This window comes from Onychomys torridus, chromosome 9 (genome assembly GCF_903995425.1).
Source record: "Onychomys torridus chromosome 9, mOncTor1.1, whole genome shotgun sequence".
Classification (NCBI taxonomy): domain Eukaryota; kingdom Metazoa; phylum Chordata; class Mammalia; order Rodentia; family Cricetidae; genus Onychomys; species Onychomys torridus.
Window position 1 is genome coordinate 40,494,742 of NC_050451.1, and position 72,089 is coordinate 40,566,830.

The 72,089-nt window shown below is 39.5% G+C and overlaps 2 protein-coding genes and 1 pseudogene across 2 annotated transcripts; all 3 read right to left on the reverse strand.

The window, feature by feature from the left end:
• Positions 1–25,217: 25,217 nt before the first annotated feature.
• On the reverse strand, positions 25,218–26,234 carry LOC118590686 (olfactory receptor 4M1). The gene has a single exon (XM_036198476.1). It carries the CDS (start codon positions 26,203–26,205, stop codon positions 25,264–25,266), a length of 942 nt encoding a protein of 313 aa, XP_036054369.1. The 5' UTR covers positions 26,206–26,234; the 3' UTR covers positions 25,218–25,263.
• Positions 26,235–44,377: 18,143 nt separating this feature from the next.
• LOC118590705 (olfactory receptor 4Q3-like) lies at positions 44,378–49,490 on the reverse strand. The gene is given in 3 exon segments (XM_036198490.1): positions 44,378–45,397; positions 45,399–45,470; positions 49,437–49,490. Coding segments are annotated over 3 exon segments (1,146 nt in total).
• A 17,009-nt stretch (positions 49,491–66,499) lies between these two features.
• Positions 66,500–69,548, reverse strand: LOC118591343 (annotated as a pseudogene).
• Between the last annotated feature and the right edge of the window lie 2,541 nt (positions 69,549–72,089).

A 72,089-nucleotide genomic window follows, 5' to 3' on the forward strand; every position in this document is an offset into this window, starting at 1 on the left:
AAAAGCGTCTCAGTTTCAACAGGTCCCATTGATTCATTATTTCTCTCAGAGTCTGTGCTACTGGTGTTATATTTAGAAAGTGATCTCCAGTGCCAATGTGTTCAAGAGTACTTCCTACTTTCTCTTCTATCAGGTTCAGAGTAACTGGATTTATATTTAGGTCTTTGATCCACTTGGACTTAAGTTTTGTGCATGGTGACAGACATGGATCTATTTGCAGCCTTCTGCACATTGACATCCAGTTATGCCAGCACCATTTGTTGAAGATGCTTTCTCTCTTCCATTGTACATTTTTGGCTTCTTTGTCATAAATTATATGTTCAGAGGTGTGCGGATTAATGTCAGGGTCTTCAATTTGATTCCATTGGTCCACATGTTGGTTTTTATGCCAGTACCAAGCTGTTTTTATTACAGTAGCTCTATAGTAGAGCTTGAGGTTGGGGATCGTGATGCCTGCAAAGGTTGTTTTATTGTACAGGATTCTTTTGGCTATCCTGGGTTTTTGTTTTTCCATATGAAGTTGAGTATTATTGTTTCCAGATCTGTGAAGAGTTGTGTTGGTATTTTGATGGGGATTGTATTGAATCTGTAGATTGCTTTTGGTGAGATCGCCATTTTTACTATGTTAATCCTGCCTATCCATGAGCATGGGAGGTCTTTCCACTTTCTGACATCTTCAATTTCTTTTTCAGGGACTTAAAGTTCTTGTCATATAGGTCCTTCACATGCTTAGAGTAACCCCAAGGTATTTTATATCATTTGTGGCTTTTGGAAAGGGTGATGTATCTCTGATTTCCTTCTCAGCCTGTTTGTCTACTGTATATAGGAGGGCTACTGAATTTCTGAGTTGATCTTGTATCCTGCAATGTTGCTGAAGGTTCTTATTAGCTGTATCAGTTCCTTGGTTGAATTTTGGGGGTCACTCAGGTATACTAACATGTCATCTGCAAATAGGGAGAACTTGACTTCTTCCTTTCCAATTTGTATACCTTAATCTCTTTATGTTGTTTTATAGCTCTGGCTAGAACTTCAAGTAGTATATTGAATAAGTATGGGGAGAGGGGACAGCCTTGCCTTGTTCCTGATTTTAGTGGTATTGCTTTGAGTTTCTCTCCATTTAATTTGTTGTTGTCTGTTGGCTTGCTGTAGATTGCCTTTATTATGTTTAGGTATGTTCCCTGTATTCCTGATCTCTCCAAGACCTTTATCATGAAGGGGTGTTGGATTTTGTCAAATGCCTTTTTTACATATAGTGAGATGATCGTGTGGTTTTTTTCTTTAAGTTTGTTTATATGGTGTATTACATTGATGGACTTTCGTATATTGAACCACCCTTGCATCCCTGGGATGAAGCCTACTTGATCATGGTGGATAATTGTTTTGATGTGTTCTTGGAGTCTGTTTGCCAATATTTTATTGAGTATTTTTGCATCAATGTTCATGAGGGAGATTGGTCTGTAGTTCTCTTTCTTTGTTGCATCTTTGTTTTGTTTAGGAATCATCAGGGTAATTGTAGCCTCACAGAAGGAGTTTGGTAATATACCTTCTACTTCTATTGTGTGGAACAATTTAAAGAGTATTGGTATTAAGTCTTTTTGAAAATCTGGTAGAATTCTGCAGTGAAACCATCTGGTCCTGGGCTTTTTTTGGTTGGGAGACTTTTAATGACTGATTCTATTTCCTTAGGGGTTATTGGACTATTTAAATGGTTTATCTGGTCTTGAGTTAACTTAGGTATGTGGTACCTATCCAGAAAATTATCCATTTCTTTTAGATTTTCCAGTTTTGTGGAGTAGAGATTTTTGAAGTATGACCTGATGATTCTCTGGATTTCCTCATTGTCTGTTGTTATGTCCCCCTTTTCATTTCTGATTTTGTTAATTTGGATGCTCTCCCTCTGTCTTTTGGTTAGTTTGGATAAGGGCTTGTTTATCTTGTTGATCTTCTCAAAGAACCAACTCTTTGTTTCATTAATCCTTTATATTGTTCTCTTTATTTCTATTTTATTGATTTCAGCTCTCAATTTGATAATTTCCTGGCATCTGTTCCTCCTGGGAGACTTTGCTTCTTCCTGTTCAAGGGCTTTCAGGTATGCTGTCAAGTCACTAGCATGAGATTTCCCCAGCTTCTTTATGTGGGCATTCAGTGCTATGAATTTCCCTCTTAGCACTGCTTTCATAGTATCCCATTAGTTTGGGTATGTGGTGTATTCATTTTCATTGCTCTCTAGGAAGTCTTTGATTTCTTTCTTTATTTCTTCCTTAACCCATTGGTGATTCAGTTGACCATTATTCAGTTTCCATGAGATTGTAAGATTTCTGTAGTTTTTCTGTTGTTGAAAGCTAACTTTAAACCATGGTGGTCTGATAGAACACAGGAGGTTATTCCAGTTGTTTTGTATCTGTTGAAATTTGCTTTGTGGCCAAGTATGTGGTCGATTTTAGAGAAGGTTCCATGGGGTGCTGAGAAGAAGGTATATTCTTTTTTGTTTGGGTGGAATGTTCTGTAGATATCGATTAAGTCCATTTGAGCCATAACATCAGTTAATTCCATTATGTCTCTGTTAAGTTTCAATTTGACTGATCTGTCCAGAGGTGAAAGTGGGGTGTTGAAGTCTCCCAGTATAAATGTGTGGGGTTTTATATGTGATTTAAGCTTTAGTAATGTTTCTTTTACATGTGTGGGTGCCCTTGTGTTTGGGGCATAAATGTTCAGAACTGAGACTTCTTCTTGGTGGATCTTTCCTGCGATGAGTATGTAATGTCCTTCATCATCTCTTTTAATTGATTTTAGTTTGAAGTCTATTTTGCTGGATATTAGGATGGCTACACCAGCTTGCTTCTTAAGACCATTTGATTGAAAAGTCTTTTCCCAGCCTTTTATTCTTAGGAGGTGTCTGTCTTTGAATTTGAGGTGTGTTTCTTGCATGCAGCAGAAAGATGGATCCTGTTTTCGTATCCATTCTGTTGGTCTGTGTCTTTTTATAGGTGAATTAAGTCCATTGATATTAAGGGATATTAATGACCAGTGATTGTTCATTCCTGATGTTATTTTTAGGTTTTGGTGGTAGTGTGTGTGTACTTCTCTTCTTTGGGGTTTACTGCTCTGGTGTTATCTATTGCCTGTGTTTTCATGCGTCTATCTGCCTTCCTTAGGTTGGAATTTTCCTTCTAGTGCTTTCTGTAGGGCTGGGTTTGTGGATAAGTATTGTTTAAATCTGGTTTTGTCTTGGACGGTCTTGTTCACTCCATCTATGATGATTGACAGTTTTGCTGTGTATATTAGTCTAGGCTGGCATCCATGGTCTCTTAGTGTCTGCATTATATCTGTCCAGGTCCTTCTGGCTTTCAAAGTCTCCATTGAAAAATCTGGTGTTATTCTGATGGGTTTGCCTTTATAAGTCACTTGGCCTTTTTCCTTTGCTGCCCTTAATATTCTTTCTTTATTCTGTATGTTTATTTGTTTAATTATTATGTGGCAAGGGGCCTTTTTTGGGGGGGTCTAGTCTGTTTGGTGTTCTATAGGCTTCTTGTATCTTCATAGGCATTTCCTTCTTTAAGTTGGGAAAGTTTTCTTCTATGATCTTGTTAAATATATTTTCTGTGCCTTTGAGTTGGTATTCTTCTCCTTCCTCTATTCCTATTATTTGTAGGTTTGGTCTTTTCATGGTGTCCCATATTTTTTGGATATTTTGGGTCATGACTTTGTTGGTTTTAGCGTTTTCTTTGACTGATGAATCTATTTCTTCTACTGTATCTTCAACACCAGAGATCCTCTCTTCCATCTCTTGCATTCTGTTGTTTATACTTGCATCTGAAGTTCCTGTTTATTTACTCAGATTTTCTATTTCCAGCATTCCTTCTGCTGGTGTCTTCTTCATTTTTTCTATTTCCCTCTTCAGGTCTTTGTTTTTCATGATTTTCTTTCAAGGACTTATTGTTTTCTTCTGCTTTAATTGTCCTTTCCTCTAGTTTTTTATAGTGTTCTTCCCATTTTTTTGTTTGTCTGTTCCTCTACTTTATTTTTTATTTCTTCTATATAAGGCTCTAGCTTCTTCATGATGTTACTTATAAGGTTGTTTTCTTCTTCTTCTTCTTCCATTCTTTGATGTTCAGGTCTAGCTGTTGAAGAAGGGCTAGGTTCTGGTGATACTGTATTGCTCCTTATTTTGTTGTATGTACTTCTGCCTTGACGTCTGCCCATCTCCTCTTGGGTTCGTTCTTGGTTTTATCAGTGTACTTGGTCCAGAGAGAGCTGACAGATTTCGGGAGCCTCTCTCTCCTCCAGATGGAAGCTCTGGGTCAGATGGGAGCGCTGGTTCACATGAGAGTGCTGGCAGGATAGGAGCTGGGGGGCTGGACTCTGAGTCTTGGGAAGTCCCTGAGGTCTCCTTATTTTGTCCAGTTGGGAGCTCCTCTTGTCCAGATGGGAGTTCCTCTGGTCTCTGGTCCAGATGGGAGTTCCAGGGCAGGATGGAAGCTGGGGGCTGGTCTCTGATTCTCAGGAAGTGGCTGGGGTCTCCAGCAGATGGGTGTGGGGGCAGGGTGTGGAGACTGAAGGGTCTGCCTGCAGTCTCTGGTCCAGATGGGAGTTCCGGGGTGGATGGGAGCTAGGGGTTGGTCTCTGAGTCCCAAGAAGTGGCTGGGGTCTTGGGCAAATGGGTGTGGGGGCACTGTGTCGAGACTGCAGGGTCTGTCTGCAGTCTTCGAAAAGGGGAGCCTTCCCGCAAGGCCCGCCGATTGGCTGGAAACTGGGGCCAAGTTGGTCAGGTCCTCCTGGGATGGCCTGTGTCCAGCGGTGTGATCCAGGGGCAATTTCCTCTCTGGCTATAACCCCAGGCACTCACCTCTGGTCCAGATGGGAGTTCCTGGGTGGACGGGAGTAAATGCACTTCTTACTGAACGTAAAAGTATTCTTCCCATATTCTCAGCATTTCTTCTGGTATTCAGATTTTCTTAGGATGGTCTCATGCTACGGTGCTTAACAGGCCCACTTAACAGAATGTGTGAAATATGGTGAGTCCTATGCCAAAAATTAAAACACTTAAGAGCACTCTTCTGCTTAATGGGGTGAAGATAGAGGTGAAGGAAACAAATAGTTTGAGCAATACAAATTTACTGACCAGTTGTCTGACAGACCCAGTTGAGTCAGGCTCTGAAGTGAGGGGGTCATAATATAACAATGTGCAATGTTCTAATATTTGGAGCAGATAAAAATGATATGTCTTCACCCAGTGCCAGAGTTAGAATTCAGATTCCATTGTATTGACCCATCAGAGGTAAAAGTCATTGAATTGGTCTTTCAAAAGACCTGAAACTTTCTCCTTGCAAATAGCAAATTTTAGATTGGATCCTTAGCCAAATGTAAGGAAGGGATTAATCCTCAAAGACCTTCAAGTCTTCTAACACCCATTGGGCTGCTTATCATTCCCCCACTAAAAAGGTCAGACCTAATATCATTTAGGAGACAGTCATTGTGGTGGTCTGGCCACTTTTCTCTTTGTTGATAATAGAAGGGTTTAGCATCTTTGTTCTTGCTGACTTTCAGTCCTTGTACTATGGTCAGAGGACCCAGACAGATTTAGATGTTGCTGGGCCATCAGGGGATAGATACAATAAAAAGAAGAAATAAAATGAACACAGCAGTTAAGCATGCAAAGTACAAAATCTATTAGGATTGTTATAAAATTTATAATCCGTATAACCTATCCTTGCAGTGAAAACCTAGACATCTAATTGTAAATTATTCTTGTTAATCAGCTAAAATGCGAAGTCATCTTGGTATTTAATGTAGAAGCTCGAAGTCTATTTGTACATTTTAAAGGTTGTATTGAATAGTCACAGAATGGAAAGTCACATGCAGGGATTGGCAATAAAAAATGTAATACTTTAACTCTCTGCAATCAATCAATCAGGCTTCTAGAATTATTAATTCAAGTACGGCTCTTTTGCTGGGATCTTTAGTTCACAGAACTCCCTGTTAACAAGCATCACATTTCCTTTATGTGAAGGCAAAATATTATACCACATTGCTAGTAATATTCATTCCTAGTATCTTATATACAGAAGACTGTGTAGGCAAGAAGGCTAACAAGAAAGAAATCCCTAGATCATTTTAAGTTTATTTGCTGTTGTGATATGACTCTGATTTTTTCCCATTCTCTTCATTTGATGCAATATTTTCATGCTATAGATACTAGGAATATTATGCCTAACCTTAAAAATGGTCATGAAAACAAAATGCCCTGAAGAAGTGAAAGCAGGGGGTAGGGAAAAGATAGGACCTATCCCTGGTACATGGACTGGCTTTTTGGAGCCCATTGCCTATGGTGGGACACCTTGCACATCCTTGATGCAGGGTGAGGGGCTTGGACTTGCCTCAGCTGAATGTGCTGGGCTCTGCTGACTCCCCATGGGAAGCCATACCTTTTTGGAGGAGGGGATGGAGACGGACTGGGAGGGAAGGCTGGGGGAGAGCGGTAGGAGGGATGAGGGGTAGTCTGTGGTTGGTATGTGGAGTGAATACAAAATATCTTAATAAAAAAAAAGAAAGAAAACATGCAGGTCCAGTCCCCTCCTTCCAGGCTGAGCAAAGTGTCCCTGTGTAAGCCCAAGGTTCCAAACAGCCAGCTCATGCACTAAGGACAGGTCCAGGTTGGGGGGAAAGTGGGGGGGGGGGCGGGAGTGTGGAGGGCAGGGGTACCCATGGCTGATGTGTAAAATTAAAACACAAATATAATAAATATAAAGGAGAAAAAAAGAAAAGAAAAAAGAAGTAAAAGCAGCAGATAGAGAAAAGAAATGTGGGTTGGGGATTTAGCTCAGTGGTAGAGCACTTGCCTAGCAAGGACAAGGCCCTGGGTTCAATCCTCAGCTTAAAAAAAAAAAAAAGATAGAGAAAAGAAATGCTTTAAAATCGAAAAATGATAATTATATACTAGATAGAGGAGGAATGAAGAGGTAAATAATATCATTAATGTAAAGATATATTCTCATTTTAGTTTACTAAAAGCCAAAATTAACATAATTTTAACACTTAGGCGTATACCAAAGAAAACCCAACTATCTTATATATTTTTAAACACATCAACATCAAACAATTTAAGAAATATAAAATATGAGAGTTTTGAATGTTTTCAGAGTAATTTAAATTTAGTCATTTAATATACCTAATTGGCAGTGTGGTAGAGATTGAGTCTGACTCAGATTTTCTGAAATATATGAGTGGGTTCTGAGAGTTGGTAAAAGTCTGTAGAAAGAAAGTCTATATATCAAGGAGTTTGTCACATTTCATTACCTTCATTTACATATATGGGGTGTGTGTGTGTGTGTGTGTGTGTGTGTGTGTGTGTGTGTGTGTGTTCATTCCACATAACATGCATTTCAGTCAAAGAATGACTACAAGGGAGTCAGTTCTCAATTTCTTCTACTTGTGGCCAGTGAATCAAACTCAGGTTGGTAGTAAGTCTTGCAGTAGGCACCTTTACCTAGTGAGCCATCTCACCAGCCCACATGTGCACACTTTAAGTTATAGGGCTGGAGAGATGGCTAGGTGATTAAGAGCCCTTGCTGCTTTGGCATAGGACCCAGATTTGGGTTCCCAGCAACCACATGTGGTTTACAATCACTATACAATACAATCACCTGATGCCCTTTTCTGACTTCTATGGGCACTAAGCATACATATGGTACACATACATATGTACAGGTAAAAAATCCATACCCACAAAATAAAAATAAACAAATTTGAATAAATAAAGCAGTATTAATATAAGCATTAAAATGAAGGAGCTGTAAAAAATTATATGAGCTATGATTTGGAACAACATGAATCTATTCATGCTTACTGAATTCTACATAAATAAAGAAGCACTCTGGATGCTAGTCAGTTAGGCCACAAGATTCTCCTAACCATCATACCTTGGGACCTTTCAACTGCTGGGACTGCCCAGAACCCACCAGTCACCCTTCCTCCAGCTCTCCAAGTTCCCTGCATCTCAGATTGATAGTCTAATTTTCTTTGATTATTATTGTTACATATGTATGTTTACAAATATATAAATACATCCTACTGAACCACTCATGATTTTAAATGTTGTTGCCTGTGGCTTTATATTTGGCATACACATACAGCTTAGAAATATTAAATATTGTTTAAATATTTTATTTTAAAAATGATTTCAAGTTGAATTTCAGTTTTCAGCATAAAATCAGATGTACAACCCAATAGCAGGGTCCCACAGACACACACACAAAAAAAGTTTCCTCCTTTTGTTGATTTAGACACTACAGAAATGTCTAAACAAAAAGGCCAAACATCAGTAAACTAACAAACCAAAAATTCATAAACCAAAACATATTTGCTGTAGTACCAAAACCAGATAAAGGTGTGAGAAGATGAAGAATATGTGAAGAAGAAGGAGGAGAGGGAGCAGGAGGAGGAGGAGGAGGAGGAGAAGGAGAGGGGGGAGAGGGAGCAGGAGGAGGAGGGGGGGAAGGAGAGAGGGAGGAGGAGGAGAAGAGGGAGGAGGAGGAGGAGGAGAGGAGGAGGAGGAGGAGGAGAGGGAGGAGGAGAGGGAGGAGAAGGAGAGGGAGGAGGAGGAGGAGAGGGGGAGGAGGAGGAGAGGGAGGAGGAAGAGGAGGAGGAGGAGAGGGAGGAGGAAGAGGAGGAAAGGGAGGAGGAGGAGAGGAAGGAGGAGGAGATGGAGGAGGAAGAGGAGGAGGAGAGGGAGGAGGAAGAGGAGGAGGAGGAGCAGGAGAGGGAGGAGGAGGGGGAGGAGGAGGAGGAGCAGGAGAGGGAGGAGGAGGAGGGGGAGGAGGAGGAGCAGGAGAGGGAGGAGGAGGAGGAAAAAACAACTACTGTAAGACAATATATCTTATGGGCATAGATATAAAATACTTCAACAAAATACTTTCAGGCTGAATACAGGTGTAATCAAGAAGATCATATGCCAAAATCCAGTTGGCTTTTTCCCAGAGATGTGAAGATGATTCAAAATACATGAGTAAATAAATATAATAAAGCATATAAGTGGACTTAAAGAGAAAAATTACATGAACATCTTTATAGATGCACAAAATACCTTTTATACAGGATTATTTTAGCAATCTTTGGGTTTTGTTTGATTGTTTGCATAGGAGTTGAAATTGGGGTTGTTGTTGTTTTCTAATTTCTGTAAATAATTTTATTGGAATTCTGATGGGAATTGCACTGAATCTGCAGATTGCTTTGGTAGGATGGTCCTTTCCACAATATTCATCCTACTGGCCCATGCAACTGGGACATCTTTCCATCTTTTTGTGTCCTCTTCAACTTATTTATTCGATCTTATAAAGTTCTTATTATACAAGTCTTTCACTTGCTTAAAGTTATCACAGTATATTTTATTTTTTGAGCTATTGTGAAAGTTACTGTCCCCCCCCAATTTCTTTCACAGTATATTTAGCATTTGTATATAGGGATACTACTCCACTACTGGAAATGGGTTACATATTTTTACTGAGTCATTGGATTAATATGTCCAATAGAACCACCTCCAAATGACACTTTCACAATATCCTCAAAAATTAAAAAAAAAATGGCTTAGGATAACACTAATCAAAATTCCAAAAACAATATTCACAGAAATTTTAAAAATCAATTTTAAATAAACTTAATATAAAAAACATGTGGTAATAAAAATAATCATCTTTCATTTCATATGGAAGTGCACATATACTCACGGGGAGGGAGGAGAGAGAGAGGAAGAGAGAGGAAGATTGAATAATAAAAGAATTTCTGAAAGTATAATCATTCCTGATTTTAAGCTGTACTACAGAACTATAGTGAGGAAAACAGCATGGCATAGCATGAAAATTGACACACTGTAGGCAGACTTTTCTGACCCACCAGCTACTCCCCAAATAACCACACAGAGACTTAATATTAATTATAAATGATTGGTCAACAGTTTAGGTTTGGCTCCAGCCAGTTCTTACAACTTAAATTAACTCATTTATATTAATCTACATGCCATCCAAGGCTCATTTACCTTATCTATGAATTCCCATGTTGCTTCTTCCATAATGCTTTCATGTTGCTTCCATGTCCCATGTTGTTTCTGGCTCAAGTCTCTGGAGACTCTGCCCTTCTTCCCAGCATTCCTCTGCCCTGAAAATCCTGCCTGCTATCAGCAAGTCAGCTGTTTCTTAACTCAATCACAGTGACATACATTCACACAGTGTAAAGGAATATTCCACAACACACTGATCAATGTGGGGTTGTGATACAGGCTGTATGAACTGGGGTCCATTGTTATCTGCATTTGACCAATTACAGATTTCTGTGCTGGTCTCCTGTTGGGTGCAAGTGAAGAGCACTTCTTTAATGAATAGTGATGCCTACATATGAAAATTATGTTGATTTGGAAAATGGCAATAATAGGCTCTTCTCCAGGGTCAAAGGATTCACCAGTCATAGATAGTTTGGTAGATTATAGTATAAGGCATGAATTCCCTTCTACTGAGCAGGCCTTAGACCAACTAGTTAGCTATTAGTTATCCCCAGCACATAGGTGCCATGACTCCACACTTGGGGATTTCTTTCTATGTTGATTACCATGGTTCTTAAACTTTACAGCTGAGTGAGACAACTGATTGTATCTTTCCCTTTGCAACTTTCATAGCAACTTCCTATACTATGACAGACATTTCTCAAGGAAGATGATTCTAGGCCAGTTCTTTCTTGATTCCTCTAAGTCTTGTGTCCTAAGTATGTGCTGTCTTCAGCAACAGGGTCTTCTAGGAAGCAAGCAAGGGCAATTTTAATAGCGTGTGTTATTTTCTGTGTTTCTATAACTCTGCTGACCAAGAATTGAAGGAAGGTTTCCCACACCTGACACAAAGGCTTTCATTGGATAGTCTACAACTCCTGCAAGAGGCTATGGTGAGGAAGTATTATGAACAGAAGTAGCATAGCTTCATTCAAACTGTGTGTGTGAGAGTGAAGGTACATGTATGCATTTTTAAGAGAACATAAAATGTTTCTCTATTACTTTTGAAAATTACCTGAGTATTATTAATTGCTTCTCCTTTGCTTACACTCTATATTTGACTTCTGTCTTAGTTAGGGTTTCTACTGCTGTGAAGAGACACCATGACTACAGTAACTCTTATAAAGAAAAAACATTCAGCTGGGGTGGCTTATGTTTTTAGAAGTTTAGTCCATTGCCATTTATCATCATAGTGCAACATGGTGGTGTGCAGGCAGACATGATGCTGGGGAAGTAGCCGAGAATCCTACATCTTGATGTGCAAGCAATAGGAAGTGGTATGAGTCACATATAAGACCTCAAAACCTACCTCCACAATGATACAGCTCCTCCAACAAGACCACACCTACTCCAACAAGGACAACCCTCCTAATAGTGCCACTCCATTTGGGGGCCATTTTCTTTCAAACCACCCTAGCCCCCTTTTCCATTCCCAGTCAACCTCCCTCCCACTTTCCTCAACTTATCCTTCATAGTACCTGTGTCCAATTATCCTCCTCTCTGGAGTTCCCTCTCCCCTAGCTTGGACTCTTTTTACTTTCCTGGTTTCTATGGTTACCCCAGGTTATATGTTCACATCCTAAGATTCAGAGCTAGGATCCACAAATAAGAAATACCATGTGGCATTTGTCTTTCTATGTCTGGATTACCTCACGCATCATAACATTTCCTAATTCAATACAGAGTGCAAATTTCACTTTTCATGACATCTGAATTGTATTCCACTGTGTCCATGTACTACATATTCAGTATGCATTCATCTGTCAAAGCACATTAGATAGCTTCCATTTCCTAACTATTGTGAATAAAGCACTTAATTGGCATGGCTGGAGAAATCAGTGTCTTTGAACTAAGATGTCAAGTCCTTTGAGCATGTGTCGCAAAGTGGTATAAGTGGAATAGCTGGTAGATGTTTCCTTTGGCTTTTTGAGAATTCTCTACACTTATTTTAAGAATGAATGCATACTTTGTACTTACACTAGCAGGAAATGAGAGTTTCCCTTTCCCCACACCTCATTGCCACATTTTGGTTCCTTAATATGTTTTATATTTTTATCTTTGAGATTGTGTTTTAACCAGAATATTTCTCCCTTTCCATTTCTCCCTTCAAGCCCTGCCATGTGCACCTTCCTAATCTCCTTCAAACGCATGGCATCTTTTTTACATCAGTTGTAAATAAGTTAATATTATGTATTTGTATATTATATTTATATTTGTATATTATATTTGTATTTGTATATTATTCTTAAATATAATCTTTTCAGTTTGTATGTCACTTATACATATGTTTTTACGGCTGACCTAGTTTAGCACCAAACAACCAACTGATATACCCTTCCCAGAGAAAGACTACCTCTCCCATTCCAAGCTTTCTTAGGTTGCCTCTCATTCTTTCTATAGCGTTGAGGCCTCAAGGACTTTTCTCCATCCATTTTGGCACATTCACTGGTGTCCTCCTTGTTGAGCTCAGGTTTGGACAATCGTGCTGGTGAGGCTTTATGTTTGTAGCTTCTGATGTGACTAGCGGACACAATCTCACAGCAAACTCTGTCAGCCTCTGGTTCTTAAAATCTTTCTACTTCCTCTTCCACACTGTTCTGTGAGATTTAGATACCTGAGTGCTTTGTAGATGTATCCATCAGGCTAGGGCTCCACAACTGCATTGTGATTGGTTGTGGTTTCCTGTAGTGTTCCCCTTCTTTTTCTAAGAGAGGTTTCCTTGATGAAGGTTAAAAACTACACTTATCTGTGGGTATAGGACAGATGTTTATAGATTTTTGTTAGGTATTATTCTGATTTAGGAAATCAGTGGTTGTAGATTCTCCTCCAGTAACCATGACTTCACTAACACTGATTAGTGGGCTCAGTTTCCAGTACCAGGTGTGGTTTCCCTCTGGTTGAGCAAGTCTTAAGTTCTATTAGAGAACTCTTTGTTACCACCAACATTTGTGTGCTGTTACTGCACCCTAAGATTATTGTACCATGCTGGACATTGCTGTGGTGCACAGGCATCGTAGACTCTGCACAGACTGCTGGTTGGTTTCCTCCTTTGGAGGCTTACATAGTAACTTCTGGTACCAGGAATACAATCCTCAGGGAGGGGGCGTTTATGTCATTTCCAGCTCAAAGGACTTTGGACCCTGTTTCTGATGTGCATGATATCTTCTATGATAGGGACTTACCTTCCACCACTGGGTGGAGAGGGTAGTAACCAAGGGCAACAAGAAGCTGTATATTTTGGGAGTCTCTTGGACAGCCCTGGCAAACAACTCATAAAAGGACTTCTTGTGTCCGATAAGGGAATTTTCTTATGTTGTCTTCGGCTCTTGTAGGGAACAGCCTCAGCCCAGATGATAAAAGTTTATTTAAAAGCATAAATGTATATTTATTCACTGAATTACATGCATTGTTTTTAATCCCTTGGTAACTAGTTAACATTATGACTTCTTGCATTTTCAGTAACATATTTTGCTATTTTAATTAACCTCCTTCCTTCTATATTTATCTCCCTCCCTCCCTCTCTCCCTCCCTCTCTCTCTCCCTCCCTCCCTCCCTCCTAAAGCACAAAGGTAACCAGAAATGTTAAAATTGCAGGCTTTCTCTTCAATGGAAAAGATTTACACCTGTGTTCCGCCCAGAAAGCTGGGATTGGATGTAGTTAATAATCTAGTGAACTTTTGCTATTGGTAGAACCAGACCTCACCTGTATCCCAGACTCCTGAGCATTGTTTCCCAGTCCATGGAACCCATTCTTATGAAATAAATCCCATGTATTTTGCAAACAAATTTACTATTACACTTATTCCAAATTCTTTCTCACGAGACCTTTAACCTGAGCATGGTACTGGATAATCAGTTAGGGGTGAGGGGTCTCCTCTGGGGAGGACTATTTCTCCCACTCTCAGCGTGTCTTAGTTGGTGGTAGTTCTTTTTCCAGACCTGGGGCCTCATATTAACATGTCTATTTCTTTTTGCCTCTACACCTATAATCTGACTCAACTCTAAGCATCTCTAGAAGTGAGGTACAAATTGTGACCCATAAGAATATGCTAAACTCAAAATCTTTTTGTGTTTTTTAATTCATATAGCAAAAGTTTGAAGAATATGTGGGGGAATGGATTTTGAAAGTGTGGCAAAATGGGAAAAGGATCATAAAACTAAATTAAGCTACATTGATATGGATCAATTAATCGATAATGGCATTTAAGTTAAATGTTCCAGCCCAGTTTTTAAAATTTGATTAGTTGTGTAAAATAGGAATGAAAAGATGCCCTGCTGAAAATATGCTGGAGGTGCCTGATAACTCATTACCTAATATTAATGGAAAGAATCAAAGGACTAGGGAAACTAGAATGTTAGAACGGATTTGCCATGTGAAATCCAATCATCCACAAAGGGAGTATCTAGAAGTCAAGCCCTTCACTGATACTCTAAGAAATACATCTGTGAATGGTCTGCACTTAGCTGTGCTAGGGGGAGGTCTTTTGCTCAACCCCTTGGCATTCCTATAAAAGCCCTTTAAAAGAGACAGAAGGGCCTGGTGAGTTTTGATCCAGCCCCCGTTCCCCCAGGCTGTTCTATGTTTCTGTCTGTCTCTTTCCTCTCATGAGTACCCTGGGGAAAAAGTGGGGGTGGGTCCCCTCATGAGAATTTTGCCTGTAGACTCCAGGAATATTTTACTTTGTCTAGTTACATAGAAATTAACTTCAAAACTCCTACCGTTTTGAGCTTTGGACCACAGACTTGTGCTTACCAAGACAGCACACACACTTGTCCACCACATCCCTTCCTGATCTGTCCATTCCAAAATGGGTAACGTGGGGAGGTGGTGGAGCATGCCTTTAATCCCAGCACTTGGGAGGCAGAGCCAGGCAGATCTCTGTGAGTTTGAGGCCAGCCTGGGCTACAGAGTGAGTTCCAGGACAGGCTCCAAAGCTACACAGAGAACCCCTGTCTCGGAAAAAAAAAAAAATCCAACCAACCAAAATGGGTAATTCTCTTTCTTCCCATCTGCATGTTCTCCTCATGTCCAAATACATAAGCAACTTACGTTGTTTAAAGAGCAGGTATGGTGGACACATCTGCAATCCTAGCCTTTGGGAAGTGGGAGAAGGGGATCAAGAAGTCCAAGGCCAGCCTGGGCTACCCAGTGAGCTACAGGACAACCTGGGCTACAAACTGAGACCCTGCTGGAGAGATGGCTCAGTAGTTAAGCAAATATATTGCTTTTGCAGAGGACCCAAGTTTGATTCCCAGATATATTATAAATTATGAACGGTTAACGCCTCTAAAATATAAACTCTTACAAATGACAAAAAAAGAAAAGAAAAGAAAAGGAAGAAAATAAAAAACATGTAAAAGCTCATATCAACGAAGGTGAGAGGATAGGGATGTCACAAAGTTACTTTAAAAATTCAAAGTTAAGGAATACCAATGAGTGTCAGGTGTGGTGGCCCATGCCTTTAATCCTAGCACTCAAGAGGCAGAGGCAGGAAGATCTCTGGGTTCAAGGCCAGCCTGGTCTACACAGCTGTTCCAGAACAGCCAGGGCTGTTACACAGAGAAACTCTATCTTGAAAAAGGAAAGAGGAGAGTTGGGGATTTAGCTCAGTGGTAGAGCACTTGCCTAGCAAGAGCAAGGCCCTGGGTTCCATCCTTAAGTCAAAAAAAAAAAAAAAAGCAAAATGAGGAGAGGGCAGAGAGGCAGAGAGAAGAGAGGATGGTATTGTGTTCCCCAATATATTGTGCAGGCTAATAAACTTATCTGGGGTCAGAGAACAGGAAGACCACAATATTAAACATGAGGATAGGCAGTGGCAGCACATGCCTTTAATCCTAGCATTCCAGAGACAGAAATACCTCTGGATCTCTGAGTTCAAGGCCACATTAGAAACAGCCAGGCGTGGTGACACACGCCTTTAATCCCAGGGAGTGACAGCAGAAAGTAGAAAGATATATAAGGCATGAAGACCAGAAACTAGAAGCATTTGGCTGCTTAAGCATCCAGGCTTTGGAGCAGCACAGTTCAGCTGAGAGCCATTGGGATGAGGACACAGAAGCTTGCAGTCTGAGGAAACAGGACCAGCTGAGGAACTGGTGAGGTGAGGTAGCTGTGGCTTGTTCTGCTTCTCTGATCTTCCAGTAGTCACCCCAATAACTGGCTTCAGGTTTGTTTTTATTAATAAGAACTTTTAAGATTCATGCTACATCTGGCACCCAATGTGGGGAGAGAGGAGAGAAAGTGTGTGAATAAAAACTTCAAATTCCTAAGTAGGTAGTCCTGTTCTCCTTCTTTTGGGTCAGAACAGGCTGACTACCAACAATATTAAGCAGATATTTGTGTTTCCTTTTTTCTATTTATTTACCATGGAACATAACATTGATTAAGATAGTATCTGTAGTTAAATACTGTTAAATCTATATCATCATAGTTAAGTTCATGGGATATTAAAAGACCATCTATCCCTCAAAAGACTTTACCTTCTATTATTGAACAATACTAGGGAGGTGGTTATGACCACTTTATTGTCTTCATTTGGAAATTTAGCATGGCATAAGGAGATATAGTGGAGTGACAAGTTGACAAGCTAGGTATCCTACAGCCTCCACTTGAAACAACTTCAGTTTGCCTGAGAAGGATACTTCATTTAAGGGATACCCAGAACACACTGGCCTGTAGGAGAATGTCTTCATTATAATTTATATAAGAAGGCCTAGATTACTGTGGGCAGCCCCATCCCTAGACAGGGGCTCCTGGGATGTGTGGGGAGTCCATGATCCATGCTCCCGCTGACTGTAAAGGTCAAGGAAGCTTCCTTTGCAGAGGTATCGATGACTGCAGACTCACAGTTGAGAAAGAAGGCTTCTGTCACAAACCCTACCTCCCACTCCACTTCACCCTGCCCACCCCCTAGAAAGTGACAGCCTATACAGAAGGCCATCAAAAGGAACTCCTACCAGTTGTGATAAGGATGCTTAGATGTAGCTCTCCTGGATTCTGGCAGGGGCAGGGATGGGAAATGACTCAGTTTTCTTTTTTTATATTCTCTCATATGTTACATACTGACTGCAGTTTCCCTATAATTTCCACTCCTCCTGTATTTCCCTTCTAAAAAAATACAGGACTCCCAGGAACATCAACCAAACATGCACATCAAGTTACAATAAGACTAGGCACCTTCCCTCATATTAAGGCCGGACAAGGCAACCCAGTAGGAGGAGAGAAGTCCGAAAAGCAGGCAGCAGAGTAAGAGACAACCACTGTTCCCCCTGTTAAGATTTCCATGAGAAGAGCAAGCTACAGAACTATAACATATATGCAGAGGGCCTAGGTCAGACACGTCCAGGCTCCCTGATCGTCAGTTCACAGTTCTCTGTGAGCCCCAATGATCCCTGTTTAGTTGATTTTGTCGGTTTTCTTGTGGTGTCCTTGACCCTCTGGCTCCTACAATCTTCTTCTCCCTCTTCCATGGTATTCCCTGGGTTCTTCCTAATGTTTGGCTTTAGGTCTCTGTTTCTGCTCCCATAAGTTGCTGGATGAGGCCTCTCTGATGACCACAGTGCAAGGCTCCAGGCTACAATTATAGCAGAGAATCATTAGGTATCATTTCTTTGACATTTTTTTTGTCAGTCATATTTGATTCTACCCTAGGTCTCTGGGCTATCCAGTTTCTTGTTCCTGGCCCTCCAGACAATATCAGGCGTGAACCCTATAGTGGCATAGGTCTCAGGCTGGAGCGGTCATTGGTTGGTCATTCCCACAAGTTCTGTGCCACATTTACCCCAGCACATTTTTCAGGCAGGTCAAATTGTAGGTCAAAGGTTTTATGGCTGAGTTGGTGCCCCAGTCCCTCCACTGGAAGCCTTGTCTAGTTACAGAAGATGGCCAGTTCAGGCTCTGTGTCCTCCATTACTAGGAGTCTTCACTAGGGTCACCCTCAAGGATTCCTGGGAGTTTCCATTGCACTGGGTTTTTACCTTGTCCCTGAAATGCCCACCAATTACACTTGTCTCTCCCAATACACTCTCCCTCTATTCCCCACTCACCTGATCCTCCTGTTCCTATCTCCAAGGGGCTGGTCACTGGGAGTTTGGCTATACTCCATTGAGTATATGCGCAACACAACACAAATTGAACTTTTTCTCCATTGGGGGGAGAGGGTCATAAGGGTTAGGAGGCAGAGCTGTGAGGCTTAGGTGAGTGTGATCAGGGTGCATTATGTGAAATTTCCAGATAATCAATAAATATATCTGTTGGGGAAAAAAGAACTCCAAATATGGGTAACTGAGTGGGACAGCAAGCGGTGTTCCTTCCTAGATTTCAGCTTCAAGTTCTTGCTTCAGTTCCTGCCCTGACTTCTCTCAGTGAGGGAATGCAACATGAAAGTACAAACCAAATAAATCCTTTCTTCCTTTAAACTGTTTTTGGTCAGTGTTTTAATTACAACAACAGAAATCTAGACTAGAAGGTTGATCTTGATTTCCTGATTGGATCTGGGCAGGTCTGTCAGAGCATTTCCTAGAAGGATTAACTGGGGTGGGAAGATTCTCCCTGAAATTGGCTCACTCCATTCTCCAGCAACCCAACAATTTAGAGTCCATAGGAAAGCAGTGCTCCCTGTTTCCCTGACTTGGTTTCTCGCTGGTGTGTGGTGTTTATCCCAGGGTTGTTATTGTTGCTGCTGCTGCTGCTGCTGCTGCTGCTGCTGCTGCTGCTGCTGCTAGCATCTTTTTATGCCATTAAAACCCAGCTTCTTGGCTTTCTAATCCGGAATGAAAGACCAGCAGCTCTCTATGAATCTACAGAGCATTTGGTGCCAAACTAGGACTGCTCAGGCATCGAGCCTCATGGACTGAGCCCTTCTATATATTCTCAACCGCTCTCATATGCCATCAACCATTATTAAACTAGCCAGCTGATATAGCATAAGCCAATCAAATAATTCCCCCTTTTGTGATATACAGTTATTCTATTAGTTCTTTTTCTCTAGAGAACTCATATTAGTAGGTAGGTTTGGCTTAAAAGAAGGAACAAAATACCAACTTAAAATTCATGTATAAAAATATCATGATGACTCAATCTTATATCAAGGTGACAAAAACAAACAAACTAACTAACTAACCAGAACTCATACAATCTCATGTAATCTATTCACTCAATAATGATTAAAGAGAAAATGGACTGGTAAAAAAATAATAAATATAATATTCTCTAGATGTCTGTTAAGTCCTTTTGGCTGTTTAAGAAAGTTGGCTGTCGGACCTTGACCTTGATATCCTCTCTATGCTAATTCCCTTCGAGATTCCACCCTCCTGAATGCTTAAGGGAAGCTCCTTGTCTGTGTATCCAGCATACTGGGTGTTAACAGTTCAGATACAAGATTATAAAACATCAGGAGCGGGGGTGGGGATTTAGCTCAATGGTAGAGCGCTTGCCTAGCAAGCTCAAGGCCCGGGTTCAATCCTCAGCTCAAAAAAAAAAAAAAAAAATCAGAAGCAAAACAAGAAGAAGAAGAAGAGGGGATCAAGATCATGATGGGGAAACCCACAGAGACAGCTGACCAGTGCTCGGGAACCTACATGGGACTGAAGTAGGCCCACTGAATGTGGATGACAGTGAACTGACTTTTTGGAATCCATTCCCTGTGGTGGGATACCTTGTTCAGCCTTGATACAATGGGGAGGGGCTAGGCTCTCCTTCTACTTGGTATGCCAGACTTTGTTGGCTACCATGGGAGGCCTTACCCACTCTGAGGATGGGGGTAGAGTGGGAGAGAGGTGAGGAGGCGGGAGGAGGGGAGGGAGGGGGAACTGGGGTTGATATGTAAAATGAAAAAAAATTAATAAATAAATATATTTTTTTTAAAAAGGAAGTTGGCTGAACAAGGAATGAGGAGCAAGCCAGTAAAGAACATTCCTCCACATTATCTGCTCAGATTTTGCCTCCAGGTTCCTGCCTTGAGTTTTTGCCCTGACTTTCCTTTGTGAAGGAGTGTGAAATGTAAAGTGGAATAAATCCTTTATTCTCCTAAAAAAAAAAAGAAACATATCATGATGAAAGTCAGTGGTTGGTATAATAAATATCAACAAAAACTGAAAAGAAAGTCTTATTTACAGCCATATGGTTCAGAGTTCTTTTTTTCTCTTACAGCTTATTACTGGATGATTTATAAAGAAATGCTTTATTTCCACTCTGAAAACGAATCTTTGGGTGGCCTCTGCCGGTTGCAAATGTATCGCTATGTGAGCCCTGGTCTTCATCACCTTACATTTTCACCTCTATTCCTTCTCTCCAGCCTTGAAAAGCAGAACATATTCACAGAAAAGTTTCCTATATAGCAATTTCTCTTCCCTTACCACTCTGAACTCAAAATTTCATTATAGTTTTAGACTGTCAAAAACTGTATGATGTATGGGCGTAATTTTGACCATGTCTAAAGATGTTTATCCAACATATGTATCTGTTTTTAGTGAAATGTTTAGGATGTAAATGAAATTAAATACTATAATTCTGTTTTCATGGCATTTTATTTCACTTTGCCATCCCTATCTTGACTTTTGTCATATATTATTAGTTTAATGTTGTTTCATTTAGGGTTCTCTAGAGGAACAGAACTGATAGAATGAATTAAAAGTGGGTTTAGTAGCCGGGCAGTGGTGGCACATGCCTTTAATCCCAGCACTTGGGAGGCAGAGGCAGGCTGATCTTTGTGAGTTCCAGGCCAGCCTGGGCTACAGAATGAATTCCAGGACAGGCTCCAAAGCTACACAGAGAAATCCTGTCTCAAAAAAAAAAAAAAAAAAAGTGGGTTTGTTGAAATGGCTTATGGCTGTATCAGAGTAGTTCAACAACAGATGTCTCCCAGTGGAAAAGCCAATATATTTTTTGTTTTGTTTTGTTTGGGGTTTTATTTTTGTTGTTGTTTGTTGTCATTGTTGTTGTTCATTTGTTGGTTGCTTTTTTTCAGTCTATAAGACTAAATGTCTCAGTAGTGCCATTCTGGTGCTGCTGGTCTTTAGTCTGTTACAATCCTGAAGAAATATTTTAATGCCAATGAAAGAATGCCTCAGCTACAAGACAGATGAACTTGCCAGTTCAAGAGAGAGCAAGGAGGTAAGAAACAAAACACTTCCTTCTTTCAAATCCTTTTATGTGGCCTCCCACCAAAATATTTGAGATAGGGCTCCTGACCTCAAATTATCTAATCAAGAAAAATCCTTCACAGGTGTGCCCAGCTCTTGATTTTTAGTTGATTATCAAGATATACTCAACACAAGCATATCTTAATAAACCTAACATTTTATGAATTATGAAATATTAATACATAGTCTTTCATTCTAGCTTCTCATACTTTACATTATTAGTTGAAGCTTGTTCTCTGATGATTTCTTGAAAAGAGTTCTTGGAAACAGCTTCCTAGACTTTCATCACACCGTTGGAAACTCTTCAGTATTGTTTAAATAAATAATATAATAAAATAAAGATTTAAGTAAATTAAATAAATAAATTTCTGGTATAAAATCTGAAAGTCACACTTGTTTTTTATTATTTTATTTTATAACTAATTTAATTTTACATATCAGCCACAGATTCTCCTGTCCTCCCTCCTCCCGCCCCCCAGCCTTCCCCTCAATCTACCCCCCATTCCCACCTCCTCCAAGGCAAGGTCTCCCCTGGGGAGCTTGGTCAACTTAGCCTGGTAGCTTCAGTTGAGGTAGGTCCAGTCCCCTCCTCTCTACACCAAGGCTGAGCAAACTGTCTCAGCATAGGCCCTAGGTTCCAAAAAGCCAGCTCATACACTAAGGACAGGTCCCAGTCCTACTGCCTGGGGGCCTCCTAAATAGTTCAAGCTAAACAACTGTCTCACTTATCAAGAGGGCCTGATCCAGTTCTATGGGAGCTCCTCAGCTATTGATTCATAGTTCATGCATTTCCACTATCTTGGCTATTTGTCCCTGTGCTTTTTCCAATCATGGTCTCAATATCTCTTGCTCATATAATCCCTCCTCTCTCTGGGTCTTGGCCGTGGATCTCTACATCTGCTTCCACCAGTCACTGGATGAGAGTTCTATCATGACAGTTAGGGTGTTCAGCCATCCGATCACCAGAGTAGGTCAGCTTGGGCTTTCTCTCGACCATTGCCAGTAGTCTATTGTGGAGGTATCTTGTGGACCTCTCTAGCACTCTGCTTCTTCCTATTCACATGGGGTCTTCATTTATCATGGTATCTCTGAAAGTCACACTTGTTTCTGCAAATAATTTTTTACTTCATACCCCACCTCCCCCATTTACATAGAAATGGTCGATTAGATTATAGAACAAAGCATGGTAGGTCAAATAACCTAGTTTTTAATAGAGCTGGATGAACTTTATGTTTTATAAAGAAAGCAATGGATCTCTGGGATATGTTTTTTTTCCAAAATATTGCCCAGGGCATTTTGTGTCATTATTCATACAATCACATATTTTGAAAATCTAGTGAGCTTTTTTTTTTCTAGTAATTACAAGCAGGAGAAATATAAAGTACAGATGAGGACTTTTATTAGATCAAGTAAGGTCCATCTGGATGCTATTGAGGTTAACAAAAATTATATGAGATTAATCAAATCAAGGTTGTAAAGTTTCACACAAATCAATCTAATTAAATACAGCTTCAGTCTTTGGCTAAGGGGAGTAAGTTACTAAGTCTATATATTTCTTGTTTTGAAAACAGAACTTCAATAACAGACTCTGAAGGGGGAAAATAGAGTAACAGAGACAGGAAGACTAAAAAGGGCAAAAAAAAAAAAAATATAAAGGATAGTTTACCTTAACCAGGAGGAAATGCATAATAATACTTTACATGGGGAAAAGACTTTCAGCAAATTTGGGATTTTGCTGGTGATGGTGCTGGATTACTGAAAGATGGCGCTGTGGCACTAGCTATACCAGGATAATACATAGTGTCAGCATAGTGTCAGTAATACCTGTCTCTCCTGCCATTGTGCATTATCTAAGTTAGTTCTCAGTGTTAGCAATATTGGCATTTGGGAACAAGTAATTTAGTGGGACAGACCACTATGTCATATTTATGTGTTCATACATTTGAACTTCTAATGAACTTTTTTTCATGACTAAAAGCAGGAGAAACATAATGTTTATTTGGAAAATAAACTTAAGGATTTTTGTCAGATCTACTAAAAATCATCTCTACTCACCGACTGGTGGAAATGGAAAATGTTCCACCTAATCTTTATTTGAATTATTTCTCCCATGAGTCAGGCTAGGTCATGAATCAGTAGTTTGCCAAAGGTTCCCTCTTTCCTGTATATATTAACTTTTAGCTTCAGATAATTTTTCTAAGTAAATGATTATCCTGCTACTACTTCTTTGCCTTTACATTACAAGCTTCAATATGTTCATCAAATATTCTTATGCTGATATTTAAAAACCACAGAAAGTGAATGGTCTCTTTTCAAGTAATATTATTAATAACTATAGGAGTTATTAATAACTACATGAGCATGAGTTATAAAAAACAACTTCTGACCCTATATTAGCTGCTTCTGACCTTAAAGAAAGACAATAAGATGATATTAAATGTGTAAAGATAATTCATTATTTATTATGTATGTATATATCTTTTGTATTTTAGATTGCTTCAAAACATATAGAAGCCCACTGTTAAATTCGTTTCCAGGTGATGAGGAGTCAACTCAATATTCAGGAATCAGAACTCCACTCTATGTCATTGTGTTCCTAGAAAAGAAGTAATGTTGAGCACAGAAAATGGAAGGTCAACAATATAAGAAAAAAGAAGTTCAAACCAAACAGTCAGCAATATGTACCATGGAGATCCTGTGTACTTGCAATACACTGGGTCAGGCATAAATTATCTTCTAAATAAGAAATGCATCTCTGTAAATAAGTGATCATAATAAATAAATATTATCTCTGAGATTATTTTTAATCATTCATATATTCATATCTACCTTTTATATTCTGAAATATGGTCATTAATTGAGTTCTAAGCATCAGAGAAGAAGAAATTAACCCCTATTAAACAATTTATTAGTCCATGGAGTACATCATATCTAAGTAGGTGTCACCTATATAAACTACAAAACATGATTTAATGGGATATAACTGAATTATAGTGCAAAATTTAAACATTAATTGTAATGCTCAATGTATTGAATATGACACAGGAAATCAGCAAGCATGGGAAACAAACGGAAGTAACAGAGGAGAAATATGGTTTGTGTCTAAAGCATGCAGCTGTATGTCTACTGATCCCAGTCAGCCTAAAGCCCTTTTCCTTCAGGCCCGGCTTCACTCTGAAGGTTATTATGTAGGCTATAAAACCTGTGAGTTAATGGGAGAATACATTTGAAATAGGAAATATCTTATAAAAAAGTATATTGTGTTCTGAATGCATAAATATTGTTTCTATAGCTGGTAAAAAGCTTGAGATTTGTCAGTAATGCTGTCCAATGCATGCCGCCTGAAATAGGAGTTGAGGTGGCTTATAGAACAGAATTCTCAATTTCTATCTCATTCAAGAGAGTTGGAAATAAAAGGCAAAACAAAGAATGTTTTCCAGGCTCAGAAAGATACTTTGCAAAAAACTCCTACTGGGCCAAGAATGAAATACAACAACAATACTTAATTTGGTGACATGAAATTGTTTACTTGCTAGCCATTTCTTCAAGTATATTGAACATATCTACAAAGTCTTATTTATTTTATTATTTCACAACATGCATTTTCCTCACAGACCTGCTCTAGAGTAGTTACTTGTGAACAATTAATAAAAATGTGTGTTTTAGGAGACCCTTATTAAATCTAAATTCTGGTAATGGTCTGCTTGATACTTCAGGATGTATGTGTAAATTTGTTTCCATTTTAATACATTTGTGTTTTACCTTAAAAGGAAATTGATGAGTTTTTAAAAAAATCAGATAAGGGGCTCAGTGGTTGAGGACACCTGCTGCTCTTACAGAGGACCCAGATTTTGTTCCTAGAACCTACATGCTGGTTTACAATCCTCTATAACTCAAGTTCCAAGGGATCCAAGGCCTTTTTCTGACTTCTGTAGGCACTAGACATGCATATGGTGCACATATATAGATGCAAACAAAACATTTATACATTCTAAATAAAAATAAATAAATCTTAGAATTCAAATAAGAAGTGAAAGCAACATTACCACCACTTCCTACTTTCACAGAATGTAAAATGTATCATTTATTTTTCACTTTTCTTTACAAAAAATATATCTATTCACCAACTTCTTCATGGCTGCCTTTACTTCCTTGTTTCTCAATGTATAGATGATGGGGTTGAGTAAAGGGAATATCACAGTATGAAACACAGATACCACCTTATCTAGAGAAAACGAGTCAAACGGGCGAGCATAAATGTAGATGGACGGTCCAAACATTAGCACTACTATGGTGATGTGGGAATAGCAGGTGGATACGGCCCTGCTGGTGCTCTCACCTGAACTTGAGTGTTTCTTGAGCATGGCCAGAAGGAAGGCATAAGACATTAACAGGGCAATGAAGCACACCACAGAAATCAGGCCACTGCTAAAGATCATCACTAACTCCTCAGGGAAAGTATTAGCACAGGCAATCCGGACAACCTGTGTGATGTCACAAAAATAATTGTCTAATTCATTGGGCCCACAAAATGGGAGTCTAACAATGAGAGCCACCTGTATTATAGAATGAACAAAGCCCCCTGTCCAGGAGAGAGCCACTAAGATACAACAGAGACGTCGGTTCATGATGGTAGCGTAGTGGAGAGGGCGGCAGATTGCAGCATAGCGGTCAAAGGCCATCACCGTGAGCAGGAACATCTCCGAGGCCCCAACAAAGTGCAAAAAGAAGAGCTGAGCAATGCACCCACCAAAGGAAATTATCTTCCTTTCCGCAAAGAAGTCTACCAGCATCTTAGGTGCCGTGATAGAGGAGTACCAAATATCAAGAAAGGCGAGATTAGCCAGCAGAAAATACATGGGAGAATTCAGATGGGGATCAAGCCTGATGGTACAGATAATAAGGATATTCACTGGAAGTATAAATAAATAGAAGGATAAAAATATAACAAACAAGACTAGCTGCACTTCTCGAGTCTGAGATAGACCGGTGAGAATAAATTCTGTCACGGCGGTGTCATTTACCGGCCCCATTTCTTCAAATAATTCTTCATTGTAGCTATGGGAAATCAAAGAAGATATAATTATTCCAAATAATGTTTAATTAGAATTTTATCACTACTTTCAAAGTCTTATCATTAAGAGATCGCATTATGAGGGACTAGAAGAAGGCTCAGTGTTCTTGCAGAAAAACCTCAGTTCAGTTCTTACCACCCACATGGCAGCTAATAATAATCTGTAATTTTAGTCCCAGAGTTGCCAGCCTTCTTTTCTGGTCTTCATGGTCACCAGGTGTCATGGGCTGGACAGACACATATGCAAGCAAAACATCCACACACATGAAAATAAAAACTTAAAGAGATGGTATTGTATCTTTGCTTTCCTCATTTTATATTTAAAAAGAAAACAAGATATAGAAAGTAAATGATGATCTCATAAATGAGGCATTACTGAAATCATATGAAATATGTCACACACTTCAAAACCGACTTCAGGACAGTGTCAAATACTTGAAAGCCAAATATCAACTTCTTAATCCTATAAAATTCTACTTTTTATAAAACTCATTGGCAATCTTTCCTTCAAATATCTACCCTGCCTTTAAATACTCAGCTTAGTAAATACTATGTGTGCTGATTTTTAAAGTTATCCAGTATTTAGACTGACAGTTGGAAATGCAGCCTCTTCTCTCTAGATCATTTTGGAAAACTAAGTTTGTATCCTCATATTAAGTACACTGATCTTCTGGTACTTTGTGGCTTTTAACTTGTTTTATCATTTTTAATCACAAGGGTGTGTGTTTATGTGTGTGTGTCCTCTTGTAGAGCACCAAGCACCACTGAGCTTTCTCCCCAGCTTCCAGTACTTTAAGTTATATAAAAAGAAGTCCCATGATTTTATATGCAGTGAATGAACAACCACAATTTTACTGCTTAAGCTTGGTAAGAGGTAAACAGAAAAGAAAGACACAGTGATGCAGACTGTGCATGTGAAAATACTCTCTCCCTCCTCTCAAAAAGAAAGAAAATGACAATTAAACAAACAAAAGTACCCAAAAAATACCCAAGCAAAACAAGATGAAACATACCCATGAAAAAACAACAACAAAAAAAAACTTAAAGTCCATTTGTATTAGCTAACTACTCCTGGAATAGAGCATACCTGAAGAGTAGTTAGTATACCCAGTGAAGCTGGGTGGGTAGAGAGATGAGGGGGATCTGGACGGTGTTGGGAGAGGGAAAAAAAACATGATAAAAGTATATAATATGGGGGAAAATTAAGTAAAAAGAAAGTCCTCTGCCTGCCATCAAATCCTCTTTGCTCGTCACTACCTCAACTGTGAAGCCGACCTTCAGAAAGGGCAGGAAGAAGGACCAGTCACCTGGGAAACAGGTATGCTTGCCATTGTTCCACAGTATCATGCTGGTTAGTTCTTCCATTTCCAAGAGAAAGTAAGAAGAAAATTATCCCAAAATTTTTGCTTAAGATTCAATATTAAGTGCAGCACTACTGAGAAAGAAAACCTATCAAATAAAAAGAAAACAGTCAAGCCAACGTGTGCATGTGCTTGTGATCCAAGCTTGGAGACTGAGGCAGAAATATCACACGTCTGAAGAAAGACAGTGTTACATAGAAATTTAAAGGTCAACGTGTGCTATAGAGTGAGAGCCAATCAACAACAGCGATGAGAGAGAGATGGGGAGGGAAAATGAGATATTTGCTTTCTAAATATGCTTCCTCTTTCTCATAATCAACAGCCAGCTGTAACTATGGTGCTACTTGTGTTTCCTGGTGGGCTACATAGTATTGTATTCCCTCCATTTTGCTTAGATGAAAGTAAGTATAAGACACAAGTTAGAGTTTTATCAAATCAAGCAGATGTGACTGATTCTTATAGGCACTATGCACATTGTCAATTAAAGAACTCTAATGTTTCTTCCTTGGAGCCACTAAGTCAATTTATGCATAATTACAGTAAGCAGTGTGTGACTTTCAATGATACAGCATCTCTGTTTTATAAAGAAAGATAACAGGTGGGTACAGGAAGAAAGGCCAGAGCTTTCCAGAACAAAACAAAAATAATCAGAAAACTCAAGAGTGTGAGACTGTTTAGACAAGAAGTTCCTGTCTACATTCATGGGAAACCCAGTGTCGGCCTCTGTGAGTTACAAATCACAGTTACTCCAACAACTTAGAACAATTTAAATCAATAGAAAAGTATTATTCCAGCTGTCAACACTAAGACATCTTAAAACATGTTAACCCCCAATAACATATTTTGGGAGATTCCATAAAGTGGTGGTTTCTCTTTACTTGCTGGAAAGGGCAGCCCACAACCTTCCCAGTAATGACACAGCAAGTATGCAATAATAATATCACACTGTGCTCATTTGTAGTTACTGCTGAGTGAACCTAGAGTTTCTGACCATCAAGAAGACCTCCACAAAGAGCATCCCGCACATCCCAATACCTACTGTGGATATTTCTGTTCTTAGAAAAGCAGATGAAAAATGATTAATTTAGTAGTTCCTAATCAAATGACTTCTCTCTCAATATGGAAAAGAAAGGAATAGCTCAAAGAAGTAAACACTGTTACAAGATGCTATACTTTTTAGCATTTTCATGGGGATTACAATGCACTTCTGATGGTTTGTATATCATCTAATTTCTCCTGTGGCCTGCTCTGTACTCTCCATCAAAGAAGAAACAAATAACTGTAAATGATCAGACTTGGAGCTGAGCATTGGCTCTTTAGATAAAGCACTTAGCACACAATTGAAAAGTCAGGAGTTCAGATCCACAGAACTCACATCCAAAACAAGCAGGAGCGGTAGCCACCTATAATTTCATCACTTGGGAGCTAGAGATGGGAAGATTCAGCAAGAGACCATGCCACAATAAATAAAGTAGTTGGCTAGTGATATGCACCGTGGGAAAAGGCACTCGTCACCAAGACTGGCAATCTGGGTTTAATCATCAGAATACAGTTGATGGAATGAGAGAGACAACTCTTCCAAGTTGTCCTCTGACCTCCACAGGAAGCAAGTCATAGCACATGTGCACACACACACAGAGTGACAGAGAGACGGAGACAGAGAGAGACAGACAGACGGACGGACCAACAGGAGACAGAAAGATGCACACACAAAATAAATAAATGTAAAGCTAATTTTTAAAAAGTGAAGAGTGATCAAGTAGGATATCTATTGCCAGCTTCACACCTCCACATGCACATATCTGCACACACATGTGCACCCTGGCATACACAAACATGGATACAAATGAACACCATGCACATCATACATGCATACACACGCAAAAAAAAATTGATACAAGCAAAACAACATCACTGAGAATAAGTCACGCAGCTTGCAATAATAAAATTAAGTTTTAATTGCTTCTCATAGATTTCCTAATAAACTCTAGGAGATTGCTTAGTAAGTTTACATTTTAGGACTGTCACTCTAAGTGCTGTGTGGCAAAAAAGAATGGGAAAACATTTCAGGGAAAAGTGAGCTGCTAAATGGAAGACTGCAACAGCTATTTAGCAAAGTGAATATTTTATTTAGAAAATATTTAGGAGACACAACTGGCAGGCTTTACAATGGATTCAGCATTACTATTGCCGCACTACCAAAGCTAATTACACGTTGATATCATAACAGTAATTTTACAAGATGTATCTTCTGTGTGTAAAACAAGGCTCATGTGGCAGCTTACAGAGACCTTTATACAACTGGCCTGAATCTTGCCATAAAATATATTCATGCTCTGCCATGGTCTAAGAAAGACTGGGCACTGTGCCAGTAAAAATCCGTAGCCAGGAATCATAATGTTTGTGAGCAATTTTTTGCATAAATGAGTAAGGGCATTTCTCCTTGGACTGCCATGTAATTATTTTAGTGTTTACCTCAAAAAAAAAAAAACTAGAAAAGTTGAAGAAGAATTTTTTCTCCATCTTTTATCCACTTATCTTTGCTCCCCAAATTTCTAGATAAAGCCCACTCTTCTTGAAAACACTTGGCAAACGTCTATTCTTGATTTAATCTTCAGGGATGTAGTATCTAGAGGATGCCTAGGAAGACAACCAGGGACACAACGTACTTCCCCACAGGTGAGTGAACTGTGAGACCTCCTCAAGGGAACCAATACTTGGGGGAAAAATAAGAATTTGTGCAGAAATTCGTCTTGCTAACAATGTAAAACCTATTCATGTTGTTTGCATGGAATAGGAGGAGTCTGTGATGGCCAAAACTGAGACTAGGAAAATGAACAAAAAAGAAAGAAGGGAAATGAAATGCTTTAGTAATGCAAGAAAAGAAATCTACAAATGCCTTTTTTCTGAAAATAACATTACATTATTGTAGGTTACACACCTGCCGATAAGTAGGGTAAAGTGTTTCAAAAATATAAAATATTAATAGCTCCTTTCCAGTGTGGTTTTTTTTTCTGAAAAAGCCTCTCCAGACAACAGAAGGCATATTATCCTTTCAAACCTGCTGATCAGGGACAATGATGAAAGCATGTAGTATAAAGTAATAGCTCTCGAAGGGGTGAAGTCAGGGGGCAGGTATAACATTGGTAAGTACATTAGGAAGGTATAGATATATAGAGACATAAAATTGTTCTCAGAGACTGATAGATGCGAAAATGCATAATAACGTAATACATTTAAAACAGTGGGGTGAAGAATCAGGGGTAATCATTATTTAGAGACTTTATTCTGTCTTTATAGTTCTAATCAATGTCTGAATATCACCTGCAGGTACATATACATCACAGTATATACTTTTAATGTTTCAAAAGCTTTGCAAGTAAATAAGTTTAAAGAACTGTGGGTTAATGTACGGGGGTTCCCCAGTTCTCTAGAGAAATAGTTGAAATACTTGGAGTCACAGTAGAGCACAGCCAACAAAAACCTCAGAGGTTGAGAATATTAGTCAGTCAGCTGACAACAATTTCTCACTGTCAACATAAAGAATTTTAACAGACTATTGTTTCTTTTTTGGTTTTGTGAGATAGGGTTTCTCTGTGTAGCCCTGACTGTCCTGGAACTCATTCTATAGACCAGGCTGACCTTGAACTCAGAGATCGGCCAGCCTCTGCCTCCCAGGTGCTAGGATTAAATGCGTGCACCACCACCACCAGGCTAAGATTTTAATAGACTTTTAAGGAAAACTTTATGTCTAAAATTTAATGTTCTATGAAAATAAAATCTCATTGAGAGTAAAATCTAGAATGGTAAATTAAGAATTATGTGGTGAGCCGGGCAGTGGTGGCACATACCTTTAATCCCAGCACTCAGGAGGCAGAAGCAGGCAGATCTCTGTGAGTTCGAGGCCAGCCTGGTCTCCAAAGCGAGTTCCAGGAAAGGCGTAAGGCTACACAGAGACACCCTGTCTCGGAAAAAAAATAATTATGTGGTGACCATATGAACAAGTAATGGTGTGCTCACCACTGTCAATATGCACAAATACCTAAAGAAGTCTAACTGATTTTCCTGCTCTTAGAATGCTGAGCTTTGAGGAGATGGCTCAGTGGTTAAGAGCACCAACTGCTCTTCCAGCGGTCCTGAGTTCAATTCCCAGCAACCACATGGTGGCTCACAACCATCTGTAATGAGATCTGGCACCCTCTTCTGTATACATAATAAATAAATAAATCTTAAAAAAAAAGAATGCTGAGCTTTGCCTATGTTATTATGTGACACATTAGGAGAGAGTTGCAAAAGCACATTCACTATATAGAGGGGTATGTGAAGACTTGGGAACCATAACTATTATAAATAAACCAGTAGCAGAAAATATTAACATGCAAAATTTGCTTGGTGTGTATATACATAGCACAAATGGTAGGAAGAAAGCATTAGGATAAGAGAATTTCTGCTCTTAATCTGAGAACTACTGAGGTTCATTTGCTACATATGTCTCAAACCTACACATACGAAAATCATTGTACATATGGAGACCTGTGTCTTTATTTTAACCACAACACAATCATTAGATGTGTAACCTTTGGTTATTCATTTATCTGTCTCTGTCACAGTGAGTCCCTCTGTAGAATGGGATAATAATCATACCTACCTTTGAGGCATTATTACCAGAATAATGAATGCATGCATGTAAATTTTGAAAATATCCAGCAAGAGGCTGGAGAACAGCTCAGCAGTTAAGAGCACTTAGTGCCCTTGCAGAGGATTCTAGATTGGTTCCCAACACTCACAACAAGTAGCTCACAGAATTCTCACACAAGGCCAGCTTCTTTGGCCTCCATGGGCACCTGCACTCATGTGAATATAACCACATGCAGACATTTTATATATATAATATATACAGTATATATGTTATACTATATATAATATGTTAAAATAAGATAAATACTTTTTAAAATAATAGTACATAACTGAAACAAATTTTTGCTATCATTCCCCTTTCTTTTTATTTCAATTTTCAGCAATATTTAATCTTTGAAAATTTCATACATATTTATCTTTTAATTTTTATTTTTATTGAAAATATTTTATACAATATATTCTGATCATATTTTCACCTCCCTCATCTCCTCTCAGCTCCTCCCTACTTCCCCCACCCATCCATCTTCTTTCTTCTCTCTCTTTAGAAAAACAACAGGCAAATTAAAGTCATAATTCAAAAAAAAACCACAAGAAATACACACAAACATACACATAAAAAACAAAATCAGAAATCATAATATACAAACAAAAGACCAGCAAGGTAAAAAAAAAAAATGCCCAAACAAAGCAATATGAGACCAAAAAGAACCTACAAAAGTATCATTGAGTTTGTTTTGTGTTGGCCATCTACCGCTGGGCGTTCAGTCTACCCCTGGTTAATATAACCAGTGAGACTTCATTGGAGAAGGCTAATTTGAATATGTTTTAACTGAAATAGAAGTACATCATTTCCTTCCCTCCTTTTTCTCCTTCCCTTTCCTTTCTCCAGCCCCTCATAGCTACCCTCCTTCAAAATCTTCCCATGCCACCTACCACTCAAGCTGATAACTTCTTTTATTATTGTTGTTGATAAACACACATGTATATTCATGTACATATATATACATATTCATTTATATGTGTGTGTGTGTTTATATCCCCCTTTCAAAGTAAAGTTCAATATGGAAACCATCATCTACCCCCATGATTTCTGAAATACTACCATTTGATACCTGTTTATATTTCTCTGTATGGAAATACTACCCTGGTATCTGAAAATTGACATCTGAAAAGTAGCTTAGAAAGCAAATTAAGAGCATCTGACTTGTACACACCAGAACTTCCCAGTTTCTGGACCCATAGCCATATGTGACAGCTAATCATTCATTATTGTTCATTCCCTCAGCGTCAGTCAGAAAGCTTTCTTTCTAAATGTCTGAATTTTGGCATGAATCATTTATAGAAAGCTCCATAGAGATATTAACTGGACTCTGAGAGCAACAATCTGCACACATCTTCAATAAAGATTTTAACTAATTACATTATAATATTCCTACTTTTATTCTGGTAAATATACAATGGAAACTCGGCCCTTTTCAGCCAGAGAGCATGTCCGATGTCTAACTGGAGCTTGACATAATTCCTTGGACACAGGGTTGCTCAGGGTTCTTACTTTGTGAAGGAGTAGATAATTAAGTGGATTTCTTAAATTGGTGAATGAATGAGTTTGAGAAAAAAATTACAAATATTTACAAACCTGCTTGCTAACTCATTCAGTCTCTCCTACCTTGATTTATATTCTAGAATTTTCATTTTAAAATACCTGTACTACCAACATTGGTTCAAGTAAATATCTTTGACTTTTTTTCCCATTTACATCAAAGTTGTTAGTGCTACTGATTCCAATACATTCAGATATAACATCACAGACACCACTTCACCCAATTTTTTATGGTAGATACTTTCTTTAGGTTTTCTGATTCGTAATGCTGTTCTAACAGGATTTTAAAAGTTGTTTCTATCAATATATTCGTGCTGTCTAAAAATTAAAATGATTTATATAAATATTGTATCAGTATGTTCCACCTACCAAGTACTTTGCCAGCCTGGATATGATCTGGGCCTACAAATAGCAGGTAGGAGATTCCTCTCCTCACACCCCCAGAGAAGGCTGTATTGTCTTTATTTCGTTATTTATCAGCTCTTGTTCTGATGTGACTATATGCTAACTAACATCATGGGATGCAACTCTGAAAATCAATTCTCTGGGGTCTAGAGATAGCCAAAGTGGATGAAAGCACCCAGGGAGTCATTTAAAAGTTGGTGGATGGTTCATCGTTGAGAATAGAAACACATTTTTCCTCACAGAACAAATAAGTGGCTAATTTCCCAGGGTTTGGGTGGCACTGAACAATGCATATGATAATCTTTCTTACGTTTTTGGTTGTGAGCCTAGCCTTTCACAGCCGAGGCATCCCTCTAGCCTTATGAATCTTTCTAATTCCTCCGTGTCAAAAGACTTCTTTACCTGAAGTTGTTGAGTGCTTGGGAAAATGGAAATATATCTGAATACAATGTTAAGACTGCATAAATCATTTTAAAATTATGTTTTTAAATACTTACTGTGATTTATTTACGTGTGTGCCCATGCATGCACAGCACACAGAAGTCAGAGTACAGCTTACAGGAGTGCTATCCTTCCACCATGTAGGTCCAGGGGTTTGCAGCAAGTGTCTTTACCCACTGGGTTACCTTAACAGTCTTTTCCCATGGTTTTGATGAAATCATGTGTACTAAATCCTAAATATAAACTGTATCACTAACTTTATTCAATGTTTCTACTTATGTGCAGTAGTTATCTACATCTCAGATATTGTTGAAGGCACAAGGAATACAATGATTAGCAAAACAAGCTATTTCTCAACTGTCTGTGAAACTTCAATAGGTGTCTGCATCTGTCACATACAAATACTGGGTTTGCACTGAAATTTTCCATTCTACACATGGAGGCTGTGGATTCAGAGATAAATGGGTAGTTATAGAAGAGCAGAGGTTGTTAGGCTAATTCACACCCCTCAACAAGCTGATGATGTATATTACATACATATATTTATATATGCATACTAGAAAATATTAAGTGAACATATGATTAAATTGTATTTACTACGTGTGTAATCCCAATTGCCACAGTACCACACTAATTTAATGACTCTCTTACAGAGTTATGTTTAACAAATTAAATGCTCTGTGATAGAAACATTGGGTTCTGACTCAATTTTATTCTGTCAAACTGATCTTAATCTGACTCTTTTGTAAATTATTCTCACAGTATTACTTAGCTGAAGTTGAATTAAGATAAAGTATGAGATTGATGTAATGAACAAAAAAAAACCAGAGATACGTTTGACAGAAGACAATAAATTTACAAATGTTCCACATGAAAGTATAAGCTTGACAAACTCAGTTGCTCATTTCCACCTAGTACCTGAGATGCTAAGGCTGGACGATTACAGCAATCTTGAGTCTAGTCAGAGCTAAGTATTTCTAGCTAGCAATCTAAGCAATAGAATAGGACTTGCCTTCAAAACAAACATATACATATATATAGTCTTAATTTAATTTTAAAATTTAATAAAAATTACCTTTCATCTTATTGTATTGGGTATTCATATAAAGGTTGAACAACAAATATGATAGATCAAGCATTCATTCTGCTTGTACGTGTATTTTAGAACACTATCATTCACAATATAATTCACAATATTTTGATCAATATTAATAAGAAAAGTAATTATTCCTGTAGAGTGTAACAGTAATTCCATAAATAAGCCCAGTAGATTTTTATTGTTTGAGAATTTCAAACATGTGCAAAATTTGTTTTGATCAAATCCATCCCTACTCCTTCCTCTCTAACATCTTTTATACACCCAGCAATATTTCTGCTCCTTCTTCTGCAATGATTTCTAAACCTTTGGAGAAGGTGTGTGGTTTAGATACCCACTGCACATTCTACTACCCTTTATACTCTGATCAGTTGTGACTTTCTGTACTAATCACCATTTATTACAAAAGGAATTTTTTCTAATAAGTGATCAGAACTGAATTTATCTATGGATAAAACCATGTATCTGCCTCTGTCAGTCACTGGACAAAGGCTCTATGATGACAGCTAGTTATTTGCTAGACTGGTTACCAGAGTAGATGGGTCCAGGCACCCACTGGACCACTGCCAGCAGACCAAGGTGGGGTCAACCTTGTGGATTCCTGAGAGCCTCCCCAGCACCCTACCTCTTCCTATTCCCATGATGTCCTCATCTATCATGGTATCTTCCTCCCTGCCCTCCCACTCTGATCCATGGCCAGGCACCAGGCTGAGCCCTGGGAATTCAATTGATGAGAGAGAGGAGAGATACTGCAGGCAAGGGATGTCAAGATCATGATGGGAGGACGTGCAGAGATGACTGGCCACACTAGTGGAAGCCCATGATCTGTGGACTGGTGGCTGTGGATTCCCCCATGGGACTGGACTAGGCCCTCTGGATACGGAAGATGGTTGTTTGGCTCAAACTGTTTGGGGGGCACCCAGGCAGGGGCATTGGGATCTGTCCCTGGTCTATGGGCAAGCTTCTGGAACCAGTGCCTGAGGTGTGACACCTTGCACAGCCTTGGTGCAGTGGGAAGGGGCTTGGACCTGCCTAGGCTCAGAGTGCTGGGCTCTGCTGTCTCCCCATGGCTTGGGAAAGAGGGCTGGGGGTGGGAGGAGGGAGGAGGGAGATCTGTGGATAATATGTGGAGTAGAAAATTTCTTAATAAAGAAAAATGAAAAAAAAAAGAAAGTAGTTGGTTACTTCCATAACATCCAATGAAGCTTCCAAGACAGTAAGTTTCCAAATCCTTCTTCCAAAATCATTGTTGTTAGCTACCTTTTTCCATATCTTCTCCTCTCCCGTCCACTGACTCTCCTACCCATTAAACGATGAATCTAGTAGGTTTTGTCACTGAAGTATTACCAACCAAAGGTTATCACATAGCCTAGAAGACTGTCACCAAATAAAACTAGACTGCTACACAACTCCAGGGAGGCTACCTAGAAAACGGGACCCTAGGAAAGATACAGGGATCACCCAATGACAGAGAAATGGATGAGATCTACATGAACAACCCGGATGACAGTGGGAGTGATGAAGGGCAAGATTTGAGGGAAAGAAAGCTTAGGGGAACAGGAGATCCTAGCTGGATCAAGAACAGAAAGGGAGAACAAGGAATAACAGACCATGATAAATGAAGACCACATGAGAACAGGAATAGGCAGAGTGCTCGAGAGGTCCCCAGAAATCCACAATGATATATCCTCTGTGGACTGCTGGCAATGGTTGAGAGAAAGCCTGATCTGACCTAGTCTGGTGATCAGATGACTAAACACCCTGATGGTCATCTTGGAACTCTCATCCAATAACTGATGGAAGTGGATGCAGAGATCCTCAGCCAGGCCCCAGGTGGAGCTCCAGGTGTCCAACTGTCGAGAAAGAGGGACTGCAAGAGTGTGAATTGTTGAATCCAAGATTGCAAAAAGCACAGGGACAAATAGCCAATGGAATGGAAGCACATGAATTATGAATCAATGGCTGAGGAGCCCCCAGCTGGATCAGGCCCTCTGGATAAGTGAGACCATTGAATAGCTTGATCTGCTTGGGAGGCATCCAGGCTGTGGGACCAGGATCTGTCCTTATTGCATGAGCTGACTGTTTGAAACCTTGGGCTTACACAGGGACACTTTGCTCAGTCTGGAAGGAGGGGACTGGACCTGCCTGTACTGAATCCACCAGGTTTAAATGAATCCCCAGGGGAGTCTTCACCCTGGAGGAGATGGGAATGGAGGGGAGGGGATGGGGGGAAGGTGGGGATGGGGGCAGGAGGGAGGAGGACAGGGGAGCCCATGGCTGATGTATAAAATTAAAACACATAATAATAAAAAAAAGAAAGAAAGAAAGAAATGCTGTTTCTAGCCTCTAAATTAGCTTAAAACGATCAAGATAATTAATGAGTGTTTTCAGTGTCTAAAGACAAACAAATGCAGTGGTTTAGTGCTTCAAAACAATTTGAGCTTATAAAACATATTGGGATAGTTTGAGTCCTAAACTTGACCTGAATGTAAAAAAAATCCTTCATTTGCCATTAAAGAGCATGCAAACAGTACACAGAAAAGATTTGAATGAAAGAGCAGAAAAATTTTAAAACTGTTAGGTCCCCTATAATTCTCAACCCCTTTCCCTCAAAAAGAACCCAGCTATCTGTGTCCTTCTAGCCATAGGTAAGAACTAGACGTAACATTTTCTGTATCAATAGGTGTGCCCAACCTGTGGCCCCCAGAATAGCTGTGTATATGGCTGAACGCAAAATTGTAAATTCACTTAAAATTATTTTTTGTAATTTTTTTGTAACTCAATTTCATAGTTCTCAAACAAGAACTTTATAGATGATAATACTGTGTTACAACACCAAAAGAGTGGAGCTAATAAACACATGCAGAGCATCCCTTCTGACACATAAAGCACAAGGCACATAAAGCATGCTCAACTATAGATCATAACATAGGATATAAAATATATACTACTTAAAACTGAAGACAGTGTGTTTTATTTCATTCACATGAATTATCTAGAATAGGCAGAAATACAGAGATAGAAATATTAGGAAATACGGAATGATCGTTAAGGGTTTTCTATTTTAGAGTAATGAAATCCTCTAGAATTAGGATATGATGATTGTTATAAAACCTTATAAATATGCGCTGGGGATATAGATCAGTTGACACACAGCTTTCCTAACATGCACAAATTCCTGAATTCCATCTGACCACCACATCAAAATAATTGTAGAGGGATATGCCTGTAATCCCAGGACTCATTAGTTAGAGATAGGAGAATCAGGAATTCAAGATTATCCTTGGCTACATAAGTTTGAGATTAGCCTAGGGTGCATGAGACCCTGTCTTAAAAAAAAAAATCCTGATGTCATTTTATAAATTTTATCATAGAAATGCCTAAGGTATGCACAGAATGGTATTGCATAGCAGCCAAAGAACATTATTAGAAGAGTTGGATTATGGGACAAGGTCTAAACAAGTTCCTCAAAGTGAAAAATTATTTTTCTGAAATATCTTTTGTTTTTGTTTTTGGAGACAGGGTTTCTCTGTGTAGCTTTGGAGCCTGTCCTGGAACTCACTCTGTAGCCCAGGCTGGCCTCGAACTCACAGAGATCCACCTGCCTCTGCCTCCCGAATGCTGGACTTGAAGACGTGCACTGTCACCAGCTGGCTCTGAAACATCTTAAATCATCAGCCGTTCTCCATCCTCCCTGGCACCACCGGGAGAGGAGCGACGCAAGTCAGCACTTTTGTTGACTGTGCAACTCTGAGGAAAGCTGTCTGTCTGCTCTAAATCTACTTCCTGTGCTTTCCACTATAAAAGACAGATGATGGGATTACTATTTCAGAATAAAAATGAAAAAAAAATCTATGTAAATTTTCTTTGTATTTGTGAACTCCTTATATTTATAATTCTAACCTGTGAAGTAGGATCTTTCTATGTTGAATTTTTTATTTGATCTGTTCAGCTACTGTATAAAAACAAAAGACATCAGTAGTAGACAATATTGAAATTGTCACATAACTTCGTGCATGTAATAATAAGCTATCTTATCTTCCTGACTACAGTGTAGAGAGTCTAATAATAGTAGTCAATTTACTATGTGCACTAATATACGATAATTTTTTAAATATTTATTTTATTATTTTAAAATTATGCATGTGTGAACTCTATCATTTACACCCACAACATTACAAGTTTTCTTTAAAACACTGTTTCACAGATCAGAGCAACAGATATGGAAAAGATGTGGTAAGTTTCATAATATATTGATCAGAGAAATAACTCAAATTTGAACTGTGGTATTCTGATTCTATAATATACACAGAACACAACACCTCATATAAATAATAGGCTGTGTAAGTATAAAAGTATATAAGTATGTAAAGCTAAATCTCACAAAATGAACTGACTTTTCAAAATCACTTGCCATCTTATTGTACAAATTCCTTCAATTGTAGAATATGTGCCATGTCTCTATTAGTTTTAAATAGTCTATGTAGTGAACCAGAAGAGCCAAGTTGTACTCAGTCATCACAAATTGGCAAAAATTAAGTATTTAAAATCACTGAAGTTAGAAGAAACACTTAAATTGTGCTTACTGTGTGTTAAGTATTAGCTGAAGCATTTTACATATAACAGCTCCCTAAATTCCCATATCAATCCATAGGGCAGGCTACCACTATAACCCCATCTTTAGAAATGGAAAGACATAAATACAAAGAAAAGAAGCGACTTCCTCAACGCAATGATTGGCAACACCAGCATTATACTTAGGGAAGAGACATGTGGATTTGTGTAGGTCTGATGAGAAGGAATCCACCAAATGGCTCCTTTTTCATTTAACAGTCTTAAACCTTCTATAATAAAAATCAATTTCTGCTGCTCATAAAAGAATTTCAAATTTTATGTACTTTTAATAAGCAGAGCATAAAATTTCTAGTGACAACATATTTGTGCCCAAAACTTACCTAATTAAACTTATGGTATAGAACCAGAAATGAAGGATATGAGTTATTTCACTGTGAGTTACAATGTTGGCATTTAAATATAGAACAGCTGGATGGGATTGGCACAAAACCAAACATGTAGGCCAGTGGAATAGAATGGAGGATTCCAAAATTAACTCACATAGTATACCAACTTTTGACAAATGTGTGAAACTGTGTGATGCAAACATAGGAAAATCAACCATATTTCTAGTTCAAATCCAATCATTTAAAGCTCTATCTTTAAATTACCTCAACAAGTCTACTAAAGTAGATTGGCGTTTATGCAAGTCCCATAACTATATAGTTCTTTGAGAACACTTGATTTTATGCTCTTTATCTAACTACTGGTAAAATAAATGAAGCACAGAGAGGAAATTGATTTTCCCATATTTCATTTTATTGTAAAAACTAGTACAAATTTTCAACTAAAATAATATTGCTATACACATTAAACTATTTTAAAACACAGAATTAATTTAAAAAACAAACATTGAAAAGTGAACAAAAACTTTAAAAATCTTTATTCTTGATAGTAATTTGGACTGTTGAAAATTGCCTTTGCCTATTTTACCCACAGTGAAACTGTCATATCAGACAGAACAGTTACTCTGGCTGTCCTCTTCAGGGAGGTTTGACATGGCAGTTTTGACCACCCTAAGACATTAAATTCAAAGAATCTTTTTAGTTAAAAAAAAAAGTAGTCTGTATGAAGACATTTACACTAAAAAAAATGGACTCTGCATAGGGAAGCTAAAGGTGGTTATTTATCTATATCCCTTACGTCCTCTCCAAAACCTAAGAAGATCTGCACTAACATCCTCTTCTCTTTCCCCTCTCTGTCTCTCCCACCCCGTCTTACCCTGCTTCCCTATCCTTCTCTCTCTCCAGATTTCTCTAGTCTACAGAGTCTAAGATGCCACAGTTCCTGACCTTAACCTAGCAGGATCCTTTCTGTACCTGAGAGCCGAGAGGAAGACACTCTCAGCAGTTTTTATGCATCATCAGACCCCTGAGGGACTGTGGCAGATGACTGAAAAAGCAGCTAGAGATGATCATTAGGGAGACTAATCTAGACTAACCCCTTTTAATTTAGTGAGAAACTACTTAATAAGTATTCATGTCATTTCCGTAATTATTCCACCTTGTTTCAAGGAATGGGAAACATGTGATACTTCATAACACTACAGAGAACCACTAAACCAGTTGATGAAGTAATTTGTTTGCTTATAAAACTATGGAAACATTTGTCTCCATTTACAAATTGGCTACAACATTGTGAAAGGTGGGAAAATAGAAAAATATTGTTGAAAGTTTATCATTACATTATTTAGTGAATAGAATAAATGTCCTCCCATAATCCAAAAAGTCCTGAAGGAACTTTATTTCAGAGCTAGATAAGCTGGGCCCACCAGATGGCTCCATGGGTAAAAACACTAGTTGCACAAGACAGATGACCTGAGTATAGTCCCCAGAACTCACCATGGAAGGAAAGAAGCAGTTCCCAAAAATCGCTCTGTGACTTCCACACACACCAGGTGGCTCTTGTGCAAATACGCTGGCTCAGATTGTGTACGTACACACAGGCTGATAGTAAATTACCAAACTTTTAAAAGATCTGGATGAAATTTTGAGTGAAAACTTGTAGAGAACTCCTAGAGTGGAAGCTTCTAAACAGATGCTGTAGAAATTAAGTAATCCCTCCATGTGATTTGACTAAATCTGAGAAGAAAAATATTAATTTTATTGTCTAAACTGAGTAGTTTTCTTGGCTGATTGTGGTGATCCTTTTTTTCTGAAAATACCTCTTACACTGTAAGAGACTGGAACCTTTTTCCTAGCCCTCACAGCACAGTTCACAATACACCTTGCAGTGGTCACTTACGGCTTAAGACCATTCTCCTGCTGTGTTCTCAGCCAGTCTGTTTAATTTGTTGTCATTAAGAGAACAGTGTGACAACCAAATTTATTTACCTTACATTTCTCAGCTTTAATAAACCAAAGATGATACATAGCTTGAATCTTAAGTTATGAATTCTTGCATGCCCCTGACTCAGAGCAGAGCAGCTCATGTCTGCCCTCTCTCCCTCTCTCTCTCTCCCTCCCTTCTCTCTCTCTCTCTCTCTCTCTCTCTCTCTCTCTCTCTCTCTCTCTCTCTCTCTCTCTCTCTCTGTGTGTGTGTCTCTCTCTCTCTCTAGCTCTCTGTGTGTGATAGATTCTGTGTGTGACAGAGTGAGAGAAAGAGAGAGAGAGAGAGAGAGGGAGAGAGAGGTGGTAATTTTCTGAAAACAGCCACCAACAGGTCAAAAGCAACCTTATACAAAAATAACTACCATAAATGTTTGAAGCTGCATATAGATATTTCTTGATACCAGTATGTTTGCTATATTGCTTGTTGCCTGAGTCACTGGAGGTCTTTTGGAGTCTGTAACTTACTCACTCGTAAAACTCTGTGAAAGACTTTTGTGAAGTATCCCCCATTCCTTCCTCATATAATATTTTCTGTGTTGTTTAAAAAATACAGAGTAAAGCCCTCTGTTAGAGACACCCAGGAAATCAGTTCAGATCAGGTAAAGGACAGACTGCAGACAAGCCAGAAATCTCAAACTACAGGACTCACTCTTGGTCAAAGTGTGGTCAAAGGACTTACCACCCCAGGGGAAGTGCTTAGCTTTCTTTCCCTAATCGAACAGGGATGTGTTTGGGTGCTTCTGAGGCTATCTTCAATGCATTTAGCTGATGCAGTTGATTATAATTTTTATAATTAATATTGAAAAAGTTAATTAACAGCCCTGAGATCATTTCTAAGAAAGGAAGTTCAATAATACTGCCTACGACTCAAAATGCATTTGTGACCCACCGTTTATAACATGAGCACCTCAGAGGTAAGAAAGGTGCTTTAAAACCCAGGTCTATGTTCTCTTTCTATCTCTTCTTTAGAATGAAACATTAGGAGTAGCTGAACCTCATCAACTTGCCCTCCATGTGAATGAGGACAGGACATCATTTGCAGAGAAAGCTCTACAACAAAGTGCTAGCACATCCCATCATCCTGGTGTTCCCACCTCCTCACACATAAACTTCCTTTATCAAACTGACTTGTGCTTTTAAGATTTGGCAGTGCAGAACACAATTCCCTTCTGAGCATGAGTGCAGAGGGAGTTTAGTGTTTTTAGTCTTTGCTGGAAAGCAGACAAGAGAAACTTACATTACTTAGAAAGAGACTATGGATAGACACCAACTACGGACTGTTAGCAAGAGCAGACAAAAGGCAACTTAATATCTTTTGCCACTTGAACAAAGTTAAGTAGTAAAATAAATTAATGAAATGAAGACTTGCCAGAAGCAAAAGGGTAGAGAGTTGACCTTACAAGGTGTTCTCTAGCCCCATCATGTAATTAATGCTTATCCTCTGTCAGCCAGTAAATGCTCCTGAGTCACACCTTCATATTAACTCCCAACAAAACCACCGATGTCTCACAACTGTTATTGTGTTGTTTTATAATTTTTATGCTGTCTTTTCTTTGATTCCCAGTCTCTAAGGTGGCTTCTAAATATGCACAGATTGAAGTCAGAGCATTCTAAGGAAAGACACTTTATAAGACACCTGGTACATCTCATCCTTTAACAAGGCCATGGGATGTCACTTGCTTCCTTCTCAGCTTTTCGAGAGCTCGCTTCATATCTGCATTTCTGAGTGTGTAGATGAGGGGGTTAAGCATAGGTGTGATCACTGTGTAAAACACAGAGACCACTTTATCCACAGAGAAGGTAGAGAATGGCCTCAAATAGATGAATACACAGGGCACGAAGATCAAGCTGACCACTGTCAGGTGAGAGGCACAGGTGGACAGTGCCTTGCTCTGGCCCCGATGGAGGTGAGTTCTCAGAGTGAGCAGGATGAAAGCATAGGAAAAGAGCAGGACCAAGAAGCAGACAAGAGACAATATGCCACTGTTAGAGACCATCAGCACCTCCACCAAGTATGTGTCCATGCAGGCCAGCTTGATGACCTGGGGGATGTCACAGTAGAAGTTGTCCAATTCATTGGGTCCACAAAAAGGCAGCTGGATGACAATTATGAGCTGTGTAATAGAGTGGATGAAACCTCCACACCAGCAGGCAAACACCAACTGAAGACGCAGGTGGCTATTCATGACAGCCAGGTAGTGCAGAGGGTTGCATATGGCGACATACCTATCATAGGCCATTACAGTCAGCAGAAACATCTCACTGGCTCCCAGAAAGTGGAGGAAGAAGATCTGGGCCAGGCATCCTGAAAATGATATCGTCTTCTCCTTCTGTAGGAAATCTCCTAGCATTTTGGGGACAGCAACACAGCTCAGGCATAGGTCAATGAAAGACAGGTGGCTTAGGAAATAGTACATGGGGGACTGGAGCAGGTGAGCATCAGCCTGTACCACCAACACTATCAAAAGGTTTCCCAGGACAATAACAACATAAATCAATAAAAATGCTAGGAAGAGAAATAACTGCAGCTCCCAGGAAGATGACAGGCCCAGAAGTACAAATCGTGACACCTCAGACCTGTTTTCACTTTTCTTCAAGCCCAGGATATCGAACAACCTAGGGTAAGAAAAATTAAATTGGATCAAGTTAATTCAACTAGACAAAAATGGAAAAATTGTGAAAAAGTACTTCTTGCTCATCTGTAGGTAGACTATGTAGCAGACATTCAACAATATTACACTGAAAACATGAATAAAGAACTGCTTTATTCTACAAAAGTGTAATTATTCTCTCCTCCCCCGCCACCTCTCATCCTCCTTATCTTCCTGCCATAGAATTATTCCACTGATAGAGAAATAGAAGCTCTATGTCTGGAAGAGACAATGTTGTCCAAAACCAGCTCTGGGAAAATCCAAAATGAGGTGAGACTTGTGTTTTCTTTTTTTGATACACAGGTTTTCATACTTTAAAAAAGTATTACGTTACTTACCTATTTTGTGTGGGGGGCTGTATGAACGTGTGTGGGCATATGTGTGCCAAAGAATACATAGGAAGGTCAAAGGGCAATGTTTGGAAGTCAGTACTCTCTGCCACATGGATCACAGTGACACAACCCAGGCAGCTGTCACTTCCACCTGCTTGCGATCGCACTGGCTCAAGGTTTGTATTTTCCTATTCCTACTGACCCACTCAATATGTAGTTCTTTTGAGAAACTCAAGGAATTTGCTTAATAAAATAATGTATATTGGACGTAGAAAAATGATATAGAACATGCAGAAAGGTGTCCAAATTTCTAAGAGAAAAAATTTTAATAACAAGAAATCTTTCTCCAAAATATTATGCAGATGAAGGGAGAATTTGCGAGTGGCGTAGCTTTGGATGCATGTCTGCCACTGTGACTGTCCCCCCTCCAGAGAGCTCTACAGTTCAAAAAGTCATGGAAGCAATGGCCTCGCTTTATAGAACAAGCTAGAAAATAAAACAGGAAAACTACAAGATGGAAAAGTATTTGCTTTCATGTGTGCAGACACTAAAGCTGTGCTGCTGCACAGGGATTCCATTCTTCTTTTAGTGTATCAAGAGTGAAAGTTTCTTGAGCAAATAGCCCCTGGATGGCTTTTTTGTTGTTTTTGTTGTTGTAGTTTTGTGTGTTTTGTGGAGGGAGTTTAAAATGTTTAGTTAAGAGGAATCAAGGATTTATTATAATTATAAATATAATTTCTAACACCATAGAGTATAAACTAGAAAAAAATATAATAAAGAAAAATATAAAATAAATAACATATACCTATATTATATGTATAAACATATACATACAAATCTCTAACATATATATATGTTATATATACACATAGTCAGATTTATGGGTTGATGAGATGGTTGTTTCCAAGTCCAATGAGCTGTAATCAACCCCAGGACCCACATGGTGAAAGGAAATTGTCATCTGACCTCTATACATGTACTGTGCCACATATACCCATCATCACCCACATAGACACACGTTCACATACAAAATAAAAGCTGTAATTTACATTTTTTATGCTGAAGCATTTCTGTGAAGTTTTATCCCAATAGGAAAGTGTAATGTATTGGTTTTTTTATTTCAAAAGAATAGGTCTACACAGGGATGACCTTGTACTAAAGTAGGTAAGATTAAAATTAAATCATAAGGGTAGATTAAATAAGAATGTATAAATGTATTAAAATGTATATGACTACAAGCCATTTTAAGCCTTAATTAATGATATACTTTTTTAAAAGTAATATTTAATCTTAAGGAATTTCAGTGCTATTCATATTTAGATAGTTTCTAAGTTTTATTGTAATAACAGTTATCTAAGAATGCTATCAAATTTTTATACTTAAAAAAGATAAAATAGTATCATTTGTAAGTATTTGATTACTCAAGTTATTATTGGTTATTTGAATTATAGTTAAGATATGGACTAGATTATGGTTTTCATAGATTTTTTTTGCAGATTCAAGACATGCCATGCTTTCAGGTAATATAAACCATAATACCAACAATGTCCAGTTTACTTATATTTAGTAAAATTAATGTGTTTCCTAAAAATATCTTGCAACTTCTATGTTTCTTAAAATTTCTACTCACAGAAAGGAAATGAGCCTCTGAATGTCCTGTGAGGGATACAAGCAATATTATATCCTTTAACATGAGAGAATGCCTACCAATAAGATCATCTTCCACAACATACTTTATCTCTCCAAGAATGAAAGGAGCACAGCCATTCTGGAGAGAAGAATAAAGCTTCCTAAAAAAATAAAAATTAGACTATCATATGATCCTAACTCCCCTTGACTGAGTGTATATCTAAAAGAAGTGAAATCAAGATCTGAGGAGATTTCTGCTCTCTCAGGTTCACTGCAACAGCATCAATAAAAGATGAAGAATAAAAACAATCTAACACCCCATAAGCTGATGAATGGATAAAGACATATACACAAAAGCATAGCTTTTAAAGGAAGGTGAAATTCTGTCCTTTGAAATGACATAGATAGAACTGGAGAAAATTACATAAGTGAAATAAGCCAGGCAAGGAAAATGTTCCTGATCTTACTCACATTTGGAATCTACAAGATTTATCTCATAGACAGAATGGTGACTGTCAGAGGTCAGAGGAGGTGTGTGTGTGTGTGTGTGTGTGTGTGTGTGTGTGTGTGAGTGTGAGAGAGAGAGAGAGAGAGAGAGAGAGAGAGAGAGAGAGAGAGAGAGAGAGAGATGGGGAAAGGTTCATTTGATTGTTGAGTACGTAGTTTTAATTAAATAAAAGTAAATTCTGGTATTCAATAAACAAAATGCACTGTCTCCTTCATAAAGCTAAAAGGTATGTTGAACATTTTCACACTAAAAAAAAAAATTGTTCTAGAAAATGGTTATAATTAGCCTGATCTGCATTACACAGTGCACACATATATCTAAGCATCATGCTTTCCCCTTAATAAGCATGCTTTCCATGATTTGTGTATAAGTTAAAAGTAAATGTGATTTCAAAGTTTCCCTTCCTAAATTCTACAGGACTGAGGCAAATAAAAAATAAAGATTTCAGCTTTGTTATCCCATTCCAGCCTATCAGTCATTTCATGCTGCATACCCTAGGAATAACACGAATTTTCAAAACTCAGCTAAATGTGTTAGCATTGCATTTACATATATCAAAGAGTAAAAACTTTTAATAGTAAATGTGTGTTTAGGGAAAGACCCCATTACATGGAGGAAAGAAAACAAAGGAATCTCTTCAAATGGTCCAGGTACTTACTAAAAGGTAGGCAGCTGATCTCTGACCTTTCTTTCTAAACAGAGATCTAAGGGCCGGGAGATGGCTCAGCAGTTAAGAGTGCTGACTTCTCTTCTAGAGGAACAACATTCCCTCCCCAGCTCTCACATGGTGGCTAACAACCACCTGCAACTCCAGCTCCAGGAGATACAACACCATCTTCTGGATTCCATGGACCCTGAAAATTGTTTTCTGAGATTAAAATGATAAATACCAAAGATTAAAAGAGTAAAACACAAAAAGCATTTTAAGAGAATCTAAAGCAGAAAGGAGACCAAGGAATGAGTGTAGTTTGCATAAATATGTATAATGAACTTACATCATTGCTTATGGGGAACAATGGGCTTTGATGAAAAGAATTTGGTATCTTGATATTCATCACACTTGTATTGGAGAATGCAGTCTCAGGCTAAGGAACACTAATCTTCAAATGACCATCCCAGCAGCCAAGACTGTGTCTTAACAACTTCCTTTTAAGCCAATCTCTAGTTAAATGATGGCTGTGCAGATTAGACACATCCCTCTCCCTAGGGCTCTGGCTCTATATGAGATTCTTATGGTCATTACATCACTGCTCAGCCTAATGAGCCCTGAGATTCCCTGGGCTGCTGTTTGACTTAATGGCATCTCAGCTCTTGCTAGAAAGCTGACCTGCAACCTGTAGGCTCCAAAACTCCCATGCCTGAGGCATAAACCAGCCCAATTTTTTAAATTTTCTTTGGACTGATTAATTTGGAACTTTATCTGCCTACCAATTTCCATGTCTCAGTCTCTGCCTGGATGAAAAGCCTGCCTGGTTTTAACTCAACAGTGTTCCTGAATTGATACAAGTTGAAGTATCAACACCAGGCTACCTGGAAACTGTAGAAGAAACACATCCTTCATAATGCTACAGAGCTCAATTCATACCTGAGTGTCTGCTAAAACCTCAAGCAGCTTGCCTATGGTCATATACTTACGCATTTATTTAAAAAATAACAGCTGTTATTCTTAGTGATTGAAATGTTTTATAAGCTGCTTTCCTCAAGGTATAATTTTTCACATTTTTAGTTAAAATGGAATTACAAAGCCAGTTCAAATAATATGTAAAATGTTACTTTATATACTCAATATAAAATGAACAATGAAATTTAAAAATAAGTTAAATAGAATTCAGTTAATACCATGAGGAGAAATGTAACTTTGGCTCTTTACTACCACACATAGAAAAAAATAACAAAACATAAGCAGTCTCCAAAAATTCTATTTCACAAGTTTTTTCTCATTGTACTTAAATTTCATTTATCTGTATTTTTGTATATATGCATAACAGGTACACATAAGAAAAGTAAATTTTCTTCTCATAAATATAGCAAATAACATTCAATCACTAGGAAAGCCTAAGTCATAGTATATCTGAGGGTCACATAAGTGGTTGAGGAGTACACCTTCAATTGCATTTTTGATCTCAGAAATGTCTTTTTAAGGCATTTGACAAAATCCAACACCGCTTCATGATAAAGGTCTTAGAGCAATTAGGAATACAGGGAACATACCTAAACATAAAAAAGGCAATCTACAGCAAGCCAAAAGCCAACATCAAATTAAATGGAGAGAAACTCAAAGCAATACCACTAAAATCAGGAACAAGGTAAGGCTGTCCCCTCTCCCCATACTTATTCAATATACTACTTGAAGTTCTAGCCAGAGCTATAAGACAACATAAGGAGATTAAGGGGATACAAATTGGAAAGGAAGAAGTCAAGCTTTCCCTATTTGCAGATAACATGATAGTATACATGAGTGACCCCAAAAATTCAACCAAGGAACTGATACAGCTAATAAAAACCTTCAGCAACGTAGCAGGATACAAGATCAACTCAAAGAAATCAGTAACCCTACTATATACAATAGACAAACAGGGTGAGAAGGAAATCAGAGATACATCACCCTTTACAATAGCCACAAATGATATAAAATACCTTGGGGATACTCTAACTAAGCATGTGAAGGACCTATATGACAAGAACTTTAAGTCCCTGAAAAAAAGAAATTGAAGAAGATGTCAGAAAATGGAAAGATCTCCCATGATCATGGATAGGCAGGATTAACATAGTAAAAATGGTGATCTTACCAAAAGCAATCTACAGATTCAATGCAATCCCGATCAAATTACCAACACAATTCTTCACAGATCTGGAAAGAATAATACTCAACTTCATATGGAAAAACAAAAAACCCAGGATAGCCCAAAGAATCCTGTACAATAAAACAACATCTGGAGGCATCACAATCCCTGACCTCAAGCTCTACTACAGAGCTACAGTGATTAAAACAGCTTGGTACTGGCATAAAAACCGACATGTGGACGAATGGAATCGAATTGAAGACCCTGACATTAACCTGCACACCTATGAACATATAATTTTTGACAAAGAAGCAAAAAATGTACAATGGAAAAAAGAAAGCATCTTCAACAAATGGTGCTGGCATAACTGGATGTCAATGTGTAGAAGGCTGCAAATAGATCCATATCTGTCACCATGCACAAAACTTAAGTCCAAGTGGATCGAAGACCTCATCATAAATCCAGTTACTCTGAACCTGATAGAAGAGAAATTAGGAAGTCCTCATGAATGAATTGGCACCGGAGATCACTTTCTAAATATAACACCAGTAGCACAGACACTGAGAGAAACAATCAATCAATGGGACCTATTGAAACTGAGAAGCTTTTGTAGAGCAAAGGACACAGTCAACAAGACAAAGCGACAGCCTACAGAATGGGAAAAGGTCTTCACCAACCCCATATCTGACAGAGTGCTGATATCCAGAATATATAAAGAACTCAAGGAATTAGACATCAAAACGCCCAACAGTCCAATTAAGAAATGGGCTATGAACTAAACAGAGAATTCTCCACAGAGGAAGTTCAAATGCCTGAAAGACATTTAAGGAATTGCTCAACGTCCCTAATTATCCGGGAAATGCAAATCAAGACGACTCTGAGATACCACCTTACACTTGTCAGAGTGGCTAAGATCAAAAACACAGAAGACAGCTTATGCTGGAGAGGATGTGGAGCAAGGGGAACTCTCCTCCACTGCTGGTGGGAATGCAAGCTTGTACAGCAACTTTGGAAATCAACATGACACTTCCTTAGAAAATTGGGAATCCATCTCCTCCAAGACCCAGCTATAGCACTCTTGGGCATATACCCAAGGAATGCTCAATCATACCACAAGGGCATTTGCTCATCTATGTTCATATCAGCATTGTTTGTAATAGCCAGAGCCTGGAAACAACCTAGATGCCCTTCAACTGAAGAATGGATAAAAAAAATATGATACATATACACAATGGAGTACTACTCAGCAGAGAAAAACAATGACATCATGAGATTTGCAGGCAAATGGATGGATCTAGAAAAAATCATCCTGAGTGAGGTAACCCAGACTCAGAAAGACAAACATGGTATGTACTCACTCATAGGAGGATACTAGATATAAAACAAAGATGACTAGACTGCTACACAACTCGAGGGAGGCTACCTAGAAAACGGGACCCTAGGAAAGACACAGAGATCACACAATGACAGAAAAATGGATGAGATCTACATGAACAACCTGGATGACAGTGGGAATGATGAAGGGCAAGATTTGAGGGAAAGAAAGCTTAGGGGAGCAGAAGATCCCAGCTGGATCAAGAACAGAAAGGGAGAACAAGGAATAACAGACCATGATAAATGAAGACCACATGAGAACAGGAATAAGCAGAGTGCTGGAGAAATTCCCCAGAAATTCACAATGATATATCCCCGCTGGCAGTGGTCGAGGGAGGCCTGATCTGACCTAGTCTGGTGATCAGATGACTAAACACCCTAACAGTCGTCTTGGAACTCTCATCCAAAAACTGATGGAAGTGGATGCAGAGAATCTCGGCCAGGCCCCAGGTGGAGCTCTAGGTGTCCAACTGTCAAGAAGGAGGAGGGACTGCAAGAGCGTGAATTGTTGAATCCAAGATTGCAAAAAGCACAGGGACAAATAGCCAATGGAATGGAAGCACATGGATTATGAACCAATGGCTGTGGAGCCCCCAGCTGGATCATGCCCTCTAGAATAGTGAGACAATTGAATAGCTTGATCTGTTTGGGAGGTACCCAGTCTGTAGGACCAGGACCTGTCCTTGGTTCATGAGCTGGGTGTTTGGAACCTTGGGCTTACACAGGGGTATATGCTCAGCCTGGAAGGAGGAGACTGGACCTGCCTGTACTGAATCCACCAGGTTTAAATGAGTCCCCAGACGTGTATTGGTCCTGGAGGACATGGGAATGGAGAGGACAGGTTGGCGGGAAGGTGAGGGTGGGGGCGGGAGTGGGGAGGACAGGGCAACCCATGGCTGATGTATAAAATTAAAACACATAAAATAATAATAATAATAATAATAATAATAATAATAATAATAATAAAAACAGAACAAACAACAACCCCCAAAGAAAGTGTGCAGGAAAAGGTAATGAAGATCAAGACTGAAATGAATTAAATAGAAACAAAAAATCCAAAGAATGAATGCAATGAAGAACTGGTTCTTTGAAAACAGTGACAAAACTTTAGCAAAGTTAACCAAGAGAAAAAGAAAATGGATACAAATTAATAATAATAGACCTAAGAGAAACATTCCAACTGACACAGAGGAAATTCAGACTCATAAGGGTGTACTTTAAAAATCTATTATTTTACCAAAGCAGAAAATCTAAAGAAATGGACAAATTTCTAGATACACATGACCTACAAAAGATATGTCAAAATGAAATGCATAAAATAAGTAGAACTGTATTACCCAATGAGATAGAAGCAATTTAAAATCTCCCAACTAAAAAAAAATAAATAAACATACAAACTAAAACACAACTACATGAATACAGTGAAGAATCATTCCAGACCTTCAAAGAAGGAATAAAACCAATACTCTTCAAATAATTCCAGAGAACATAAGTGAACACTTTTAAACTCTTATTAGGAAGCTAACACCACACTGATACCAAAACCACATGAAGACCCAACAAAGAATATTATACTTCAGTTTTCTGATGAACAAGGACATAGAAATTTTCAATAAAATACTTGCACAGAGGATTCAAGAACAGATAAAATGATGATCCACGAAGATCAAGACTGCTCCATTACAGAGATGGAGGAATGGATCAACAAATGTAAATGAATAAGTGGCATCTGCCATGGAAATGGACTCAAACAAACCACAGAAGCCTATGTTGGATGCAAAAAAGACTTGAAAAAAATCATCTCTCCAGCCCAAGAACTAAGAGTTTCATTAGCAACATTGGGGGGGGGGAGAGTTAGTTTATAAACTTTTTTTCTTTTTAAAAATTTTAATTTTGAGATTATAATATAATTACATTCCTATCTTCCCTTTGGATATTACACAATATATTTATATTATATTCAAACTCCTTCACTCAACTACTCTAAAATTCACCCCACCTCTTGTAGTGTAATAGTTTTCTCCAAGATTGAAGCACTCCATCCTGCCAAGAAACTTTTTAAGCAAGAAGGTAAACAACTCAAAATACCTCTAGGGGGGCTGGGGATTTAGCTCAGGGGTAGAGTGCTTGCCTAGCAAGCACAAGGCCCTGGGTTCCATCCTCAGCTCTGAAAAAAAAAAAAAAAAAAAAAAAAAAAAAAAAAAAAACCACTCTAGGAAGTCTTTAAAACTAACCGAATTTACTTCCCTCCTGCCTCCCAGACTAAACAGGCCAAGGTGCAAATAAGACTGAGAGCACACTAGAAGCAGAAACTAGCCTGGAAGAAGTTTAGACCAACTGAGGCCCTTGGAAGGGACAGTCTCTGACATGTTGAGCTGCCTGAAGTCTGTGTAGTGTGCTCCAGGTTCCGGTCTTCCGTGAGCTCTCACCGGTGATGAGGTGGGCTTTCATGACATAGCTATCTTTTGAGTCATTTCTTCTCATATAAGTAAACCCTCACCCATACTCTCTTGGACATAACCCTGATAAAACTCACTGGTTCATCAAACTGGATGTTGGTGGCACTGTACTTTGGTCTGGCATGGGTTCTCTATCTAGGGTGAATAACATGCGTGTTATATCTCCTCAGGAAAAGCTTTATCAGACAGTACCTCCCTATCCACCCAGCTTTCTGTCCTTTGTTTTCCAACCCATCAAATTCAATTTGTGTTGTTCAAAAGTTCTTTCCCCTGGAGCATGGCCAAATACTAGAGATCACACCCTTAAAAAAAACTAACACTCGCCGTCATAGCAGCTATCAACTGTCAATAGCTCCTCAGCTAGATTTTTTGATCATTTCTCTCCAGACTGGGATTTTGTGTGGCTGAGTTTGTACTGTTATGGGCCTAGGGTTGCTCAGAAAGTCACCATGACAGTGACCACATTTTAATAAGAAAATATATTAAATACTGGCACCAGATGCTCATGGCACTAAGACTTCACCCCAGAGTGCTCCCAAAATACAGCATCTAGTCATATTAGTCCAATGCTTATAAAGTAAAAAACCACAAGATTACATGTGTTCTCACTACCTGTAGGCAAGGTCTAATTTTAACGTATATGTCTTGCAGTCGTCCTAGACATTGAGCAGAGTAACAAAAGTTGATATAGCTGTTAGTTTTATGATCTATCATTTCACTAGAACAGCAAATTTTACAAGATCTGTCAATTTAAGAATCGTCTTCACATTCTGGGGACAAAGGGGAAGTGGGCTGCTAGGGTACAGCCTATACAAACTAGGAGATTACATATTAGAGGCACTTTTTGCTTTTTGGTCTCTGAAGCATAGTAAGTCTAAACGTAATGTTAACCATCATAGTACAAGCCTTGTGCATGTGGTTAAAACCATTATGAGTTGATACGTGCACCTGCCCTGTTGTGTCCATAAAACAGTTTCTCTATAGTCATGAACCACCTCTAGCTCTAACTGCCTTCCTTCTCCTCTGCAGTGACCCTTAAGCCTTTTGGAGGAGACAATGTAATAAGGGTGTATCCTTTATGACAGAGCACTCAAAAGTGTAGTTCTCTGCACATTCACAAGGTGTGAGTCTCTGAGTTAATTGTAGTCTACTGCAAGAAGAGACTTCTCTGGTGGGAGTTTGGATAAGAATGATCCCCATAGGCTCATATGTTTTAACAGTTGGCCATTATGGAATGGCATTACTTGAAAAGGATTAAGACGTTGGCCTTGTTGGAGTAGGTGTGGCCTTATTGGAAGAAGAGTATTACTAGAGGTAGGCTTTGAGGTTTCAAAAGGCCATTCCAGGCCCAGAGTATCTCTCCTCTTGCTGCATTCATATCCAGATGTAGAACTCTAAGCAACCATGTCTGCCTTCATGCCACCATTACCAATGCCATAATGACAATGGACTAAACTCTGAAACTATAATCAAGACCCAATTAAATACTTTCCTTTGTAAGAGTTTTCATGGTAATGGTGTCTCTTCACAGCAATTAAACATTAAGAAGTTGGTACCAGAGAGCAGGGTATCACTGTGAAAGGCCTGACCATGCTGTTTATTGGCAGAATGTGGGCTTTGGGATGTTGGATTAAGAAAGCAGTTAAATGGTTTAAGTGGGTATTAATGGGACATACTAGTAGGGATGTGGAATACAGTAGTGCTGAGAGCAATGTAGATTATGATGGCTCAAGAGATATTCAAGGAAAAAAATATTAGTAAGTAGCCTAGAGGCCATTTTTATGGTATTTTGGTAAAAAAAAAAAAAAATGTGGCTGCTTTCTGTCCTTATCAAAAAAGACTAAATTGAAAAGTTTTTGATTAGTGGTGTTAGTGGAGGAGATTTCAAAACAGCCTAGTATTGACTGTGCTGTGTGGTTATTCATGCCTGCTCTTATGCAGATGTGTAATGAAAAAGAGAAAGCTGAACAAGGAAAAATGCAACATGCATGTTTGAGGAGAAAGGGAGCACTAAGAAGTGTAATGGAGTTAAGTCCAGTGCTTAAGGAGATAAAAAATATTTTTTTTAAAGCCTGGTGCTAAATTTAATAAAGGGAGTTTTGACCTCAAGGCAACATCCTACCCAGCTAAGCTTTCAGCTTGTGAAAAAATGCAAGAAAGGCTTAAACAGTGAAGGAAACCATTGAAAACAGAAAGCTGATGGAAAATATGTGTTTGAATTGAGGGGGCCAAGTTCCAGTCCCAGCAAGCAGAAGAACTTAGTAGCTTTATCCACTTGGTTGTGGGTTCAGAATCAAGGATAAAAGGAAATCCTTGTGGAATTTTTATGCATGGCTAGGGAAAATCACTGAAGCCAAGTGTGTATCATAAGTGTCCCTGCATGGAGGCCCAGAAAGGCCATAGCATAAAGCTGTGAAAGTGAAGCCTGGGTTTCATTGGAGACCCTAAGATGCTGGAGATGCCAGAGATATGGAATACCTGCCAAGGAAAGATGCTAACAGGATGTGAAACCAGCCCAAGAAAGAGAAATGTGTTGTAGTCAACAAAGCTAAAAGGAGTTGGAGATCTGAAGAGCTTTTGTCATCATACATAGAAGTGCAGAGTTTGGAATTTTCCCAGCTCATTTTCTGTCTTATTTTGGTCCAATATTTCCTCACTATGCTCCCTTTCCCCTATTTTGGAATGGTAATATATATCCTGTGTCATTGTATGTTGGAAGTATGTGATCTTTTTTTATTTTGATTTTACAGGGTCTTGTAGTTAAGAGATTTCCTTGAATCTTAGAAAAGATGTTGGACTTGGAAGCAGTCTTAAGTCTGAAAGACTGTGGGGACTTTTAAAGTTAAACTGAATAGTTTTTGCATTGTGATCTGACTATAAGCCTATGGTGTCCAGGGAGTGGAATATGGTGATTTAGATAAGAGTGGCCTCCATAGGCTCATATATTAGAGTGCTTGGTCATCAAGGAGTAGCACTACTTGAGGTGGATTAAGAGGTATGGCCTTGTTGTAGTAGGCATGGCCTTGTTGGGGATGATATGGCCATGTTGGAGGAAGTGTGTCATTAGAGGTAGGTTTTGAGAACCATGCCAGGTCCATTGTCTCTCACTTTCCACTGCCTTTGGATTCAGATGTAGAACTCTACACTACCATATTTGCCTGTGTGTTGCCATGCTCCATGGTAACAGTGGACTAAGTTTGTAAAACTGTGAGCAAGCTCCAGTTAAACACTGAATTAAGAGTTTCCATGGTCACGATGTCTCTTCACAGCAGTGAAACACTGCCTAAGACAATGGGTTTACAGATTAAGTCATTGAGACATAATTTAACAGTAGTAGTTTCTCGCATCTGGCCTGTGGCTTCTCTAGTCACAGGTTATTGGCCTCAATAATTATGATAGATATGGGTTGCATTTTGTGGAACAATACTTCAATACAATCAGAAAGTTGTTGGTTATTTCTATAGTGTTAGTACCATTGTTGCACAAGTGGGCATGTATTGTCAGGACAATTACATTAGATCACATAGTTCACAACAGGATAAGATTGGTGATTATTTTTAACCTCTGTTATTTGCATAGAACCTTCAAGTAGTGTGAAAGCTGTCCAGTGGGGATAAAGCTTCCCAGTCATTACCCACATAATTTCTCCATTTTCTGTGACTAGAGCATGGTGTTTTCACCATTAGAATCTTATCAAAAAGTTCTGGATGGTAAGCTAGAACACTGGCAGTAGCCTGTGATGTTTGGTGGTCTGCTGAAGCCACTAGCAAACAACTCCAATAAAAATAGTCCCTTCTTGGTGCTATATTTTATTTTCAAACTGTGGTGCCCCAGAGGGGTAGTCCCAGCCAACTCTATTTAAACATTTGTGTATGCACTCCTACAGTAAAAGAATTCTATATGACATTTTCAAAATGTCTTTAGCATCAGTTACCTCCCCCACTACTTCTTTCTCTATCCTGCATTCCCATTTCCCACCCCAGTTAACCCTTTGTATTCCAAGTCCCCTCTAAACTTTTGTATTACTTATTCTTCCTTCCCTCTCCTGAAAGAATTATCACCCATCTGGCCCCTTAGTAGATTACTGAACCTTGTGGTTATTACAAATAAAACACATATATCTAAAGAACTAAAGCTAGAACACTTTTTTGTGGGAAAACTTCCAATGTTTCTATGTCTGAGTCTGGACTAACTAACTTAGAATGATCATTTCCAACTCTATTAATTCATCTCAAATTTCATAATTTTCTTTAACAACTGAGTAATAGTCCTCCAAATGTACCACATTTTCATTAATCATTGAGCAGTTGATGGGCATCTATATAGCTTCCATTTCTGACTGCTGGAAATACAACAGCAATCTCCAAGGATGAACAGATAACACTACATTAAAGTGGAGAGTCTTTTGGAAATATGCCCAAAGCCACTAGAGCTGGGCTGTGAGGTAATTTTATTTCTAGCTTTTTGAGGAAGCTCCACACTGATTTATATAATAGCTATAATAGTTTGTACTTCTACTAGACATGAATAAGTGCTTTGATTTCCAAACATTATACCAGTATATTTTGTCAATTATTTTAGATCTGACTGGATTAATATAGCATCTCAAAGTAGTTTTGATTTGCATTTCCCCCGTAGCAAACTATGAAGAATATTTTTCACAATATACATATATAGTTTTATTATCAGTGCATATATATTAGATTGCTTCCTAGGTTATCCAGTCCTCCCCTTTTATTGAAAATAGATTAGTTTCTTATGTAATATATCCTGATTAGTTTTACCTCTCTCTACTCTTCCCAGTTCCTCCATACCTCTCCACCAATCCAGATTCAATCCCTGTCTGTCTCTCATTAGAAAAGAATAGGCTTCTAAGAGATAACAACAAAATAAAATATAAGATTTAAAAAATCACATTGATAGTAGACAAGGCAAACCATCATAAGGAAAATAGCCCCAAGAGAAAGCGCAAGAATCAGAAACCCATTCATTTACACACTCAGGAGTCCCATAAAATTATTAAACTGAAAGCTACAATATATACACAGAGGACCTGGTGCAGACCTGTGTCTGCCCTGTGCTTGCTGCTTCAGTCTCTGTGAGATCATATGAGCTTTGTTCAGTTGATTTAGATGGCCTTATTCTCCTGGTGTCCTGCAGTTCCTCTGGTTCATAACTCTTTCCACTTCCTCTTACATGGGCTTTCATGAGCTCCAAAGATAGGCATTTGATGAAGACATGCCATTGAGAGCTGTTTGTTCCAAGTTCTCTCTCTCTCTCTCTCTCTCTCTCTCTCTCTCTCTCTCTCTCTCTCAGGGGGGGGGGTTGTGTGTGGCTGTGGGTCTCTGTATTTGTTCCCATCTGCTGCATGAGTAAGCTTCTCTGATGATGGATAAATAAGGCGCTGATTTATGAGTACAGCAGAGTTTCATTAGAAGTCATTTTCTATTACTTAAATAAAAGACCAATAGTATTTGGTATTACCCTAGGTTCTTGGTCACCCAAGCACTGTCAGGACTGTTGGGTAAGGGTTCCATCTCATGGAATGGGCATTAAGTCAAATCAGATATTGGTTGATTACTCCGAAAGCTTTGTGTCACCATTGCCCTAGTACATTTTGCAGGAAGGATAGCACTGTAGAGCAAAGGTTTTGTGGCTGGGTTGGTGTGTATGTTTCCCTTTTGGTAGAGCTCAAAGTAACTTCCTGTACCAAAGACACTAGAGCATAGGGGTTAAGGTTCTACATAGACACCAGCTCAACCTCTCCATGTATAATGTGTTGTGTGGGTGTTGTCTTCAGCAACGGGGCCTTGATGTCAATTTGTAGAAAGCAATCTTAGCACATATCAGCTCTGACCTGTTGAAGGGTTCTTGAGAGGAGGATAGAGGAATCAGGAAGTATTAGATAAAAATATAGACTAGATGAAGAGAAAGACAGACACATGGGATAGCACTGGGATGGCCCTGGGTCAATATCCAGTTGCCCGGAGTTTTATTCTAACGGGCTTTTTATACACTACCAAGGGAAAAGGCAAAAGACTTCCCCATTTCAAGATCAAAGCATGATGTACAGTCAAGTGTAGACCCTTCAAAACACCTAGTAACCATGCCCTTGGCCAAATCATCCCATTGTGCAGCCCTCAGATTCTCTGACCTTGAGTAAGGCCTTATTAGGGAGCCTATGTGAGGCTCCACATAATCTATTGTCTTGGCAATAGCCTGGGTTGTTTGGGGGTTTCTGTGAGACTCCTTTGGCCAAAAACTCAATTGTATGTAACCTAGTCTTGGTACTAGAAGCTTCAGTTAGTGACAAGAGATGGCCAGTCGAGACTGTGTCTCTCCCATTATTTGGAAACTTCATTAGGATCACCTTCATATATTTTAGGAAGTTTTGACTGCACTAAGGTTTTACTATCACCCCTCAAATGCAAGTCAATTCTAGCAGTGTCTCCCCACAATCCCTCCCTCAACACAATCTCCTGTCCCCTCCCCATCTGACCTTCCCATTCCTGTCCCACCCCCACTCCAAGTCCACACATAAAATCTATTTTATTTAATCTCTCAGGGAAATGCATGTGTGTTGCCCCACCCAGACTCTTCCTCTATATCTAACCTTTATGGGTCTACAGATTGTAGTTTGAATACCATTTATTTAAATGCTAATATTCACATATAAAAGAATACATACCATATTTATCTTTCTGGTTCTGTGTTACCTCACTCAGGATGATTTTTTTCTAGTTTCATCCATTGGCCTACAAATTTCAAGATGATTTTTTTAACAGCTGAATAATACTCCATTGTGTAAATGTACCACATTTTCTTTATCCATTCTTCAGTTGAGGGGCATCTAGGTTGTTTTCCATTTCTGGCTATTATTAATAGAATGGCAATTAACATGGTTTAGCCAGTGTCCTTATGGTAGGATTAAAAGTCCTCTGGGTATATGTACATCAGTGGTATAGCTGGATCTTGAAGTATATCAGTTCACTTCCTCCTGAGAAACAGCCACACTGAATTCTATAATAGCTATTCAAAGTTGAACTTCCACCAGCAATGGATGAGTGTTCCCCTTATTCCACATCTTTGCCATCAGGAGTTGTCTCTTCTGTTACTGGTTTTAGCTATTCTAACAGGTGTAAGATGGAATCTCAAAGTTTGGATTTGAATTTCCCTAATGGCTAAGGATGCTGAACATCTTTGTTTCTCTGCCACTTGAGTTTCCTCTCTTGAGGATTCTGTTCCAAACTATAACCCATTTTTAAATTGGATTATTTGATAACTAGTTTTTTTAATATCTAGTTTCTTTAGTTCTTTATATGTTTTGGATATTAGCCCTCTATCAGATGGGTAGTTGGTAAAAATCTTATCCCAATCTATAAGTGGCCACTTTGCCCTAATGAGGGTGACCTTTGCCTTACGGAAGCTTTTCAGTTTCATGATGTCCCATGAATTGTTGAGTTAGTGCCTGTGCTAATGGTGCTCTGTTCAGAAATACTTCTCCTGTACCAGTGAGTCCAAGACTATTCTCCACTTTTTCTTCTTTGGGTAAATGTATCTTGTTTTATGGTCAAGTCTTTTATCCACTTGGAGTTGAGTTTTGTGCAGAGCCATAAGTATGGATCTATTTGGATCTATTCTTCTACATGCAGCCATCCAGTTTGGCCAGCATCATTTTTTGAAGGTACTGTCTTAGCGTGTATTTCTGCCTCTATCAAAAATCAGATGTCTCTTTGTACATCCTTGGTTCAGGGAGGAGGGGTTTGGACCTGCCTCAACTGAATGTACCAAGCTCTGCTGACTCCCCATAGGAGACCTTGCTTTGGAGGAGGTAGGAATGGGGAGGTGGGTTGGGGGGGAAGGCTGGGGGTCAGGAAGAGAGAGGAGAGGGGAATCTGTGGTTGGTATGTAAAATGAATAGAAAATCTCTGAATAATCAAAAAAATCAGGTGTCCATAGGATGTGTGGATTTATGTGTTGCCCTTCAATTTGATTCCATTAATCATCAATTCTGTTTTTTGCTAATACAATGCTGTTTTTATTACTATACCTATGTAGTACAACTTGAAATGAGGATAGTGAAACATCCAGCAGAAATTTTGTTCCTCAGGATTGTTTTAGATACCTTGATAGATGGAAATTGCACGGAATCTATAGATTGCTGTTGGTAGGTCAGCTTTCTTTACTACACTAACCCTACTGATCCATGAGCACAGGAGAGCTTTCCATCTTCTGATATCTTCTACAATTTCTTTCTTCAAAGGCTTGAAGTTTATATCATACAAGCCTTTCATTTTCTTGGATAGAGTTACTCCAATATATTTTATATTACTTGAAGCTATTATAAAAGAAGTTGCCTTCTTGATTTCTTTTACATTCCATTTGTCTGCGAGGGCTACTGATTTTTGTGAGTCAATTTTGTATCCGGTTACTGTGCTTAAAGTGTTTATCAGCAGTAGATGACCCCTGATTAAATTTTTAGGGTTATATATGTATGTGCTCATATCTACAAATATAGTTTACTTCTTCCTTTCTAATTCTTATTCCTTTGGTATTCTTCAGTTGTCTTATTGCTCTAAGACTTCAAGCACTATATTGAATAGGTATGAAGAGAGTGGAGAATCTTATCTTGTTCGTGATTATGGTGGAATTGCTTTGTGTTTCAGAGTAAGTTGATGTTGGCTATGAGTTTGCTGTAAACTATTTTGATTATGTTTAGTATGTCCCTTATGTTCCTAATGTCTCTGGGTCTTTTATCATGAAGGAATGTTAAATTTTGTCAAAGGTCTTTTCTACATTTAATGAGATCATGTGGTTTTTGTCCTTAAGTATGTGTGTATGGTGGATTACATTTATTATTTTCATATATCAAACCATCCCTGCATCTCTGGGATGAAGCCTATGTGACCACAGTGGGTGTGGATGCTTTCTTTAATGTGTTCTTGGATTCTACTTGCCAGTATTTTGTTGAGTGTTTCTGTGACTATGCTCATAAGGGAAATTAGTCTTTAATTCTCTTTTTCATGGAGGTGCTTTATGTGGTTTCTTATCATGGTAACTGTGGCCTCATAAAATGAATTGGGCAATGTTCATTCTGTTTCTATTTTCTGGAATAATTTGAGGAGTATTTGCATTAACTCTTCTTTGAAAGACTGGTAGAATTCTGTGCTAAAATCTTCTGGTCCTGGGCATTTTTTGGTTGGGAGATTTTGAATGACTGCATGTCTTTCACTATGTGTTATAGGCATGTTTAAATGCTTGTCTGAATTCATTTAACTTTAGTAAGTTGTACCTATCTAGAAAATTATCCATCTCTTTTACATTTTCCAGTTTGTTGGAATACAGGGTTTTAAAGTATGTCCTTATGATTCTTTGAATTTCCATGGAGTCTGTTGCTATGCCCCCTTTCCAATTCTGATTTTGTTAAGCTGGATATTCTCTCTCTCCACCTTTTAGTTAATTTATATAAGAGTTTGTCAATCTTATTGATTTTCTCAAAGGGTCAACTATTTCTTTCATTGATTTTAGCATTATTCTCTTTGTTTCTATTTTATTGATTTCAGCCCTGAGTTGATTTTTTCTTTCAGTCTAGCACTTTGGGTATACTTACTCCTTTTTGTTCTAGAGCTTTCAGGTATGATGTTAAGTTGCTAAAACAAGAACTCTTTTATTTTTCAATGTAGGCCCTCAGTGCTACAAACTTGATTCTTAGAAACACTTTCATTGTGTCCCATAAGTTTGTGTATGTTGTTTATTCATGTTCATTTAATACTAAAAAGTCTGTGATAATCTTTCTTAATGTTTGTCTTGACCCATTTTCATTCAGGAGAGACCTGTTCACTTTCTGTGGGTTTGTAAGCTTTATAATGTATCTGTTTTCTTTAATATCCAGCTTTAATCTGTGGTGGTCTGATAGGGTACAAGTAATTATGTCAATTTTCTTGTATCTGTTGAGACTTACTTTCTGTCTGAGTATATATGATCAGTTTTGGAGAATGTTCCATGATATACAGAGAAGGCATATTCTTTTGTGTTTGGGTAAAATGTTCTGTAAATAACTATTAGGTCCATTTGGTTTGTAACATCATTAGCACCAGCATTTCTCTGTTTAATTTTTGTCTGGATGACCAGTCTATCTGTGAGAGTTGGTTACTGAAGTCTCTCACTATCATTGTGTTGGGGTCAATGTGTGATTTAAGCTACAGTAGTGTTTTTTTCACAAACTTAAGTACCCTCTTTTGTATTTCATAGATGTAAATAAATGAAATGTCATCTTGGTGGATTGTTCCTTTGATGATTATTTATTTTACTTCCCTATCTCTTCTGATTAGCTTTGAAGTTTATTCTGTCAGATATTTAAATGGCTGCACCAGCTTGCTTCTGAGGTCCATTTTCTTGGAAGATCTTTTCCCAACCCTTTAACCTAAGTCTATCCTCAATGTTGAAGTGTGTCTCTTGGATGTAACAGATGGATGAACCCTGTTTTCACATCCATTCTATTAGTATTTTTATTAGGGAATTGAAACTATTAATATTAAGAGACATCAGTGACAAATGATTGCCAATTCCTATTATTTTGTTGTTGTTGTTGTTGTTGTTGTTGGTGGTGGTGGTGGTGGTGGTGGTGGTGGTGGTAGTGGTGTATGTGTGTGTGTTTCCCTTCTTTTAATTTTGCCAACCAAGATTATTCATTCCCTATGTTTTTCTAGCTGCAGTTAATGTCCTTAGTTTGGAGTTTTCCTTCTAGCACCTTCTGAAGGGCAGGATTTGTAGATAATCATTGCTTGAATTTTGAATGTCTTATTTTCTCCATCCATGGTGATTGAAACTTTGAGGAGATATAGTAGTTTGGGCTTACATCTGTGTCTTAAGAGTCTATAGGACATTTTTCCGGGCCCATCTGGCTTCTAGAGTCTCCATTGAAAAGTCAGGTGTAGTTCTAACAGGTTTCCTTTACATGTTAGTTGATCTTTTTACCTTGCAATTCTTAGCATTCTTTGTCCTTTACATTTAGTTTTTTGATTATTATGTGCAGAGGGGACTTTGTTTTCTGGTTCAGTCTTTTTGGTGTTCTGTATGCTTCTTGTACCTTTATAGGCATCTCCATCTTTAAGTTAGGAAACTTTTCTTCTTTTTTTAATACTTATCTATTCTTATTTTATGAATATTGATATTTTGCCTGTGTTAGGGTGTCAGGTCTTGGAGTTACAGACAGTTGTGAGCTGCCATGTGGGTGCTGGGGATTGAACCTAGGTCCTCTGGGAGAGCAGTCAGTGCTCTTAACCACTGAGCCATCTCTCCAGACCCAGAAAATTTTCTTCTATGATTTTGTTCAAGATATTTTCTGGGCCTTTGAGCTGGGTTTCTTCTCCTCCTTCCTCTATACCTATTATTCTTAGAGTTGAAATTTTCTTTTTTTTTTCAGGTTTTTGCTTTTTTTATATTTATAAACAAAACCAACCTCCCCCATTAACTCCCCAAACAAACAAAAAAACAGATTAAATAAAATGTACAGTGAATACCAGCCAGCAAACATCTGTATGTGCAATTGAATACTGGGTCTGTTACTGTGGCACAAACCTCAAACAAACAATATTCAGTGTTCTGGGGAAGGAAGGGGTCCCAAGTTTTACCTCTGTGGGGGTTTGGGGAGATGAGATGGGGAAAGAGAGACAGTGGGGAAATCAATGTACTTTTCTTAATTCTGTCTATATAAATATATTCATGAAGACCAGAGAGGAAGGGAGAATGGGATGGTGAGGAAATGGGAGAGGAGGGGAGTGTGGGACCCTCTCAATCCTACTTGACCAAAAAATATGAAAGAAATTAATTCCATGGTGGAAGAAGAGATTTAAAAAAATGATAGAAGAGGATGGGAAGGAGAGGAAAACAGAAGGGGACCAACAGGGAAAAGTGAGACCCATGGCAAGGAGTCCCATGCCGGTGTGGGACTTTGTGAGGTGGCAGGCTCTGGCCCAGTCGTCTGCCTCAGCTGCCCCCAATGCTCCTGGGCTAGTCCCTCCCTCCTCCATTCATTGGGAGCTCGCTCGCTCCAGGATCCTCAGGTTGTAGTTCTTTTTGGCCACTCGAAGTTTGAAACACTCACAGAGTTGTTGAGATAAAGGGAGGCATTCTGGGCGGCCAGGGGGCTGGGGAATACAGCCGCTAGGGTGTACAAGGCAGCGAGGTCCGAGTGGCGGCCATTCTCTCCCGGCCCACTTTTGTCCCCACCACCTGCACCAGGCAGCCCCTGAGCATCCTTAAGCCACTGAATCTTGGCACCAGACATGGCAAGTGGGGTGAAGAGTTTGTCCGCCTCTGTGTGGGTGATCCCTTCAGGGAGGTCTGTCACCTCCAGCACCCTTCCCAGCACAATGTCTGCTGTGCCCAGGTCAATGGAGGCAGATCTGAGTGCTTGTCTCTTGCCCCAGCTCCCATGCTTCAGTCCACTCTGTCCCTGGTGCACCATGTAAGTTGACTGGCCATGAAACAAGGGAGGGCAGATGGACAGATTGTTTTGTAATGGCTGACCCAATAGGGAGTAGCGCCCATTACCCTGTGCAGGACCCCCAGGCTGGGGGAATGGTGTGAGGACGGGCAGGGGACCGAGTCCAGTGCAGACGTTGCTGAAGCTGGTGACAGGAGAAGGTGCTGGACTGGGTAGGAGATGTGACGGGGCTGCTGCCCATTTGTGCATTGGCCTGGGGATTACCATCAGGGCTGTACAGGTCTCCAGGCTTCTGACCTCGCTGGTCCACATTGTAATATTTACAGTGACTCCACTGGACCATGGATGGATTCTGGGGGGGCCTGGCATCCATTAGGGACATTCAGTTGTATGACCACCACACCTGGTCCTGAAGGTGACACTCCTGAGTACTGCTGTGGTATCTGTGGTGGGCTGCAGGGAGAGGGAGACAGAGGCATCTGGTACTTCTCAGAGCCAGGAGGCTGTAGAACCGTTCTGCTGAGCTGGTGGGATCATGCTGTAGTATACCGGCACACTCCCGGCTGGGAGGCCTCCTTGCACAGAGTGGCTGGCAGGGACCAGCATGGGCTGCTGGAAAGGTGGCTGGACCACATTTTGTGAGTCACTGCCCACTGGGACTTGGTATGAAGGCAGTGGAGTGTACTGAACCACCAGGCCTTGCATCTGGCCTCCCATGCTGTTCCTCTGGTTGCTGAGTAGACCCTGGTTCTGAAGCTGCTGGACCCCAAGCATGCCTTGGTAAGCCGTCTGCTGCTGGTTAGGCTGTAAACCTGGCTGCTGGGATGGCTGAGGCAGCTGTTGACCACGCTGGGGGCTATAGGCCACTGGGTGAGAGAGAGGTGAGAGAGAGGTATTGCTGGTTGGAATTAGGATACTGTCCCGGGGGGGGGGTAGTAAGAAACCTGGATCTGCTGAGGGGGCTGCATGTAGCCTTGGGGAGGCAGGACTTGCTGACCAGGTGGTGCATGGCTAGAGGCGGAATAGTTGGAAGTAGGGAGGGGCTGTCCTGCAGAAGCCATGATGAAGCTAGCTTGCTGAGGATGCTGGGAAATGAGTGGGGGCTGGAACAGAGCTGAGGACGGATCAGCTGCTCCAGTAGAACCTTGGCGGCTAAGGCTCATTTGTCCAAAGGGGTTGCTGAGGTCATCTGCCTGTGAGATCATGGGATTACTCAGGGGTGGCTGCTGTTGAGGAGTGGGTGGGAGAACAGGAAGTTGCTGCTGCTGCTGCTGCTGCTGCTGCTGCTGCTGCTGCTGCTGCTGCTGCTGGACAGAACAACAGAGAAGGCCCCGGACAGACTGGGGTGAGGTGGCCTGGCTGCACACTTCTGGGGCACCTAGTGCCATACCTGGCCCGGAGGTCCTCCCTGCACCTTTGCCACTGTCACCTCGGGTGAGGATGGAGACTCCACTGCAGCTGCTGGCTTTGGTGACAGGAGGCCGCTTGCTGCAGACAGAGCCGTCTGAGTCTGTGCTGCTCCAAGGCCGGGGCTCCAGGGATTTGAGTTCGCTGTCTGTGCTACTCCGACGGCTGCTTGAGGTGCGGCTCAGCCCTTCACGGTTCCCCTTGACATCACTTAGATATACGCTCTGGCCAGTCTCTCGGGCAAATATTCTCTCTCGGACCCTTTGATATTCCTCCTCTCTCTCTTCTATTGACTTGCTCCTCCCATCCTGCAATGGAACTCTGATCTGGTTATCATCTCCGTCCATACTGGCATCATCTCTGCTGAATCTCTGCTGGAATTCTGTATTCTTCTCATCTTGTATGTGTTCAGGGATTCTCATGTTGCTGGTTTTGCTGATGATGACAGCTTTCCCGGTTTGGTCAACATTGTGGTCCATCCCAGAATAGGCAGCTGCCCGGTGTAATGGCATCCGGTGACAGGGGGTCATCTGAGGGAACTTCTTGAACTGGTTATTGTTGTCATTGATAAACTCCAGACTCTCCTGTTCTAATTTTAGCAGCATCGTTCTGTCCCTTGGGTTCTTTTCAGTGTATTGACAAGGAATTCATGCAGGTCTATTCCAGCGGAGTCGGTATATTCTTGGCTGGAGTCTCTGGACAGCATCTTCCTTGGGATCTTCTCTTTGCTTCTGTCCTTGTCTTCCTTTTCAGAGACATCCTATGTAGATTTTTCTTCCTCCTTGTCAGAGGGGCAGCTGACGTGCAATTGAATTATATCCTGAGTGTCTAGTGGCCCATCAGCAAATGGAGTGGAGGATTCCTCACATACTGCCAGACTTCGGACCAACTTGAGGTTGGAATTACACTTGGCTCTTTTCCTGGCATGACCATGGCCTGATGTCCGTCTCTGTGTCTCCTGGCGCGAAACAGTGTCTTCACCTTGTTTCTCAACTTCTTCCTTACTTGGAGTTTTAGATATAAATTTGTTTTGTTTACAGATTCTTCCACCAGTTTTTTGGATTTTTTTTTTTTTTTTCTGATTCTTTCATTATTTCCAGAGTCTCCTGAGTAGTGTTACTGTTAGACATGTTCTACAGTGAAATACAGCAGTTCCTATGGGTTCCTGATTTCTAGCTCAGATATGCTGGCTCATCCTTCCAGGTAAAGTATTAAGAACTGTATCAAGTAGGTCTTTGAGACACTGAGGAAGGACACCGGTAGCCTCTGGCAGTTCACCTCCCCAGGGCCAGAGCGGGGGAGGGCGCCGGGTCTCCGCCCCCCCCCCCCCCCCCCCCCCCCCCCCCCCCCCGGTCCGAGCCACCGCTGCTCCGCTTGCGGCTCAGCCCCGATGGGGAGAGAGGTGGGAGGCAGGGGAGCGGGTCGGGGGAGGGGAGAGGGGCGCGGGGAGGAGGGTGTGGAGGGGGAGAGGAGGGGGCCCAAACCCGGAGAGGGAACGAAGGGGGGCTAGAGTTGGTATTTTCATAGTGTACCAGGTGTGTCCCAAAAACATTCCTGGATGTTTTATGTTAGGAATTTTTTAGATTTAACATTTTCTTTTTTATTAATTTATTTTTTATTTTATAATTTAATTTAATTTTATATATCAGCCACGGATTCCCCTGTCCTCCCTCCTGCCCCCCCCCCAATCCACCCTCCATTCCCACCTCCTCCAGGGCAAGGACTCCCCTGGGGATTCAGCTCAGCCTGGTAGATTCACTTGAGGCAGGTCCAGTCCCCTCCTCCCTTCACCCAGACTGAGCAAAGTGTCCCTGAATAGGCCTCAGGCTCCAAACAGCCAGCTCATGCACTAAGGACAGGTCCCAGTCCCACTGCCTGGGGGGCCTCTCAAACAGTTCAAGCTAATCAACTGTCTCACTTATCCAGAGGGCCTGATCCAGTTGGGGGCTCCTCAGCTATTGGTTCATAGTTCATGTGTTTCCATTAGTTTGGCTATTTGTCCCTGTGCTTTTCCAATCATGGTCTCAACAATTCTCAATTATACAATCCCTCCTTTCTTGCCGATTGGACTCCTGGAGCTCCACCTGGGGCCTGGCCATGAATCTCTGCACCTGCTTCCATCAGCCATTGGATGAAAGTTCTACCACGATAGTTGGGGTATTTGGCCATCCGATCACCAGAGTAGGTCAGTTCGGACTTTCTCTTGACCATTGCCAGTAGTCTATTGTGGAGGTATCTTTGTGGATTTCTGGGGACCTCTCTAGCACTTTGCTCTTCCTTTTCCAATGGGGTCTTCATTTCTTTGATTGATTATCCATTTCTTTCATAGTATCTTCACTACCTGAGGTTCTTTCTTCTATCTCTTAAATTCTCTTGGTGAAGCTTTCCTCTGTAATTCCTCTTTGAATTTCTTATTCTTTCATTTCCAAAATTTCCTCAGTTTGGGTTTTCTTTATTGATTCCATTTCCACTTTCAGGTCTTGAACAGTTTTATTCATTTCTTCCCAATTGTTTTTTGGTTTGGTTTTGGTTTTTCTTTGTTTTTCATTTTGTTATTACTATTGCTGCTGCTGCTGCTGCCAGTGGTGGTGATGGTGGTGGAGGCAGCGGTGGTGGCGGCGGCGGTGGTGGTGGTGGTGGTGGTGGTGGTGGTGGTTGCTTTGAATTATCCTAGTTTCATTAAGGCATATATTCATTTTCTCTTTAAGAACCTCTATCATATTCATAAAGTTGGCTTAAGATTGTTTTTCTTGTGCTTCTGCTGTGTTGAAATATTCCAAGCCTGCTGTGATAGGGTTGCTGGGCTCTAGTGGAGACATACTGTCCTAGCTGATACTGATTGTGCTTTTATGCGGGAATTTAGGCATCTGTCACTGGGAAGATTAAAGATCTAGGTGCTGATATCTGGCTTTGTCTTTGTTGAGTGGGTGTTTTGTTCCTTGGTTTCTGTTTCCTTCCTGGAAATTAGAACAGTGTGGTTGCTATGTGTTTCCTGGTAGGAAATTTTCTGTGGACCTGATAGGTGTGGCCACTGGAGGTTCCAGGTAAAATGCATTTCTGGGTATTAGAAGCTATCACTTAGGTAGAGATAGGAGACTGCTTCCTGAATATAACACCAGTAGTGCAGACACTGAGATCAACAATAAATGAGACTTCTTGAAACTGAAAATCTTCTGTAAGGCAAAGGACATGGTAAATAAGACAAAACAGCAGCCTACAGAATGGAAAGAGATCTTCACCAACCCCACATCTGATAGAAGGCTAATGTCCAAAAAATATACAGAGAACTCAAGAAACTAGACATCAAAATACTAAATAATACAATTTAAAAATGGGGTACAGAGCTAAACAGAGAATTCTCAACAGAAGAATATCAAATCGCTGAGAGACATCTAAGAAATTGCTCAACATCCTTAGTCATCAGAGAAATGCAAATCAAAAAGACTCTGAGATACCACCTTACACCTGTCAGAATGGCTAAGATCAAAAACACTAATGACAGCTTATGTTGGAGACGATGTGGAGTAAGAGGAACACTACTCCACTGCTGGTGGGAGAGCAAACTTGAACAGACACTTTGGAAATCAGTATGGTGGTTTCTCAGAAAATTGGAAATCAATCTACCTCAAGACCCAGTGATACTGCTCTTGAGCATATACCCAAAGGATGTTCACTCATACCCCAAGGATACTTGCTCAATTATGTTTATAGCAGCATTATTCATAATAGCCAGAACTTAGAAACAACCTAGATGCCCCTCAGCCAAA

What these genes read in the sequence shown, in the direction of transcription:
- LOC118590686 (XM_036198476.1), bottom strand. Translation starts at nt 26,205, where the DNA reads ATGGGGCCGGTAAATGACACCGCCGTGACAGAATTTATTCTCACCGGT.